The 72,089-nt window shown below is 40.3% G+C and overlaps 1 protein-coding gene across 2 annotated transcripts; it reads right to left on the reverse strand.

Annotated features, from left to right (window-relative positions):
- Window positions 1-3,867: 3,867 nt before the first annotated feature.
- On the reverse strand, window positions 3,868-44,317 carry mRpL22 (mitochondrial ribosomal protein L22). 2 transcript variants are annotated; one of them, XM_067136910.2, is made up of 4 exons: window positions 44,111-44,317; window positions 43,820-44,025; window positions 34,651-34,864; window positions 3,868-4,193 (listed from the first exon to the last, which is right to left on the reverse strand). In XM_067136910.2, exons 2-4 carry the CDS (start codon window positions 44,018-44,020, stop codon window positions 3,970-3,972), a joined length of 639 nt encoding a protein of 212 aa, XP_066993011.2. In that variant the 5' UTR covers window positions 44,021-44,025; window positions 44,111-44,317; the 3' UTR covers window positions 3,868-3,969. The 2 variants fall into 2 exon arrangements, with proteins under 2 accessions (XP_066993011.2, XP_068084194.1); XM_068228093.1 differs by having other exon boundaries at window positions 44,161-44,312.
- Window positions 44,318-72,089: the final 27,772 nt, after the last annotated feature.

The following is a 72,089-nucleotide window of genomic DNA, read 5'->3' on the forward strand; positions in this document are numbered from 1 at the left end:
CTGTTCCGCCCAATTTGTTATCCTATTCGCCAAAACCCCTGTGTACACCTTTGACAGCGAGTCTAGGAGTGTAATTCCTCTATAGTTGTTTGGATCACTACTAGCTCCTTTATTTTTATAAATAGGGCATAATACCCCCATCCTCCATTCTCTAGGAAATTTCCCCGTTTCCAGCAACCTATTAAAGAATTTCACAATCCCTCTCAACATCGGTTCATTTGCCCCTACCTCTTTCCATACACTATTGGAAATACCATTCACACCTCCTGCAGCCTTGGGTCTAGCATTTTTTAATACTGTAATTACCTCCTGCCTTGTTATCTTCCCATCCAATATTGTAATGCCTACTTCCAGTTCCCTTCCAATTTGTGACTTGTCTATTTCTCTACCCAATTTCCTCTCCACTTCTAAAAGCCTTTTAAAATGCCTAACCCACTCGTTTTCTCCTATTTTATCTCCCTTCCCCTCCGGTTTCGTTCTTCTGATCTTGTTTATTGACTCCCAAATCCTCTCAAATTTCTTCTCTCTGCAATATATATTTATTTTTTCAGCTTCCGCCTCCTTCTATCCTCTCTTCTTCTCATTCAATACCTCTTTATATTCCCTTCTCAATTTACAATATTCCTTCCTTTTTTCTTGCGTACCCTCCTTCCTAAACTCCGCTAGGGCTCTCATTACAACCTCACGTTTTCTCCTACAGTTTTCATCAAACCATCCATTCATTTTATTCTTTTTTCCCTCTACCCTTCTCCTCACTTTCTTCCCCACCCTCCATACAGGGAGTTCAATTAATTTTAACACGTTATCCATATCATTCCCTTCTACCGCCCTTTCAATTCCTACCCTTAATATATCTCCCTCCTCTTTCAAATGCCGTCTTAATTTCTCTTTGGTATTATCATCCCATACATACTTCCATCCTCCATTCCTATACCTCTCCTTACTTTCCTCCATCTTTCCCTTCTCATCAGCAACCAAAGTTCTCAATTTTATTTTGATAGGCATATGTTCTGTCAACCCATATTCTAACACCTCAAAACTTATTATTCTCCTTAACGCTATCTCTGAGCTTATTCCTATGTCCACCACACTCCCTCCATTTGTTGTAATATACGTCAAATCACCCACACTATCCCCCTTCATCCACCCATTTAAAATAAATAAATGTTCTAGAGCACATAACTCTAATAACCTTTCTCCATAACTATTTATAACATTATCCTTGCTCTTCCTTTGCAGTATCCCGTCTACTTTTACTTCTTTCCCGTATACCGGTACTCTATTGCTCACTCTCGAATTCCAATCCCCCAATAAAATCATCCCATCTTCTACATACATTCCTTTAATTGTGTTTATTTCTTCAATCAGTTCGTCAAAAAAATGTTTATTTGCATACACTGAATCGCTCGGATGGTTATAAAGCAGTGCCAGACAAATTGCTTCCGCTGCCCCCTTCCCCATTTTTACTCTCAACCACACTACCCCTTCTACCCTAGTCTGTAACGTCTCCACCCATTCAGCTATCTCATTCCTTATTAAAACTACTATGCCCCCTGGGTTTCGGCCCCTCTTCCCTATTTTTTCCCTTAACACGTTAACTACTCTATAACTGTCCCATGTAATTTCAACCCCCTTCCCTAACCACGTCTCTACTAGAGCAATAATCTCAAAATCTTTCACTAAATCCACAATTTCCTTATTCCCTAACTTCCCCATCAACCCCTCAATATTCAGCATCCCTATCACCATATCTAGTTATTTATTTCCTCCCCCTCCCTCCCTATACTTCTGCATTTCACCACTTTCCCCCTTACTTCTCGTGATTCTTCCTTTTGGCTCCACCCCATCCCCCTCTTTCTTCTCACCCCCATCCTTCCCCTTTTCCGTGCCAGAGCCTTTTTTCCCACCCCATAGATCTTTTAAACTTAAGGATCTCGCCTTATTTAACGCCTGCTTTCTCTCCAGGTTTATTCCTGCATTATTCCTATTTGGGGAGGTTAAGTCACTACCCTGACTCCTTTCCCTTCCCGTCACCTCTTCACTACCTGTATCCACTTCACTTCGGTCTAGTGTCCTACTTGTTGATTCACTCCTTCCTGGGCTGTTCTGACTCACCAAGGACTCTGCTGTCTTCGCTACCTGCCCGCTGACACCGCAGTCCCCTCTTCTCTCTTCCTTCTCCGTACTGATGTCGCCCTGCTCTCGATTTCTGCAACTCATTTCCTCCTCACATTTTTCCATCCTCAGCAGTTCCTCCTGTGTCCACGATCGCGACCAATTTCTGCCTGAAGTAACCAGACACCTCCCCACTATCTTGACTCGCAATCCCTCCGCTCTAGCACGCCACATATGCCGCTTATAGACCTCCAACCGCATCCTATCTTCTTTCTCTATCTCAGCCTTCAAATAAATGTTCGATCCTTTCAAATTTCCAGCATTCCTCAGAAGTATATCAGCCATCAGGGTTGATATTAATCTTAACTTCACCGGCCTATGTCCCTTGTTCCTTCCCACTCTATATATATCATCTATATCAACTTCAGTAAAGTTTATCTTCATTTTGTTCGAAACTATGTCCACCACTTTCAATACTAATTCCACTTTTGATTCTGTTCCTTCCTCAGGTACACCATACACAAACACATTTTTTCTTGCCGATTCGTTCCTCGCTAACCTCACTTCTCTCTTCATTGCTGTTAATTCCTCTTCCAGTACCACCACCTTCTTTTTCAAGCTCTCTACCTCATCTTCTATCTCCGCTAACTTGTCATTTACACCTCCAATTTCTTCTTTTATAAAACTTTTTAAGTCCTTCATCTCCTTCATTTGGATTGCCTGGTGTTCCTGCATCATTTCCTTAATTTCTTCTCCTTTGCTTGCTTCCTTCACCACTCTCTTGATCTCTTCAAGCTCCTCCCAGCCGAACGGTCCGTGGTTTGGACCCGGATTCTTTTCTATACCTCCTACCACCAGCAGCGTCGCAATAACCGTCGCACACAACATAATCTCCAACAGTCCTTTATAACCACTAATTTCTCTTCCTCTCTCAACTCCACCTTCCTTCCAACCCTGCCTTGCACCATGCCATCTTCCAATTCTTAGCCTGTATTGCTGTATCGTTATTCCCATATTGCGCACCTCAGCTCATTCACACGTCTGCACTTCCCGATGTCTCGCTCGTAACTGTGGTTAGATTAGCAGTTTGACTTTTTTTTCTACCACTATGAGCGCTAATGTGAGTCAATGCACTGTTTCACTTAAGCACCACTATGAGTCAATGCAGAGTTTCACTTAAGTCCTTATAACTACATTCGGTGTGGACATTTAAAAAAAAATCAAAAAACACCTGAAGGTATTGAACCAAAGAACACATAACAGAAAGAATTATGTAAGTTAATTTGGCTAGGATTTGAATAAAAAAGAAAGTAAGTAAAGGAACAAGCAATTTTAGGCTGTTTTTCTGGAAATGCATTTAGACCAAAAGTGATTTTCTAATATATTTTTTAATTTGATAGAGCTATCCAAGACTCACAATTTGAAACTTTTCCGGGCCCTTTAGCCCTTCAACTTCTGGTACAATTGAGAAAATTGCTTAAATTTACGTATGGGGACTCCTCCTTTGTCCGCTAAGAAATGTTTTCAACATTAAAAGGACATAGAGAGAGGGCAGAGGGTAGCAATTATAAGAACTGAACACTGAACCACCTTTCCCCCTAAGAGTTGCTGAGAATTATAATAGAGGTAAATGCCAGCCAAGCACAGCTCCAACGTAGGTAGGTTAAGTAGTTTAAAATATCAGCTGGTTGAATATCACCTAGATGATCTCTCAGGACATTTTGGCTATTACAAAGTTCCTCCATCAACGTGTACAGTGGAATATAAAATATTGTATATATTTTACCTCTGCAGATATACATTAATTACGTTACAACATACAAACTATTCTTCAGTAATAATAATTCCAAATATTTAAAGAGAACAGCGTATTTTTCTATGTCTCATTTCTGTAAGCCACTTGTCCAACATTTCTGGACCCGAAAGAGGCCTCTTATAATAATAGTAGTGCTCTGGGGGGCTTCCTTCTTCAAGACGCACAAAGTAATGGCAATGGAAGTATTCCACAACACCGAAACGGCCTCTTGCATGACGACGCATCCCCTTTATAACCTGACCTTTGCCAACAAAGGATTCCGCTGAAACAGAATGAAAAATTATTTTTAAAATGGGAAAATTATAATGAGTCTAACAAACAGAAACATATTGTATGGTTTGTTTCTAAAAAGGATTTAATTCTGGCTCTCTCATAAGGTTTGGCAAGACTCTTCATGAAATTATTTTATTTTTAAAGCCACTGTTAGAGCACAAGCTCAGGAGAGTCTCTTAGTCTCAAATTATATAGTCAAACAGGTTAAATTAGAAATAGAACTGTATGATATGAGAAGGTAATGGGTAAATGTGAGGTGAATATGAAAGCTAATATGAACAGGAATCTTTTACTGGACAAGATTACCAGTGGCCATGATTGTCAAGGTTCAAGTCTTTACGATCTGGCACCATGGTTAGCTGGTTTGAGTCCCATTGGTGGAAAAAAACCAGTTACCAACAGCATGTTGGCTGGCAGGGTAGGAGACGTGGCGGTATGTAATTTCACCACTAAATTGTGTGCCAAAAGCTGGATTCAATTCCAAACCTCTCCAGTGTGTTCAAACAGAGCGAGGGCATATGGCGCCATTTATGGAAATTCATTTGTCGGATGGAGACATTAGGCCTTAAACAGATCCCTTGTTGTTATTCAACAGGAGAAGGCTATGTGCCACCATTGGGTTTCACCCTCTGCCCCACCTCATTATCATCCAACATCCAAATGGAATGTGTAGGTATATTACAGTAAAATTATAACATTTTAAAGCATTAAGCGTGTCATCCTCAACAATGGGATTGTGTACCTCGTCTCGCCCACATTTTAGGTTTATGTTTCTGGACTGTAATTAAGAAACTTAGAAAGGGAGGGAAAAGGGAAATGAATAGCATTTTGGATAAATAAGGTGAATACATGGTAGATCCAAGGTAATCAATCACAGGACAGATGGAAGAGCATAAAGGGAATTATTTCTCCCGAAGTCCCAAACAATGGCAACAATGACAATGAAATTACGATTAATGACGTGGAGAGGATAGTAAATAAATTACAGCATCAAAAAGCAGTAGGAATAGATGAAATATAGTGTGAAGGAAGGGATGAAATAGGATTAGCATGGAATTTGGGTAAGGTACTGTCCGATTGGATGAAAGCATTAACTGCAGCTATCTATAAGCAAGGGAGCAAGGACAGAAACAAATGCCAATGTATTTCTTCGATTCTCTGTCTGGCAGCAGGTAACAGATGTGGGCACGTTAAGATTGAAGTGAGTTGAGGAGCTTTGGATTAGAAGGAATGACATCCTTCACATATACAATAGAGGTAAGAACTGATCTGAACACCCAGCACACTCCAAGCAGGGAAACTATGGTCCGTTCATCTTAACATCAACATTACTGGTACGGAGATTTCCGTGGTAGTTAGAGGTGAAAGAAGGTGCGGGGGTGAACAGGTCTCAGGCTACGAAATTAAAGTTAGTTTAGAATTTAACAAGGTTATATTTTCTTTGTAAAATCAAGAAATAACAAGCATGGCAGGTACAGAGTAGCAAAGCCACTATTCGAGAATATACAATTACAGAGTTACACGATGGGCTCCGAGAGCCAAACCCACAATACTTGAACAATTAGCCCAATCTTACGATATACAGAAATTCAACAAAGGGCAGAAGACCCCAATCATGCCCAGGAGCACTTGCTCCCAATTACACAGTAAAGCCTCCTCGAGGCATACAACACTCAATTTTCAAGAAAGAGCCACTCGCTCTCAACTTTAAGCCTATCAAAGGCCACACCAAACTCCACCTTCAAGTTGTTCTCTAAGGACATAGACACAGGGGTAAAATACCCAACCTACTGAGGCCTATTAAGTGAGAAAAAGGTTAATTACATGACCTCTAAAATAACCATTTGAGAGGAGGCGATCAGCACTCCTAATACACTTGTTTAAAAACCTAATCTGGCACTAGGCCGCTAATGCAAGGGCTAATCCCAAACTAAAGAGGTGACTTAAGAAAGGAACAATTTACATTACATTAAGGAAGAATCGGTTGTGAGAAATAAGTTCACCTCAAAACAATATGAGTGGGAGCTCGAGAGGGTTAAGCACTCTCTATCCCAATATGTGACTTTAAAAGAGAATAGAGCTAAGAGTCGTTACATTTTAGGGAAAAGTTACATGGTGGAAACGCTTCGGACCCGCCCCGAGAGTTAAACTGCTGAGCTAGCAAGAAAAGAAGTTATTAACCGGCCATTACCTTGTTGTTGAACTGCTGCCCGAAGAAAGAGGCGCTACCCGCCCCCTGCTATGTACTTTACACACTGAAAGATGGTACTGAAGTGGCGCAGAGACCCTAAAATCAGCAGTTTATATACTCCCGCGGAAAGTTCGAGGCGTTTGAGGAATGAGAACGCCCTCCCACAAAAACTTTATTGGCTAGGGTTAAGCAATATATCCCCTCTGGGGAAGATACACCTGATTGGTTATAAATTAATTAAAGAAATTCGGGATTGGCTAAATTCAAAACAAGGGGAAAGAAAGGGTTATACAGCCAACTTAAACAATCACAGAAAGAAATTTAACAAGAAACAAACTTTTGAAATAAAAATTTCTCCATAAACAGTTCTTTCACTTCGCGCTAGGGTGCACCATTGTAGTTTTTCAGTAGTGTCCTCTAGAAGAGAAAGTTCACACTTCTTACTACAGGTAAAACAAAAATACATCAAAAATGACCCAGTTCAAAAACTCCAAAATTTCCAAGTGGTGACATCTTCTGAGAAACTTGAAAATTAATACATTAGATAAAGTTCAGACTTCCTCCGCCAGAGGAGTTTCAACCGGCGCAAATTTTAAATTAGCGGCGTGGAGGTGTACCGCCCGGTACAGACCTCCCCCCCCAAAAGTTCCTCCAAGGGGTAACACAGAAGAACATAAACTTTTGTTAGAAAACAAGGTCCAAGTTATGATGATATGGAGGTTAATTGCAGAAGCATTTATCAAAATTGTTGAAATTTGATTTGATCCAGTTTCAAAAATTCTCGTAGTAACTGCTAAAGTAATGTCTTTATGTTTGTAGAAGTTAAATTCAGAAGGAAATCTTTAGTTTTTAAAGTTGAGGAAAAATTTTCTAAGTCCACCAGGTATTGCAGTAAAATCCAAGAAAAGGTAGTAATGTTGAACTGGAATGTCCATATAGCTGATTAAATATTTTCAAAACTGATTAAGTTGGATGGCCAGAGCGGCCGCTGCAGCTTGTGTCCAGAGGAGGCCGCTCGGACCCCTCAAGTACCCTGAGATACCGCTCGCCCGCACCATGAGGGGAGTAGTGGTGTTGAAGCACGCCGCGCCCGCGGCGAACATATACAGGCTGCGGGCAAGTAGCAGGTCGTGCGCCGCACATCAGCCTTGGCCAGGAGGAGGGCTCCGGCTCGCCGTACACTGATCGACCTCGCTGGAGAAGAGGGGGCCCTTCCTCTATTCCAGTAGCGGTACGGCGCCGCGCGGCTGCGGGGGCACTGAAACATTAAAGCTCGGCGGCAGAATTTCTGTTGGACCAGAATGATTTTAGGGTACATTCATAGTGGTGAGGTTGAGGGGCCAGCGGCGTGGAGATATTTATTTAATTCCCATAAGCCACAGTGTGATGTGGAACAGGAGACGGGAGCGTGGTAATGGCCGTGGTAAGGACAGGATGGCAGTTTAACTAATCGGGGGAGGTTTACAAAAAATAATTACACATAAGGGAAACAGCTCCCAAGGGCAGAAGGCCTTAAAAGTTAAACCCCTCCAAAAAATATAACCTTCATATTTCTTTCAAAATCATATGAAACAAATTAGTACAGAAATTATACCGGTTTCACCTGCGACAGGTGAACCCTAAATATCCTCTCGGTGGCTGGATTACTTAATAACAACGTAACCGGCGTAAGGAAATCGAGAATGACACACGGCCCATGAAATCTGGGGGCAAGCTTGCCCGCGGGAACAAAATTCTTGACCATCACTTGGTCGCCTACCTTCAAATTGGTGGGTCTCCGTCCACGATCATATCTTTCCCTAACCTTTTCATGAGAGACTTTAAGATTGGCTTTAGCCTTCTTCCAAAGATCTTTAATGTTGTCTGGGTCTATTGTCTCAGGTAGAATGTCACTCAGAGACCAGAGGTTAGAGAGCGGCGTGTTGGGAACGAACTTAAACATCAAAGAAGCTGGAGTAAACTTGTGAGATTCATGAACCGCCGAATTCAAAGCAAAAGCTAACCAATGCAGGGACGTGTCCCATCTAGAATGATCCTCATGATGATAGGCAATAAGCGCGGACCTGAGATTACGATTAACCCGTTCAGCCAGAGATGGTTGGAGGTAATAAGCAGAAGTTGTCACATGAGAGATGGACAGGTCAAAGCAGAATTTACGAAATAAATTAGATGTGAAAGCCTTAGCATTATCAGATACAATACATTGACACGGACCAAAAGAAGCAAAGATAGAATTTAGACAAGTAATGGTGGACTGAGCGGTAGCCAGCTTAGTCGGAAATAACCAGGAAAATCTTGTAAAACCATCTACGCATACAAGGATGAACTTGTTGGCATTTCCCTTTGACTGGGGGAAGGGTCCTACATAATCAATATACAGGCGTTCCATGGGGCACGACGCTTGATGAGAAGACAACAGGCCTACCTTGGTGGACAGGGTTGGTTTACTAAGCAAACAGGATTTACAAGCCTTTACTAGTTCACGGATTTCACCGTCCATACCCTTCCAGATGAATCTTTCACGAATCTTTTCACGAGTTTTAAAGATACCAAGATGCCCGCCTAATGGGGTCTCATGATAGTACTTGAAGATCATAGGTACAAGAACAGCTGGAACGACAACCTTCATCATCTTATCATGCCTCGATGGGCAACATAAAACACCATTCCTCAGAACATAAGGGACGACATGTTCCCCAGAAGAAAGGGTTTCCATTATCGGAGCCAGCGTCGGATCTTCACGTTGGTATTTCTCGATATCCCTAAAGAGCAAGGGATCATCTGTTAAGATGGCATTAACATCGGATAGTATGGACTCGGGAGGTGATGAACTGTCGACCGGTTCATGGTTCTCAACGTCGTTGGAAAACATACGGCTGAGTCCATCAGCGACAACATTTTCGGTACCTCTGATATGCCTGACATCGAATTGGAAGGCAGAAATACGGATGGCCCAACGGGCTATACGACCAGTACGACGCGGCCTACCTAAGACCCAGCTTAAGGCTTGATTATCTGTCTCCAGGTCGAATTTGACATGTTCCAGATAGAGACGGAACTTTTCTAAGGCAAATAAGACTGCCAAACCTTCGAGCTCATAGATGGAATACTTGGCTTCTTGAGCCGACAGAGTCCTAGATGCATAGGCGATGGGTCGCCTCCCTAGTTCAGTCCCTTGAAGAAGGACTGCAGCTACCGCCGACGACGACGCGTCGGTTTGGACGATGAATTTCTTCGAGAAATCAGGCATAGCAAGGACAGGGGCATTACAGAGAGCTAATTTAAGATCTTCAAAAGCGGCTTGTTGAGAAGGTCCCCACTCGAATTTGATGCCTTTCCTGCGAAGAAGGTTCAAGGGTGCCGCTCTATTAGCGAAGTTAGGAATAAACTTCCTGAAGAAATTCACCATACCAATGAATCTGGCGATACCTTTGATGTCCTTAGGGGGTTTAAAATCACGGATGGCCTGTGTTCTAGAATGATCGACTGCAACACCATCAGGTGACACAATATGCCCTAGGAATGACATGGAGGGCTTAGCGAAGGCAACCTTGGACAACTTCACAGTTAACCCAGCCTTACGAAGACGATTAAGAACTTCTCGCAGATGATCTAGATGTTCTTCAAAGGTCTCCGAAAATACGACGACATCATCCAGGTAGTGATACAAGTACTCAAATTTGATGTCGGAGAAGACCCTATCTAGCAGTCTAGTGAGTACAGCTGCTCCCGTGGGGAGCCCGAAAGGTACGCGGTTGTATTCATACAAATTCCAATCCGTGGCAAACGCTGTAAGATGTTTAGACTCTTTGGCAAGGGGAATTTGATTATAGGCCTGATTCAAGTCCAAGATAGTAAAGAACTTGGCCTTACGAAACCATGAAAAACAAGAATGAAGGTCAGGAAGGGGCACAGATTGCAACACCACCTTCCGATTGAGAGCCTTATAATCAATGACAGGCCTGAAGCCACCTTGGGGTTTCGGGACTAGAAAAATAGGTGAAGAATACGCCGACTTAGAGGGCCTAATAATACCATCCTTCAACATCTGATCGATGATTTCTTTCAGAGCCTTCATTTTAGGTGGAGATAGCCTATATGGTGGAAAACGGACAGGAATCGAATCCGTGACCTCAATTTTGTATTCAATAAGGTCAGTAACACCAAGAGTATCAGAGAACACCTCTGGAAACGACTGACACAACTTACGAATACTATCAGCCTGCTCCTCAGGTAGATGTCTAAGGTCTAATAACATCTCATCCTGGGTAGGCGAAATAGATGAACATGATGCAGAATTACATTTCAATAATGGAATTTTACAATTAGACGCAAATTTGAAAGTGCACGACCTACTCTGAAGATCGAGCACAAGACCGGTGTGAGAAATAAAGTCAGCTCCCAATATAATGGGGCAAGACAAGTGCTTGGCCACAAACAATTTAATTTTCCATGTAAATTTAAAAATACGAATTTTGACATGTAAAGAACCTAGAATTTCCAATGGAGATGAATTAGCCGAAACATATTGGATCGCAAACAATAGTCAGGAAGCTTACAAACAGATTTCAATTTTGAATACCATTCAGCCGAAATAATCGAACAAACGCTGCCTGAATCTAATAGAGCTGTTACAGGTTCATTATTTAACTCAATCTTAAGAAAAGGAACAGGTGCGGGGGTATCCGCCGCGATCCTAAGACACTCTTTGGGGCATTCAAAAGATGAATTTGAAGACTGAGTTGTCCCTGAATTTTCGACCTGTTTACCAGGGGCTGAGCCTCGGAAAGATGGATTAGTCGACTCAGCCGAAGCCACTAGTCACTTTTTATTATTGGCATTGGTGGAATTTGCACCAGAAGTTGAGCAGGAGGGGGTGCTATTTGAATTTGGGCAATTCTTGGCGATATGTGAGAAAGCCCCATATTTAAAACAGCGTTGTGATGAACCAGCTCCATTCCTTGTCCCACTAGACTTGATTGATGGACACTTATTGCGAAGGTGGTCAGGCGACCCGCAAGCATAACATTTACGGGGTGTAGGCCGAGGATTACTAAAAGAAGGAGGGGGTTCTCTCGCTACACGCAGGGAATCGGCGTATCTAACTCCTTCCGCTGAGACGGCCAATGCTTCAAGTTCAGAGAAGGTTTGCGGACACGCCGTGAAACACAAATATGACCTATAGGATGGTGAAATGCCTTCCACAATAGCTTGTACAATCTGATCCTCAGGGAAGTGAAGAGCAAACACCCTAGTATAGAATTTAATATCTTGGATGAAATCTGCCAAGTTTTCATCCAACCGCTGTACACGATAATAGTACTTCTGAATAAGGGAGGACCTTGCCCTAGCCGGGATGAAGTAAGCTAGCAAGTGGGCGTGGAAGTCTTCAATCGATGATTGCTCGGCAATGGCTCTAACTATTTTGTCTGAGAGAATACCTATTGCATAGGGATAGATGATTTGCAAAATCTGACATGGAGGAAGAGAAAAAACAAGGGCATGATCCTGAAATTCAACTAAAAACCTTAAAAAAGAAATAACTTCACTGGTGGTATTAACAGAAAACTAAGAGATACCTCTGAGCAACATTGCTAATGGATGAGGCAAGCTGCTGAACCCAGGTGACATAGTCGGTAAAGGTTTAAGTGGCAAAGACGTTAATTCAGAACGTACATTATTCAACGAGTTACGGCGTTCAGACTCGTTGGCCAATGGGGCAGAGGTTGTTTGAGCCGCAACGGTTTTCCTATTGACGTCTCCCTTAGGAGGCTCTTCCTCGCTACCTACATTCACCGTGACGGGTTGATCAGTTTTGGGAGGAACTTCCCCAGTTAACAATTGGGTGACATTACTAGATAATTCAGAAAGATTATCGAGAACCATACTAGCTTCCTTCCTCTGAACGTCATTCAACTTCAGAGACAACAGATCGTTAACTCTATTTGAAAAATGAAATAGCCTGGCTTGCACACGCATAATTTGATTAGGAGAAAGATCATTTTCTTCAAAAAAACTAACTACAGATGCTAGCTCAGTAGTAATATCAGTGATCGTGGAAAGAGAGTCATCAATTTCTTTCTCTCCCAAAGTGGGGATGGAAATGGGCAAATCAAGGGACTCTCTAAGCTTGTTTGTGTCTACCGCAACCGTGCCTCCAGATTGCACATTTCTAATAGTCAATTCATAGATCAACTCCTCCTTGCGCAAATAGTTAAGATGGAGAACATCGCGAGGGCCGGGCATGATGACAGAGCAATTTTGAAAAAGGAAAAATTAAGAATTCCAGCAACTGAGAAAACTGTTAGAGTTCGAAAATAAGGCAATGTTTAGCCGTCAAAAGGGGCTAAATTGAGACCTATTCAACCACGCTCTGCTACCACTTGGTACGGAGATTTCCGTGGTAGTTAGAGGTGAAAGAAGGTGCGGGGGTGAACAGGTCTCAGGCTACGAAATTAAAGTTAGTTTAGAATTTAACAAGGTTATATTTTCTTTGTAAAATCAAGAAATAACAAGCATGGCAGGTACAGAGTAGCAAAGCCACTATTCGAGAATATACAATTACAGAGTTACACGATGGGCTCCGAGAGCCAAACCCACAATACTTGAACAATTAGCCCAATCTTACGATATACAGAAATTCAACAAAGGGCAGAAGACCCCAATCATGCCCAGGAGCACTTGCTCCCAATTACACAGTAAAGCCTCCTCGAGGCATACAACACTCAATTTTCAAGAAAGAGCCACTCGCTCTCAACTTTAAGCCTATCAAAGGCCACACCAAACTCCACCTTCAAGTTGTCCTCTAAGGACATAGTCACAGGGGTAAAATACCCAACCTACTGAGGCCTATTAAGTGAGAAAAAGGTTAATTACATGACCTCTAAAATAACCATTTGAGAGGAGGCGATCAGCACTCCTAATACACTTGTTTAAAAACCTAATCTGGCACTAGGCCGCTAATGCAAGGGCTAATCCCAAACTAAAGAGGTGACTTAAGAAAGGAACAATTTACATTACATTAAGGAAGAATCGGTTGTGAGAAATAAGTTCACCTCAAAACAATATGAGTGGGAGCTCGAGAGGGTTAAGCACTCTCTATCCCAATATGTGACTTTAAAAGAGAATAGAGCTAAGAGTCGTTACATTTTAGGGAAAAGTTACATGGTGGAAACGCTTCGGACCCGCCCCGAGAGTTAAACTGCTGAGCTAGCAAGAAAAGAAGTTATTAACCGGCCATTACCTTGTTGTTGAACTGCTGCCCGAAGAAAGAGGCGCTACCCGCCCCCTGCTATGTACTTTACACACTGAAAGATGGTACTGAAGTGGCGCAGAGACCCTAAAATCAGCAGTTTATATACTCCCGCGGAAAGTTCGAGGCGTTTGAGGAATGAGAACGCCCTCCCACAAAAACTTTATTGGCTAGGGTTAAGCAATATATCCCCTCTGAGGAAGATACACCTGATTGGTTATAAATTAATTAAAGAAATTCGGGATTGGCTAAATTCAAAACAAGGGGAAAGAAAGGGTTATACAGCCAACTTAAACAATCACAGAAAGAAATTTAACAAGAAACAAACTTTTGAAATAAAAATTTCTCCAAAAACAGTTCTTTCACTTCGCACTAGGGTGCACCATTGTAGTTTTTCAGTAGTGTCCTCTAGAAGAGAAAGTTCACACTTCTTACTACAGGTAAAACAAAAATACATCAAAAATGACCCAGTTCAAAAACTCCAAAATTTCCAAGTGGTGACATCTTCTGAGAAACTTGAAAATTAATACATTAGATAAAGTTCAGACTTCCTCCGCCAGAGGAGTTTCAACTGGCGCAAATTTTAAATTAGCGGCGTGGAGGTGTACCGCCCGGTACAATTACTATAAACAAAAGCATGTGTATATTCATGTGTCAGAAACTGAGCCAATTGGTTGATGTTTTATATTATCTTCATGCACTTTCACAATATAGCTTGTTAGTTAACCGGCCATGTTGATTTCAACACTGTAAATAACTGTAATATGTTTCTAGAGAATGCATGGAATGTGTATGTATATTAAATGGATAAAATTTTAAAACCTTAAGCATGTCGTCCTCAACAATGGGACTGCATACCTCATCTTGCCCACATTTTATGTTTATGCTGTGAGCCGAGTTGAAAAGTCTGAAATGGAGGCAAAGCAGGCAAACCATTAAAGAATGGCAAAAAAAAAAAAAAAAAAAAAAGACAACATGTTCAGTATGTTTCCAGAGAAGTATTCCTACTGTAGCTTTAAACAATCCTTTAGAATTAAAATCTGAATTGTCCAGCTCCATGGCTAACTGGTGAGCATTTAGGCCTTAAAAGCTTAAATTCTTATGAAAATTCCTTTCAAAAAATAAGCTATTTCTGGTAGAAGGAATCTAATGCTTCTGAGATAGCCTGTCCTATGGCAAAGATCTGTGCTACATGACCACCATATTGTTAGCTTAAATCTTATGAATAACTTACTGCTTTCAAAAGGCAAGGTCTGGAAACAAAGATATATATATATAATTAATGGGTTTAAAACCCTCGGAAATTTAAGAAGCGAGTTTCTGTCACTAATGCGTGACGTAAAAGCTTACCATCAAAGTTGGTGAAGCTCCCTATAGCTGGTTCACATCTGAGTCTTGCTCTGACTTGCTTCTCGCCACGCTACTGTTTGTGTTATAATTATGTTTTCTCTCGAGCGGTGGAACTTGGCTAGGAGCGGTAGGAGGGGGAGTAGTGCTATTAGTAGGAGAAGGGAAAACAGCTTCACCTATAGGTAGAACGGGAGGGTTGGGTGTTTGTTTTAGAGGAGGTAACTTCAAATTATTAATTTTTCGTAATTATAAGAGCAACAGTATCTGTTCATATAACGGATTTTTGTTCTCTTGTACATCATTCAAATTTTCGTTTGCGTTAATACTCTGGTCCAAACTTATATAAATATTTTTGTAATTGTTCATCAGGTTCCCTTTGCTCACTTTTTTTTTAAATGGTCAAATCTCTATTTATGTCGGTATATTGGTGACCAGTATCTCCCATATGGACACTCATAGCAGAATACTTCTTGTGTCTATTAACAATGACGTGTTCCAGATACCTAGTTTGAAAACTCCTACCTGTTTGCTCCACGTAAGTGACAAAACATTGATCGCACTTAAGTTTATAGATTCCTGAATCTAAGTAATTCTCTTTATTGTAATTTACACTATTATGGTTATAAAATATGTGACCATTCTTTGTTCTTTGTTGAAAATGAGACTTGATAGTAGAGTTTTTTAAGTATTTTTGTGATTTGAAAAATCCCTGGGTTTGTATCTTTGAAGTGTATCGATTGGGTCGACCATTAAACCTAACATTAGTTCTTAATGTTTGATTTTGGAAACAAGTGCGAAGCTAGCGCATTGAGTGCAGGTGCGATGCTATCCTTACCTAATTGGCCAAACAGTTGTATCATAATGAAAATCTGAACTCTGATTGGTGGAGAACCTGTATCATAATGAAAATCTGAACTCTGATTGATGGAGACCTGTATCATAATGAAAATCTGAACTCTGATTGGTGGAGAACCTGTATCATAATGAAACATGAACTATAATGAACCTCATTAAGATTCAGTTTTCTGGCATATAATATATTTCGGCATTGTTGAGCATAAAATACATTATCACATCAAAGAAGACAGCTTTGATGTCAAGTTCAAAATACAATATTAATATCTTAGTGATTCTGAATGTTACATTTGTACAGTATGAAGACAATGTATTTGCCAATCATAAATTGCAATGCTGAAGATAAAATGATCAATTTCTGTGGCAGTGAAGTGTGCAACAGATAAGTTTTTAAATTTTGCTCTAATAATACCAGATGTATGCATAAGTCTTTTCTGGTTTCACTAAGAGATGGCGCGAGCGAACAGTATGCAGCGTACGAATTTGACACATACATCAGTTTGTTCATCTGACATTAACCTACCAACACACACAAGTCGGCCAAACACTAGCGTCTGTGTTGTATTGTTCAGTGATCATGTCAACATTTGTGCCTGAAAAAGAACATTTGCGGCACACACTGCTTTTCTGCTTTTCTTATTTAATCAAAAGAAAAAGGCTGTGGAAAGTCATCATTGGCTGGCAGAAACATATGGTGAAAACGCTCCATCAATAAGAACATGTGAGACATGGTTTCGACAATTTAAACCTGGTGATTTCAATGTGAAAGACAGTGCGCTCTGGTAGACCACAAAACTGCAAAGACAAGCAATTGCAGGCATTACTGGATGATGATCCAACTCAAACTCAATGCTATCGCCAACAAATTATTAATTTAAATCTCGCATTGATCAAAAGACGACCGGAATGGGCCAGAAGACATGGCAAAGTAATTTTTTTTACATGACAATGTGCCGCCTTACACAACCAAACCAGTAAAAGACACCTTGAAATCGCTTGGATGAGACATCCTTCAGCACCCGCCGTACTCTCCCAACCCGGCGCCATGTGACTATCACCTCTTCGCATCAATGGGGCACGCGCTCATAGAGCAGCACTTCAGCAATTTTGAGGAAGTAGGAAAATGGCTCGATGAATGGTTTGCCACAAAAGACAAGCATTTTTTCTGGCATGGTATTCATAACTTACTTGAAAGATGGGCAAAGTTTGTAGAAACTGATGGCCACATTTTGAATTTAAAAAAAAAATTCCCTTGAAAATAATGTGCTTTCTTTACCACATAAAACGACAAAAACTTATGCATACATCTGGTACATATGAAGAGCAATTAGTGAAATCAAACTAAAAATGCATAACTTGAGCTACTGTAGAAGACAGTAAAATCAAATTACTAAACCAGAGGTCAAAACAAAATCAAAGATAGAAATTCCTTTCCACATTTAATAAAATATTCACAATCAAATATACATCCGACATTTGATAAAGATTTGTGTAGCATGATATAAATTTGTGTCCTTGTTCTGAAGTAATGCAGCCATTTTCAGGCAAACTTCAAATGGAGGTGAGTTACACACAACTTTTTAACACATACCAGCACTCCTGCCCATTTTAAATTTCTGGCCATACTCGGAATTGAACCCTGGCTTCCAAAGCCTTAAACTAATAGTTAACGTCGTCTAACATTCGCCCATTCAGCCTAGGGACAACTCTGCTTATATAACCCCGTAACTAGGTCAAATATTCCCCACTCGCTCCATACTACGTCTGTATTGTCACAGGTCTAACATCTGCAGCTGTACATAAATGCTGGACTAGAAATTTTAATGTTCATGTCCTCGAAAAATCTACTTAAACAGGCAGGCATGTAAATGATCATCGGAAACTGTTCTTTCTGTCTGCAAATCGAAATATAAATTCAAATCTCCAAAAGTTAAAATCATGAATCGTTACATGCAGTCTGAGCGTCTTAAACAAAAGTTATAACTCCCCACACGATCTAGATACATAAGTCCTGACTCCGCACTCATGTAAATATACTTCTTCTCACGATGTTACCTTCGCAGACTCCTGCCGAATAATAAGGGTCGCTAGCCCAGGCGCTGGTCACTTTTATTAATTCGTCCTCACAGACGCCGCTGTATGCTCGTTTAGGGCCATCTCTGACTTTAACCAATGCCTAGCCAACATCGAAATTACGCTAAAATATCATTGGCTCAAACATGTATCGTAGATCTCCTAGCCTCTCACCGGGCTTCTGAAATGTTTTCCGTTGGTCCAGGCTGTTGGAATGACATTATTTCCTTGTTCTAAGTTGGTGTGTCATGTAGGAATTCCTTCTTCTAAACACAGCTTGCGAACAAATAGACCTTGGCTCCAAGCTTCCTGTTAAAACTGCGAAGTGTACTGTGAATGTAGATAGTCACTGCAAGTTACCAAGACTCAACAAAATAAATATTCTCTGTACTCTCAAATAAATGGATGATTAATTAAATGAGCACTTCTATAAGGGCTCATATCCTCCATACTTTGGCAAAAAAAAAAAATATTGTGGAATAATTTTCGTTTTCTCCGTGGTATCTCATCTTCAACTGGGCATGATTCCTATCTCCTTCTCCCGTGCGGCCTTCTGCTTCTGCTTGAATTCTTCAGCTAAAATTAGGATCTGGCATTCTTCCTTGAGACGCGTATTCTCTTCCAGCACCTGCTTGCACCATTGTCATAATTGTCTTAGTAGCTTCTCATCGTCCTTGCATTCCTCACACTTATCACTAGTCCCATGTACTTCCAGGTCAAGACGTGCACGTTTACTGGCCTCTGAGCTTACTAGTCTCTATTTTTTCCTTTTCTTTCTCTATTTGCTTTACGTCGCGCCGACACAGATAGGTCTATGGCGACAATAGGATAGGGAAGACCTAGGAGTGGGAAGGAAGCGGCCATGGCCTTAGTTAAGGTACAATTCCGTCTTCTTCTAGATAGCTTCTACTACCGTCAGCAATACCGATTTCAATCCTGACACCCTATATTTGAAGTTGTTAGAAACTTTGGAAATTGAAACGTTGACCTCCTCCTTGAACTGCTCCATACCGTCCTTGAATGTGCATACCTCGTTTCGCACTCCATTTAAACTTTTCACGACCACTTGTAAATCAGCACTAGTGACAGTAATCTTTTCCCTCAGCCGTGCTACCTGCTCAGATACCTTCTCTTGACCTTGCACAAGCTGCTGGGCTAGCTTGTCTCTACCTGCACTGCATTCTAGTTTCAAAGTTCTTATTTGATCTAACAGTTTCTCTTGTGCCTGCCTATTTTCCTCTTGCACCTGTCTAATATTCACACTTAATCCCTCGCTCATCTTCCTATTGTTCTCCTCCAACAACTTGCTAATTTCAGCTAAAGTAGCCATTACTACACACTTATAATAGAAACATATGGGAATGCCTGTCCTTCAGCGTAGCAACCTAGTGAATCAGTAGAAAGAATCAACAAATAGCCAGTGCCCTTACGTAAAAATTCAGCTCACTCAAATATTACTGTTAGTGCCAACGATTACCTCATGAGATAATCGCATACAATTTGAAAAATTAAAATAACCAGTGCCACGTAGGTTTTAGCAGAGCTGAATATAAAGAAAAAAAATTATGAACTCTATCTTGATGTCATAAACAAAATTTTCCCTAAATCTCGACATCACATGAAAATAATAATAATAATAATAATAATAATAATAATAATAATAATCTGGTCGCTTTTATCTAGGGCACCACCTCCATTCTGCGTCATGCCCTTAATTCTATGGCTTAAGTTGAACAAAAATAAAAGGAATAAACTTTCGACAGGTTTCATTACATTAAAATTTACTTGGAGCTCATAAAAAAAAAACACCATACCCCAATGGGTAAAATATCAAACCTCTACACTGCTATATGGATAGCTCACGTACTTTATATGGTTCAACATGCTTTGTGACTTAAAACCCTGTCTGACATTACTGTGTCATGTTGACCATCCTACCGTCAAATTTTGACACTTACACTTACAAAACACTCATACTAGGCATAGCCTTCCGTATGGTAAAGGTAAAATGGTTGAATTAGTGTGCTTAATATGAATTTACATTTTACTTTCACCTTTTGCTTGTCCAGATTATGGGTAACGTGGAGTCTACTTTCAAACCTACATAACTTTACTTTGATTAATTTCCACGTTCCTCTCATTGTTCACATCCGATAAACAATGGATACTTCAATTTCACAAAAAATGTGAAAAAGCAACCACAACATAACATATTGGGCAAGCAATTTTATCTAACCACCGTGTCCAAAATACCAATATGGTGTGAAAGGCATCCGACAAGGCACCACATTGGCCTGCGCCACTTATATGTCCCCGTTTCTACCATCAAGGTAATTTACCCCCGACTAGTCAGCCGCTCCCAGGCATGCTCAGTTCGAACTATGAAAAAAGGAAAACAAAACAAAACTTATAAATACACTGACTGACAGAGCAAATGCAACACCAAGAAGGAATGGTCAGAACTTTATGCCAATTGCAGGGTAGACTGACGTCACTGAGGTATGCTCATGATGTGAAATGCGCCGCTGTGCTGCACACGTAGCGAACGATAAATGGGACACGGCGTTGGCGAATGGCCCACTTCGTACCGTGATTTCTCAGCCGACAGTCATTGTAGAACGTGTTGTCGTGTGCCACAGGACACGTGTATAGCTAAGAATGCCAGGCCGCCGTCAACAGAGGCATTTCCAGCAGACAGACGACTTTACGAGGGGTATGGTGATCGGGCTGAGAAGGGCAGGTTGGTTGCTTCGTCAAATTGCAGCCGATACCCATAGGGATGTGTCTACGGTGCAGCGCCTGTGGCGAAGATGGTTGGCGCAGGGACATGTGGCACGTGAGAGGGGTCCAGACGCAGCCCGAGTGACGTCAGCACGCGAGGATCGGCGCATCCGCCGCCAAGCGGTGGCAGCCCCGCACGCCACGTCAACCGCCATTCTTCAGCATGTGCAAGACACCCTGGCTGTTCCAATATCGACCAGAACAATTTCCCGTCGATTGGTTGAAGGAGGCCTGCACTCCCGGCGTCCGCTCAGAAGACTACCATTGACTCCACAGCATAGACGTGCACGCCTGGCATGGTGCCGGGCTAGAGCGACTTGGATGAGGGAATGGCGGAACGTCGTGTTCTCCGATGAGTCACGCTTCTGTTCTGTCAGTGTTAGTCACCGCAGACGAGTGTGGCGTCGGCGTGGAGAAAGGTCAAATCCGGCAGTAACTGTGGAGCGCCCTACCGCTAGACAACGCGGCATCATGGTTTGGGGCGCTATTGCGTATGATTCCACGTCACCTCTAGTGCGTATTCAAGGCACGTTAAATGCCCACCGCTACGTGCAGCATGTGCTGCAGCCGGTGGCACTCCCGTACCTTCAGGGGCTGCCCAATGCTCTGTTTCAGCAGGATAATGCCCGCCCACACACTGCTCGCATCTCCCAACAGGCTCTACGAGGTGTACAGATGCTTCCGTGACCAGCGTACTCTCCGGATCTCTCACCAATCGAACACGTGTGGGATCTCATTGGACGCCGTTTGCAAACTCTGCCCCAGCCTCGTACGGACGACCAACTGTGGCAAATGGTTGACAGAGAATGGAGAACCATCCCTCAGGACACTATCCGCACTCTTATTGACTCTGTACCTCGACGTGTTTCTGCGTGCATCGCCGCTCGCGGTGGTCCTACATCCTACTGAGTCGATGCCGTGCGCATTGTGTAACCTGCATATCGGTTTGAAATAAACATCAATTATTCGTCCGTGCCGTCTCTGTTTTCTCCCCAACTTTCATCCCTTTCGAACCACTCCTTCTTGGTGTTGCATTTGCTCTGTCAGTCAGTGTATTTACACCCTGGATTTTGATGGGGAACATATAACTAATATGGATACGGCGAGGTTAACTAAAAGCTATAAATAAAGCAAGGCGAAGCATGGCGTCAGTTTAGAGGAACAATATGTTTATTGAAAATAAACAAGAAAATAAGAAAAATGGCAAAAATATCGAAGCTGATACAAAATTACATGACTCAGATCATTCTCTCAGCTAATAGTGTTCATCTTGAGAATCAAAATATAATATATATTTACATGCATATGCCGACACACATACTTAACATTAAAAGGAAAAATTCTTGAATTTTATTACTTCAACACTTTGGCTAGCGTCCTCGCACCACGCTCCTGGCTTCATTTTTGTTAACTCTTTCGACTGTAGATGAGTATATTTCCCCTTTCCTGCACACTTGACATTGCAGTGGGGGTCTCTAACCTTAAGAAAAGACGTGTTTTAATGCGCGTGGGGGAGACAATAAGTAATCTAACTGTACAATATAAAACTACAGTGAGTGGTAAAACATCCTACTAATATGTACACGTCAATCATGAGTAACCTCATGAGCACAACCAACACTGTGGATCGAAACCACACACAATAAAATCACATCGATGGCAAATATACACAATCAAAGAACAAAAACATGTCATATTTTCATATATGTCATATTTTCCAGCACATATTGCAAGTGATTGTTTCTAAGGAAGAGTGGGCCACAATGTGTCTCTGAGAGCGATCTTGGCATCCTTTGCAAGTGGACGCCCTATCGTGAGAGTGGGTCACGGTTTTGTTGAGTGTAACCTTGAAATGAACTGTTTAAGACGCTAAGTGTCTGGTTCGCTCCTTGTTGCTCTCACCCTCTCAACTAGCGCAAATTAATTAATTAATTAATAGACAATCGCAAGGAATTTACTGCTGACATCTGACATCCAGCAGATACATCATGCCAACCAACAACCACCAAATAGATGAAGAATGCTTTACCTGTACAAAAGCGATTGCTACTGATGAAATCACGGTGGAATGCGACCACTGCAACTCACGCGTACACAAAGACTGCTCAACCCTAACACAAGGAGAATATGACATTCTGAAAAGGAGAACCCGGAAACTCACGTGGTTCTGCACCACCTGTAAGCGTGATGCCCAGGTAAAAGAACACGCCTGCATAAACCTAATCGAAGATCTCCAAAAGAGGCTCGACAATTTGAGGGAATACTTGACCCAACCGGACTAGAAAAGCAAATCAGTAATGCCGTCAGGGTCGAGCTGGAAAGCACGATGAGGGTTCACCGCCCATACCAAAAAGAACCAAATGAATTAGAAGTAACCAAAAAGGGAAGGGAAGGAAGTGGAACCAACACCCAAATCAACCATGGAAGAGTCACAACTACAGTTACAAGGCACAACGAAGTGGAGAAGGAGACAATGCAACAAACCAGGCCAGAGGATAAAGTGGTGCACCACCAGATGGAGGATATGAACAACAACGACCAGGAGGACAACGGACACAACAATGCGAATAGTGCAAAAGAAATAAATGGCATCTCGCCAGCGGAACAGATAATAATGAACTAGTTCGTAACAGCAGCCAAAGTGAGCACGAATGGAGAGAAAGGGAATGGCGATCACGATAACACGTGGAAGAATGGTGGGAAAAGAAGAATGCAGAAAATGAGCGAAGGTAGTCTTGTGCATAAAACCTCAAACAACAACGGGATAGACAAGTATAATACTCAGATAACACGGAAGCCTAGACCAACACCTCCACAAAGGAGTAATATGCAAATCCGCTGTCCTAACGAAGCACAAGCAGAAACACCACCGAGGAAGGAATATGTAAAAGGTACCAAACAAGGAGAAATGAGACTAAAACCTGCAGAAAAGAGTGCATGGCTTTATGTTGCTAAACTAAGTCAAGACACTACTACAGATGATGATGTAGCATACCTAAAGGAAAATGGAGTGGAAGGAAGGATCCACTGCGACATGGTGAATGAAAGAATTGGAAGTCGGGCTTTCAAAGTAGGCATACCCACTGAGAAATGTGAATTAGTTTACAACTGCAATTTTTGGCCATCTGACGTCTACTGTCGGCCCTTTCGACAACCATGGAAATACAAAGGCCCATACTAGCGGGACAAAAAAGATACTAACATGGAATGTGGAAGGACTAAGAGGTCTACTGAACCTCCTATCAGAAGAAATCCTAATCAACTATGATATTTGCATTCTCACAGAAACTATGGTTAGAGAGGAATCGAGATTTGACGTTCCAAATTTTTACAATTTTCATGCATATGCAAGACAATACACAAATAGAGGAAGACTGTCCGGTGGCGTTGCCTGTATAGTCAAACCACACCTGGCCCCAATAAAACTACTATGGAGGGAGGAGGATAACCATGTGTGATAGTGACGGCTTATTTTAAGCCTGAACAAACCGCTACGGACATAATATACTGTCTTGGAGCAGCTTTGAACACTTTTCAAGGAACAAGAAAGGCTGTTCTAGCTGGTGATCTAAATTGTAGAATGGATATAGAAAATTCAAAGAGTAATGAAGTAGTCAGTTACCTAGGAATGGAAGGTTTTCATGTCCGTAATCGAAGCCAAGACTGGACATACATAAGTCACAATGGGGCTAGTACAATAGAAAACATATGCACCAGAGGAATGCCTGGAAATAGGAGTGCCAATACTATACTGTCAGAAGGAGCTGCTATCCGCAAACATATCCCAGTCAGCTTAGAAGTAGATGGTGAAGTAAAGGACAATATTCCGGCAGCCAGCAACTAACAATACAATCAAGAAAATAAACATAGATAAAGTGAGAGAAATTGTGGAGGATCTACCAAAGGTAGTAGAACAGATCAAGGAAGGAGATATTGATGATGCTGCAACATGGATCCAATACTGCATCAATAGTGCAGCAGCCCCATATGTACAAGGGAGAAAAGCAAAACCATGGATTGACGAATCATGCTATATTCAGAGGAAGGAGACCCTGAAAAAACTTCACAACATGAGACAAAAGAAAGACAACAAAACATTGGAAGAATACCGGCAGTAGAGGAAAAGCTATAAAGACTTGCTCAAAAAGAAGAAAAGGGAATACATAGAAGAGGTACAAAGAAAGGTCATTACGGAAGCAGAGTCAGACCCGTATAGGGCCCGATGACCAAAAATTCAAAGATTCCAACCCAGCACATCAATGGAAATCTGGGAAAACCATATCAAAAAAGTAACCTGTGCAAAAGAATCAAGACCCAAAATCAGACCCCCAGAAGACCAGGATATGACGGAATCCATTACAGAAATGAAGATTTTAAAGGCTATGCAGAAAATGAGGAATAACAGATCTCCCGGACCAGATGGAATCAGGACTGAACATCTTAAGCAAACTACAGATGAACTGTTACCAGTATAGATGGCGCTATTAAACAAATGTTTAGAACTCGGGCGAATACCAAGTGAATGGAAGAAATCAACAATTAAGCTACTGTATAAGGGAAAGGGGAGTACTGATGATCCAAACTCGTACCGAGGAATTGCATTGGAATCAGTTGCCCTGAAGCTATTAACAGGGATACTGACATCCAGGATAAATGTAATTATAGACTCACTGCTGCCAGAAGAGCAATGTGGCTTCCGTAAGCAAAGGTCGACACTCATGGCAGTAGAGAATCTACTACAACATATAACAATGACACTGGAGAAACTTAACGGCAAACTTTATGTAGTCTTTGTTGATTACTCGAAGGCCTTTGATTTAGTCAACAGAACTATACTTATTCATAAGTTAGAAACGCTAACAGGCAGAACAAGAACAACGACCCTCATATCGAATATACTAGCAGAAAATTACATACAAGTCTACGACGGAGTTGGGAATTCAAACTGGATAATGCAAACAAATGGCGTACTTCAAGGTGATCCCTTGAGCCCCACCCTATTTAATGTGCTCACATACGATGTTGGTGACAGAATTCGAGAAACAACAAAGGCAAAATTATACATATATGCGGATGATATGGCAATAGCTTCAGAGCAGATAAATGACTTGCAAAAGGCAGTAGACATATTAAGTGATTGGGCCCAGAAAAATGAAGTCACAATCTATGAGGACAAGACGGAAATGATAATTTTTCGAAACGGTGGAAGGCAAGCAGTTTCTGACCAAGTGACCTGCAACGACAAGGAACTGAAAATAGTCAACAATTTCAAATACCTAGGCATTACCCTACAGGTTACAGGAAGAAGCTTTAGGCTACACATAAGATCAAAAACAGCTGCTGCAATAAAAGCTATAAACGACATTGGACATATAAATCTCATTTCACTGGAAACAGCAATGGCACTTTCTCAAACCAAGGTGCTGCCCGTTCTGACATATGGACTCGAGCAAATATGGAAATTCCTTAACTACAGGCAATTGGAAGAGATAGAAAAGACAAAATCCAGATTTCTCAAAAGAGCCATTGGTGTATCAAAGACAACCCGATCCAGACTGGTGTACGAGCTTGCAAGAGAAACGTTCCTAATAGAGGATCTACGGATAACTCTACTACTACCGACTACGGAAAGTTACAACAAGCTGCTCCAAGTTCTACAGAATAAAAAGCGGGATATACCGATGGAATTCTACACAACAAACGCAATGCTAGACAGAAGATGGACACAACCTCTGTGTGAAATGAGGCAAGTCGTGACCAGGCTTGCAGTTCATGGTTTCCACCACAAGATTTGCTCCAGAAAAGTGTTTCATGATCCAGATGAAAAGTGCGTGTGTGAACTATGTAACAATACATGCGGAACTTACCACATAACCACATGCTCAAACCGAACCAGGTCAATAGCGGAATATAGCAAGGAGTGACATGACTGCCCAGAACTAGGAAATATGCTGTATTACTGTGTAGGTCAAATTCTAAAAAGAATGACATATATGTATCATTGTGGCCATTCGGCCGCAATAAATACTTCTATATTTTCCAGGCCTCACCAAGAAAAAGCATGCTGCATTTACGCAACTCTCACTCACTCACAGTCTTGATGGAAAATATACATAAATAAATTTACACTTTGAGCAATCACTTCCTATTCAATGTAGGTTCCTGAAATAAATTACATGACACAAAATCAATCAACTGGTGGGCTTTACAACGGCACACACAAATCAACGTGGATTCCTGAAATAAATTACATGACACAAATTCATGAAAATAACAAAGTAGGCTTTGACTTTAAAACACATAACTCAACGTTGGTCTCTGAAAAAGATTACATGGCACAAATATTCCTCAGCACAGTTATACCATAAAAGAATGATGAAAACCTAACGTTGTGTATAAAAATCTCATCTACTGCAACAACCGTAGCGACATGGACAAAAACTAATAAAATCAACACGCTAAAATAGAACTCTCCTTGGTAGACACACACATCCTCGCCAACCACACAGCGGATTGACTCAAAGCGGAGATTCAGTCTCCCAAAATAATGCAGCAAATATAAAAAACATACTGGGTCCAACCCTTAACACACGCTGCTCACAAGTCTACCCAAGGCAAGTTACTCAAACATGAAAAAAAAAAAAAACCAAAAAAAAAAAAACAGGACTTTCTTACTCAATTTATCATACAAAATAATCACATGTTCTAAAGTTGCCCAAACCGAATACAAAATATAAATGACGTCGTCTAACATTCGCGCATGAAAACAACACCGTGCTGGTCACAAACAAAGCACTCGCACTCGTAAAGTTAAACTTGAATTTAAATGCCCAACTCTGTAATAATACATAACTGAAACTTAGAAATTACAACACAGACGATAGATCATGTCTGAAAATCTGAAGTTACTGAATATCTTATCCTTACAACTAGAGAGCTGACCCCGTGGTGTACGGGTAGCGTGCATGCCTCTTACCCGAAGGCCCCGGGTTCGATTCCCAGCCGTTAGACATTTTTACCTGGACCTGAGGGCTGGTTCGAGGTCCACTCAGCCTACGTGATTAGAATTGAGAAGCTATCTGACGGTGAGATAGCGGCCCCCGTCTAGGAAGCCAAGAATAACGGTTGAGAGGATTCGTCGTGCTGACCACATGACACCTCGTAATCTGCAGACCTTCGGGCTGAGCAGCGGTCGCTTGGTAGGCCAAGGCCCTTCAAGGGCTGTAGTGCCATGGGGTTTGATTTACAACTAGAGAAACTCGCAATAATAATAATAATAATAATAATTAAAGGAAACTGATTCCAATATCCAGAACTTAGAATACGAAACTGTGTTTAAGGAACTTTTGAACAACAGCTAAACCTACTGAAATTAAATAACAAACTAACCTATCCCCTTTGCAACATTCAAACACGTGCACACATACATAATTACATTTCTAATCTAGTACTCATCTATTTGTTGATTTTTCTATCTGCCTATGGGCATGATATACACTATGTGATCAAAAGTATCCGGACACCCCCAAAAACATACGTTTTTCATCTTAGGTGCATTGTGCTGCCACCTACTCCATAGCAGCGACCTCAGTAGTCATTAGACATCGTGAAAGAGCAGAATGGGGTGCTCCGCGGAACTCACGGACTTCGAACGTGGTCAGGTGATTGGGTGTCACTTGTGTCAGAAGTGTGTACGCGAGATTTCCAGACTCCTAAACATCCCTAGGTCCACTGTTTCTGATGTCAGAGCGAAGTGGAAACGTGAATGGACACGTACAGCACAAAAGCGTACAGGCCGACCTAGTCTGTTGACTGACAGAGACCTCCGACAGTTGAAGAGGGTCGTCAAATGTAATAGGCAGGCATCTATCCAGACCATCACACAGGAATTCCAAACTGCATCAGGATCCACTCCAAGTACTATGACAGTTTGGCGGGAGATGAGAAAACTTGGATTTCATGGTCGAGCAGCTGCCCATAAGTCACACATCACGCAGGTCAATGCCAAACGACGCCTCGCTTGGTGTAAGGAGCACAGACATTGGACGATTGAACAGTGGAAAAACGTTGTGTGGAGTGACGAATCACGGTACACAATCTGGCGATCTGATGGCAGGGCCTACATTGACGTATTACGCACCTTCTTGCTTCTCCATGTTGAAGAGAACTTCGGGTATGGCACTGCATCTTTCAACACGATCGAGCACCTGTTCATAATGCACGGCCTGTGGTGGAGTGGTTACACGACAATAACATCCCTGTCATGGACTTGCCTGCACAGAGTCCCGACCTGAATCCTATAGAACACCTTTGGGATGTTTTGGAACGCTGACTTCGTGCCAAGCCTCACCGACTGCTCCTTAGTGCAGCGCTCCGTGAAGAATGGGCTGCCTTCCCTCAAGCAATCTTCCAGCACCTGATCGAACGTATACCTGCGAGAGTGGAAGCTGTCATCAAGGCTAAGGGTGGGCCAACACCATATTGAATTCCAGCATTACCGATGGAGGGCGCCACGAACTTTTAAGTCATGTTCAACCAGGTGTCTGGATACTTTTGATCACATAGTGTAGATGTTGATTCCCATAGGGAACCTGAAATATTTGTCCCGAATGAGTAAATTTATAATACCAATATAAATGGTCCATTATTGGACATTATAAATTTTCCAGCTAACTCATTCCTGGTTGCTCAACTTAGCACACTGGGGCGAAACGCTGGCAACCAGGAATGAGTTAGCTGGAAAATTTATAATGTCCAATAACAGACCATTTCTAAAGGTATTATGCCTATGGACAGCCGGCTCCCCATCCTTTTAGCCAGCCATATTGAATGTGATGCCTTCAGAACTGAACTTGGTCAGTCCTTGGTTCTTCATCCTGACCTAGAAATGTGGTCTTGTCGTCTTGCTGCTTCTGCTGCTTCTGCTGCTTCAGAGGTCAACTGAAACATTCGTTCATTCAAGGAATTGGAAAACTGGGTCAAGACAACCTGCTAGTTACTATTATAGTACTGCTGGGATAATTTCCACTGACCATGAAAAACCAGTTACCATTAAGCCACGGGACAACTCTGCTTATCTAACTCCGTAACTAGGTCAAATATTCCCTACTCGCTCCATACTTCATATGTATTATGTCACAGGTCTAAAATCTGCAACTGTACATAAATGCTGGACTAGAAATTTTCATGTTCATGTCCTCAAAAAATCTAAAACAGGCAGGCTACTATGCATGTACAGTACCTGGCCACTTTATTAGACTCAAGTACCTTTTTAGCAATTATTTTCATTTGACACCCTAATTCTTGGATTTATGTGACAGCAAACTCATTGTTGATACTTGCATTGTAGGACATGGTATAGTTGATAATAATGTGAGTTTTGGAACTTATTATCTTTACAAATTCCCGCCTTTTTTACTTTATTAACTTAGTACCTACCATGCCGTAAACATATGAGGTAATAAGTCCCGCGGTTTTTGTGTCAGATGTGTGTTTGGTTTACTGATAATTAACTTTAACAGTTTGTCTTGCTGTATTTTAGATATTTACGCTAAATCTGTGTTGATAACAGGAACTTTATGAGGTAGCAGTGGTTTTAAATTTGTTACTTGGGAAATCAAACAATTTCTTGATAACAGAGTTATGGGGAAGTCTCAGGACCTTTCTTCTCGCAAAATTGAGTTTGTGAAGGGACTTTTGCAGCATGGAAATCTGACACAACGGGAAATTGCTGCCCATTCAGGAATATCACAGATTTCTGTGTGCCATATAAGCAATATAAATAAAACTGGGAGAGATTACCCGAAGAACAGAAGAGGGAAATGTGGTAGGAAGAAAATTCTGACTCCAAGAGCAGAACGTTTGCTCGTCAAAATTGTGAAAGGAAACAGCAGGGCATCTTATGCTACTATAACCCAAGAACTGAACAACAGTGGTATCAAGGTTTCTGAGAGAACAGTGCGTCGACATACTTGCAGCTTGGGGTACCGATGTTGTCGACCAGCTAAGAAAGCCAAACTTACTGAGCGAATGATGAAACGGAGGCTACAGTGGGCAAGAAAACACCAACATTTCACAGCAGAAGACTGGAAAAGGGTAAGTTCCTTATATAAATTCCTTAACAAATGATGTTTTAACTAGGAAAATTCCAACGAGTATTTACAACTTTAAATTTCATACACATCTTAATTTCTAGGTTTGCTTCAGTGATGAATCAACTTTTGAGGTGTTAAGCGAGAAATCCCGGTTTGTAAGAAGATTGTCTAGTGAAAAGTATGAGAAGAATTGCGTCCAGAAAACAATAAAACATCCTACCAAGGTCATGATTTGGTCAGTGATAAGTGGAAAGGGAATGGGATGTCTTCAGATTGTGGAGGGTATAGTGCGTCAGGATCAGTACAGACAAATACTTGAAAAGAAACTAATCCCGCAATTGAAGGACTGGTTTAGTGAAGGTGAAAACAAGATTTTCATGCAAGATGGGGCTCCATGCCACACAGCAAAATCTATTAAAGCTTTTCTGAAAGTAAAGGAAATTCCTCTTTTGGATTGGCCTGGTAATTCACCCGAATTGAACCCGATTGAGAATGTGTGGCAATGTCTGAAACGTGAAATTGGTAAAGAGTGTATCACTACCAAGCTTCAACTTCTTGAAAAGATCATATTTCACTGGAACCATAATGAAAAGTTGTCAGCAGCAGCTTCATCTTGCATTGCAAGTATGCCTCGCAGGGTACAAGCAGTCATAAAAGCTAAGGGTGGACTGACTAAATATTAGAATTTCAGTCTTAAAACTGGGTATGACATCGCAAATTAAACATACTGTAATGCTATCCATTAGTGAATGTGTAATATTCCATTAAAATTATGTTAATATAACATATTTTTAGAAAAATGAAGATATTTATGTTGAGTCTAATAAAGTGGCCAGGTACTGTAAATGATCAATGGAAACTGTTCTTTCTGTCTGCAAATCGAAATATAAATGCAAATCTCCCAAAGTTAAAATCATGAACTGTTAAAGGCAGTCTGAGCATCTTAAAAGTTATAACTCCCCACACAATCAAGATACATAAGTCCTGACTCTGCATTCATGTAAATATACTTCTCTTCTCGCGATGTTACCTTCGCAGACTCCTGCCAAATAATAAGGGTTGCTAGCCCACGCGCTGGTCGCTTTTATTAACTCGTCTTCACAGACACTGTTGTATAGTCGTTTAGGGCCATCTCCGACTTTAACCAATACCTAGCCAGTATGGAAATGACACTACCATATCATTGGCTCAAAACATCGCGTACATGATGCTTCATTTAAACATAAGAGTTTCATTTTTGGTCCGTATTGAACTGAGAATGGAAGATAGGAAAAACTAGAAAGGGTACTGTTTAATGTAACACCTTGTGTAATATGAATGCCTACACACTGGCCTATTTTCCCATTTTTTGGCTGATGATGACGCCAACACAGCGTCGAAACTAGTCCCAAGTGCAAATACATGTTATAAATAAACTATAACATTTTTGTATTGAAAAGGTGGACCCTTTCTAGTTTTTCCTATCTTACATGATGCTTATTTCAAATGTGTATCGTAGATCTCCTAGCCTCTCACCGGACTTCTGAAATGTTTTTCGTTGGTACAGGCTGTTAGAATGACATTATTTACTTGTTCTAAATAAGGATGCGTCATGTAGAAATTCCTCCTTCTAAACATAGCTTGCGAACAAATAGACCTCGGCTCCAAGCTTCCTGTTGAAAGTGCGAAATGTAGTGTGAATGTAGACGGTCCCTGCAAGTTACCAAGACTCAACAAAATATTCTCTGTACTCACAAATAAATGAATAATTAAATGAGCACTTCAATAAGGGCTCATATCCTCCACACTTCGGCAAAAAAAATTGTGGAATGTTTTTTTTCTTCTCCGTGGTATCCGATCTTCAACTGGGCATGATTCCTGTCTCCTCCCGCGCAGCCTTCTGCTTCCGCTTGAATTCCTCAGCTAAAATTAGGGTCTGGTGTTCTTCCTTAAGACGCTCATTCTCTTCCAGCGCCTGCTTGTACCATTGTCGTCATTATCTTAGTAGCTTCTCATCATCCTCGCATTCCTCACACTTATCACTTGTCTCATGTACTTCCTGGTTAAGACATGCATGTTTACTGGCCTCTGGTCCACAGGCGTTGACCTCCTCACTGATTTCTTCATCTGCTTATTCTTCTCCCTCTTCTACTTCTCCCGGGACATCTTTTCCTTTTCTTCATCATCTCTTTCTTCCACCACTATGCTGTCAGGTTTATAATAAAGCTTCAAGTTAGCAGCGTTATGAATGCTTGCATATGCGCCGTCCATTTCTCTGTTTTTCATGTTGAAGTGCCTCACTCTCGGCTCCCTCACATCCTTCCTGCGCCGCTCTCTCCACACTTGCCTCCTTCCATTGTTCCTTTTCTCTCCCCTTCCTTGCCAATTCGTTTAGGTATCTCTCTGATTCCCTTCGTCTTTCCTCGATATCTTCTCTAAAATTACGGCTTGGTGGGTTCCATTCTCGGCATGTAGCCATCGTGCGATTCGTAAACACTCTCCCGTTTCTGTAAGGGCTCGAATTTTCTTCTCGTCTCATAGGTCTCCTTTCTTGCCATCACCAATTTTCTGGATTTCATTCCTCGAATCTCGTGGGTTGCCTTCACTGTAGCGGTACAATGGCCTTGGCTGCCACATACCTTCCTGCCTAACGTGCGTTAGTCCCTCGGTCCCTTCCGCGTGATCTCTCTTCTTCCACGGTGGCGTTAATCAAATACACCTGATGGTCATGCTGTCTAACGCTCCTGTGGTGGTATGCGTGAGTCGTCTGATCCAATTGTCTCAGAACGGCCTGGAACATACACACATCCACAATCTCTGTCATTTTGGATATTTTCTTTTTCACCCTTCTTCAACCCCTGCCCCCATGCCAATCAAGAGTTAAATGGCATCCAGAGTATCCGTATTCATCTCAGCCACCCCAAAAAGCATGGATTTGACACAAATATTGGTCATTTTCGATTTTTTTTTTTTTTTTGTCACTCCCTCTCAACCCCCAGCCGTAGGGGTGCTAGGAATGTTTTAACCACAAAATTATTTTTCTCCAGCTAGTAAGTCATATGAGTAACAAGTTTGGTTAAGAATTATGCTGGAACATACACAAGTAGATCTTAGTCATTATGGACATTCCCCCCCCCCATGCCGACAGAGGCTTAAATGGCAACTGGAGTGTCACTATTCATCTCACAACCCTGGAAGCTATGGTTTCAACACTAATATAGATCAATTTTGATTACTTCTACATGTCACTCCTTCCCCACTCCACCCCTAGAGCTGCTAGGGGTGTCTTAACCTCACAATATTTCTCACCAGATTGTATTAGGACATACATGTTTTTTTGTTTGAAATTGCAGGGGTGCCTGTAGACACCCGTCAATTTTAATAGTTTAGCTTCGCCGATGTCTTTACGTAAATATATTGCTCCTTAACTATGTGCAACCCACAAGTACAGTCATTTAGTAACTTGATTTTAGGATTACTAGAAATTGTCTGAACTTAGGGACTTATCAATGCCTGATGATTCACCAGCAGGTAATTCCGGAGGGAATGAAAAGAAGAATGAAGCAAATTGGTCCAAAGGAATGGCTGGAAAGACTGTATAAAACTGTTTTTAGTAAACTTTTTGAACTATACTATAGATAATAATAATAATAATAATAATAATAATAATAATAATAATAATAATAATATCTCCATCTAGAGAGAGAGAGAGAGAGAGAGAGAGAGAGAGAGAGAGAGAGGGGGAGGGAGAGAAAAAACAGTTGGATGGGGCATCCTTCTACTAGTCCAAATTAGAAACGTATGCACATTTCACTTTTTCACGAATATGCTATTAAAAAAGGCACTAATAAACATAACGTAATTTACTTACCAACCCAAAGATTTGTTTTAAATTCCACATTGTGTTTTTCAACAGCTAGCTGTTGAGCTTCTAGTATTACATCCTTAGCAATAGCAGCACCTTTCTTATTAACAAAATTTAACTGCTTCACAGCTTCATCAACAGTCATACCTCGGACAAGTGAAGCAATGTACCACATTTTCCATGGGCTGTATTTAATATTAGCTTTCATATGGCACACAAACTGAAAACAAAACACAAAAAATGTTATTAAACAGGACAAATGTTAAGACAGTGGAACAGCAGAACTGAAACAAAAATAACTAGAATGGAGAACCCCTAAACAGCCCTGAATTACATCCAGGGTAATAATGCAACAGGTACACAAAAAGATCAACCAAGAAATTATTTTTAATTCTCCATAAATCATAAAATCTTCTCAATTAAGCAGAGAGATGTTGTCAAAAGAAAGACCTTAATGCATGAATATTTCTGCAATTTGAATTCCCTAAAAAGTGAGATGAGAACTGTAGCTAAAGTCGTGCACAGTTTTCACATAAATTATCTGTAGCACACTTCAGTTTCTCAGCCTCAACTGCTGATACCCAGAAGTGTTAATATATTCAAATGTCAGTAAATATGGTCCTTTGTAACACTGTATAACCAAAATATACAGGTGAGTAAAGTGTGGTACCATAAAACGTTGACATCTAATGTTTTTAATAATACAGTCAAAAGGTTCAAGGTCTAGCAATGTTTGCATGTTACTTTTCATGATAAATTGCCTGGCTTCTTGACTGATTATCAGTGCTGAAATCTTCAGTTCAGAGGGTCCTGGGTTCAATTCCCAGTCAGGAAGAAGATATACTAGGATTGGAACTTCAGTTCTCATACCTGAACTGTAAGTAATGTCTCTCTTTTAAACATACAATACATACAGTACATAAAGCAATACTCTATACAGCTTGTAGGAAGATTGGCTGGTGGGTAGCATGGTAGGTACATCGGATTTCAATGCTGGTAATTATATACATTCACAGCACCATTCTCTGATCTTACAAGATATTGAAATAAAGGAGTTTGAAGCTGATGCCCAAGTATTAACATATGAACGCATGCACAATAACAAAAGGTTTTAAATAAATAAAGATATATATATATATATATATATATATATATATAATTGAGCAAGAGATGCCATTAACTCGGATCTGGGCAACTTATTCTGTAAAAATAATCACCACGCATCTAGTAAATAGAAGATTATTTTTATCCAAGTAGCCTACCAAGGACTGAATTTTCACTTCAATCCCATAAATAAAAGAGAAGCAAAGGATCTAAGAATTGTCTCCGTGGTCTCCTTTTGCTTCTTTTACCATCTATGGTAATTGGTTTCCTAGGTAACCAGCCCTGATCCATTTCCTTCATATGACATCATTACTGACGATGATTCATACACACAGCATTATTGAATGTACTAGCTCCTTCTGTGGTTCAGTAGTAGAATGTCAGCCTCCAGCTCCATCACCAATCGCCACTGATAAACATTTACAGTTGTCGACGAGGTGGCAGATTCCCTATCAGTGTTTATCTAGTCTTTTCTTAAATAATTCCAAAGAAATTAGAAATTAAAACACACACATTTCCCTTGAAAATTATTCTAATCCCTAATTCCTCTTCCTATAAATGAATATTTGCCCCTATGAATTCCAAATTATAATCAGTATTATGATATTTCCTACTTTTAAAAACTCCACTCAAGATAATTCATCACCTAACGCCATTCCACATCATTTCTCCAATAACAGCTCTGAACATACCACTTAGTCAAACAGGTAGTCTCCTTACTTGCAAGTCTTTCCAAACCACGCTGTCCATCTCACTATATTGTTGAGGTCGTTTTGCAGTCGCTCACAATCCTGTAACTTATTACTACCCTATACAGTATAACATCATCCACAAAAGCCTTATCTGTGATTCCAGTTCTTTACTCATACCACTTATACTGTGTGATTCAGCCGCCCCTTCCAATGTAGTATTATGCAACCCGCAACATTAATTCCGTCCTCAAAACATCTGCCGTGCCAGTATGTTCAGACAACACAACCAGATATCTTGGTATTCCTCACCAAGATAGGATGCCATAATATTATACTCGTATTAAACACTGGAAAGCATGCGCGTGCCTTCTTGATCATATTAAAATGACATACCGGCGAAACACTAAATTGATATTGTGACCGCAGTAAACCTAATACATGCTATAAACTGCACAGTATGCCGTATGGAATCATAACGCAGTTGGTAAAGGCTCACCAGAGAGAGCTTACGTGTGAGGCGGGAGGTTCCAGTCCAGGGTGAAGATTCCATATTTTTTTAAAATATTTGTTTAATACGTACTGCACATAATGTTAGTTCAATACCCGCTTTCATGCAAACTGTGTGTGAAGAGCTGATTAGTTAGCAGGCCGGACACATACGGACCGGAAATAATAGGAACACAACTGCCCGGATAATGTTTTATTGCAGCAAATGCTCGATGTGATGACCGTTTTGATTCATGCACATTCAGGCCCGGTGTACAATAGTTCGTCTTGCGTGCTGAAGTATTCCAGGTGTAACTGCTCAGCAGGTATCCATGAGGAGTTGCTGGAGTGGTCCGGGTTTTCCAGTGCTTAAGCATAAATTATGTTCTTTCAATGCCCCCACAAGAATTCTGACGGTGTTAAATCCGGTGATCTGGCAGGCCAAGAAACAGGACCTCCTTGTCCTATCCATTTCCCTGGCAGTTCCTCATTCAGATGGTTACAAATGGGTAAAGTCGAATGTAGCGCAGCTCCATCCTGTTGCAACCACATCGTCAAATGATCACGTAAGGGCACATGCTCCAGTAGCAGTGGGGGTTGCTGACACAAAGTGCAGGTAGCGTGGCCCCATTCAATGGCCCTCGAAGAAATAAGGTCCAATCAGGGGATCCCCCAAAATTCCACACAACACATTCACTCCCCATGGTACTTGACGGACCACCTGTCGCACTCAGTGAGGATTGTCCGGTCTCCAATAGTGCATGTTGTGGCAACTAACATTCCTATTATTGTGGAAGCGTGATTCTTCTGAGAACAAGATGTGCGATACGGATACTGTATCACTGTCCAGCCTGCCCAACAGCCACCGACAGAACTCCACTTGAGCTTCGAGATCCCCCCATGGAGCTCTTGGTATAGCTCAAGATGGTTTGGGTGAAATTTATGTTCGAATGCAGTATTCACCAGGCAGATGGCTGGCTGGTGTTCACCTGTTGTTCAATCGCCATTGTACTGATGTGTGGATTATTATGAGCTGCCTCCAGAACGGCCTCTTCTGTTTCACCCAATGTAACGGGCCTATCACTGACCGTTGACTGCTTGGAAATTACACCTGTTGTCCTTAGGTGTCTTTCAGCACTAAAAATAAAACACCAAAAAGTAAACTACAGCGTGTAATTGATCTAACCAGGGCGGGGAGAGGGGGAGGGGCGTGGCATGGCGGAAGGTCAACTGACTGACTAGCTAGCCAACAACAGAGTAACTGTATTGTAACAGCTTGCATTCTATGCTAGAGTGATGAGGACTTCATTAATATAAGTTTTAAAATTCAAGTTTTTAAGGATTTAAATAGAAATAAAGAAAATGTTTATACATTTCTAAATAGATCTGAGTGTGATTTGGAAGAATCTGGTGATGTTCTTTCAAGAACGAAACATAAGTTGTTTCTTTTTCAGGTATAATTCTGTTATTATATGTTTTCTTTCTCAGATATTCATACATTTATTTATTCAAAATTAGTTTTGGCAGACTGAAGAACCTAACGGTTATAAAAATAAAGTGGCTTATTGTCATTAAGCTTCAATGGGTGGAAGTTAATGCCATGGGTGGTAGATCCAGATCTGAAAGGGCTAGGGTAATTGCTGTGGCCCAAGACGTGTGACAGTACCTAACCTGCGAACTTGTGTTGGCAGGGTCTAATTCCCGGCCTTCCTGGTCAGCATTTGTGAAATTCTAAGTATGGTAGTATTTTTCTGTGAAAGTATATTAGTTTTGAATAGAAGTGGAAGAGCTTCTTGCCTGGCTTACTGCTGCGAATCTGAGGATAGCAATAATTGTTCATGAGATGAAGTTTGTATCGCCATGTGCACTTCCGATCTTACGTGCCTCCCCACATCAATCTCAGATCCCCTCCACTTTATGGACCACTGAGCTACCCTATCAAAAGCCTTTGATAGGCCAATAGCAGCACAGTCCATACGACCTGCTCAAACTAACATATCTGTTAAATCTTGCTGGAATCCTACAAGTTGAGTCTCACTGAAATTATCTTTCCTAAACCCAAACTGCCTTCTATCAAACCAGTTAGTAATTTTGCAAATGTGCCTAATATAAAGGGAAGGAATACATTCCCCAAGCTTATGTGCAACACATGTCAAGCTAATTGGCCTATAATTATTCACTTTATATTTATCACCATTTCCTATGTCCGCCTCTGTAGCGTAACGGTTAGTGTATTTAGCTGCCTTCCTCGGGGGCCCGGGTTCGATTCCTGGTACTGCCAGAAATTTAAGAATGGCAGGAGGGCTGGTATGTGGTTGAAATGGTACATGCAGCTCACCTCCAATGGGGGTGTGCCTGAAAAGAGCTGCACCATCTCGGGATGAGGACACAAGTTTACTTTACTTACCATTTCCTATGTATAATGGGACTACTATAGCAACTCCCTATTCTTTTACTAAAGCTCCTCCATGCAAACAGTGGTCAAATAAATAGTGTACTTCAAATATGATACTATATCCCAACCCACTGACATTAACACATTCACTACCATATCCAACCATGGTCGAATTAGATTTTGCATGTGTAAAATACTGTATCTGACCTTAGTTGGATTTGTATTCATGCTAACTTTTATGTTCAAATGTACATTAGATGACACAGTATATCAGTTTGCCAGCAGATAGCGGTCAGATGAACATTTTACTACAGTTTGGAGCAATTTCCTGCATTGTGTGATGTGTGAACTAAATAAACACGTGCCAGTCCCGAGTTTGAGGTCTTAGAAGTGTGCAGTTGGAATTCAAGTGGTGCTGAGTAATGAAATGAACAGTCTTGAGGCAAGTAAAAGAATCGTACTAGATCATCTTATAAGGTATGTACAAATTTTCAGATTTTTAGGGTTTATAATATAAGAGTTATACGATGTTAAAGCCATGTGTTACACATTACCTAGCGAGTCATTGTGGCATCTAAAAATCACTGGGCAGCATAAATAAAGACCCATGGAGGGAGCTGGAAGTGAATGTGTTAATATATCCCCAGAAATCTTCTCAATTCCAGCTGCTTTTCTAGTTTTCAAAATTTGTATCTTTTTGTAAATATCTTTATGACAGGTAAATTTCAGTACTTCACTAGTATTAAGTCACATCCTCTACCTGGACATTGTCATTATATCCAACAATATTTACGTAAGTTACAGGTTACTAAATACTTCCGTCTTCTGCAAATCTTCACAAATATACCGTACTTCCCTTGTTCATTAATGTTTCCTGGAATCTAAAAGCCAGCAATATGCTGGAGCTTGAAAGGTGGTGCAGCAAGTATGATATTAAAATTAACATCTCCAACACTAAAGTGATGTCAGCTGGGAAGAAACCTAAAAGATTAAAGGTTAAGTAAGAAATACAAAACTGGAAGACGTGGATCATTTCAAGTACCGTACTTAGGATGTGTATTCTTCCTGTATGGTAGTACTTATAGTAAGTGAAATTACCAAGAGAGTTGGCTGCATGGTTTGGGCCTTAGAGTTGTTAGGTTGTATTTGGGAGATAGTGGGTTTGAACCCCACTGCCGGCAGACCTGAAGAGGGTTTTCCGCGTTTTCCCACTTTACAGCAGGAACCTTATCTAAGGCCACAGTCGCTTCCTTTTTATTCCCAACCCTTTCCTACCCCACCATCACCATAAGACCTGTCTGTGTTGGTGCGACACACCTAAAACCAATATTAAAAAAAAAAAAAAAAAAAAGTAAAACCGAATGAAGGAATAGAAAAGTTAAAGATGTGAGCTCACAGTTGCAAGAAACAGAATTCTGTAAAAACAGAAGTGAGCTCTCGGACAAAATTATCTTTACATCAATCGGATTTCAGTTCGAGTTTGATGTACAAAGGTAAAAGCTGGGTGGACTCAGGATATCTTATCATATGTTGGAAATCACAGACATGAAGGTAGCAAGAATGACTGCCGGTGCAAACAGGTGGGAAAAATTATAGCAGGGCATTCAGAATGAGGAGATAGAGGCTTAAATTAGGAATGAACTCAATGGATGAAGCTGTGCTTCGTAGGGTCATGTGAGGCGAATGGAGGAGAACAGATTACATAGAAAGTAGTGGACTCTGCCACAGAGGGTAAGAGAAGCAGAGGGAGACCAAGGCGACTATTGTTAAGACTTGGTTTTTAATGATTTGTAGGTAAGAGGTGTGGAAGTGAACAAGGTTACAGAGCTAGTTGCAATAGAGGATTGTGGAGGCACATAGTTAATGTAATTCACAGAGGCTTGTACACTGAATGCTGAAAGGCAAAACAGTCTACAATGAAGATAAATGTATTTAATCATAGTATTCTAACATAGTAAGATTATCAGAAACAACTTTTTTTTTTCTTCTATTTGCTTTACGTCGCACTGACACAGATAGGTCTTATGGCAACAGTGGGACAGGAAAGGCCTAGGAGTGGGAAGGAAGCGGCCATGGCCTTAATTAAGGTACAGCCCCAGAATTTGCCTGGTGTGAAAATGGGAAACCACGGAATACTATCTTCAGGGCTGCCGACAGTGGGGTTCGAACCCACTATCTCCCGGATGCAAGCTCACAGTTGCGGGACCCTAACCGCACGGCCAACTCACCCGGTAAAATAATTTTAGGCAATATTGAAATTGCATAGGTGCAATAAGTAGTTCACATGTTCTTTTAATAATATTTTAGTCATACAGACAGAGGTGGGAAGTAATTACGTATAAGTAACTGAATTACTTGTAACAATAGCATTTTTAGAGCCTCCGTGGCTCAGACGGCAGCGCATCGGCCTCTCACCGCTGGATACCGTGGTTCAAATCCCGGTCACTTCATGTGAGATTTGTGCTGGACAAAGCGGAGGTGGGACAGGTTTTTCTCCGGGTACTCCGGTTTTCCCTGTCATCGTTCATTCCAGCAACACTCTCCATTCTCATTTCATAGCATCTATCAGTCATTAATAAATCACTTTGGGAGTGACGACCCCATCGTACTAATAGCCTATATCTGCTTCATTCATTTCATCCCTGACCCGGTCAATGACTGGAAAACATGTTGTAAGTTTTCATTTTCAATAGCATGTTTAGTCATTATTAGCCTACTCATAATCATTACTTTTCACAAAATGTAATTTTTACTCGTAATTTAGGCCTAATTCTGAAAAGAAAATTGTAATCATTACATTGTAGTCATCGATATATATCACATCGAGAGCTTGGCAGCTATGGAGCCCCAGTACTCGCAAGACATCGCACTGAGGGCATATTCCAGGATACGACACACACTCGTTCATTTACTAGCAGGTTGTCATGGTTACTGGTTGAGATTTTGATAACTGTGTACTACGTGATCGAGATGGTGGTGGTGGTGATGGTGGTGATTATTGTTTTCTGAGGAAGTACTGGGCAACCACCTTCTATTAACTCTAATCAGAAGGTCCAACACTCCAAAAAGTGAAGGTATCGGCAAAAGAAAGGAAAGGGCCAAGAAGGGTATGAAAATAAAAAAATCTCTAGGTCTCGAAAACCTAATACTATTGAGGTCAGGAAAGAACAGATTAATAGTTGTCCAAGGGAGGTCGGATAGGATAGATAAACTGAAGATACTGACATAAGTAAGCGGAAGTAATGCCAGACTCACCTAACTGAACCATGGTCGCCAACCCACGTTCCCAAGGTGAGAGTGCTTGGTCTACCATTTAGTTGCCTCTTATGACAGGCAGGGTATAGCGTGCATGTTATTCTACCACCCCCACACACAGGAGTTACGTGGTCGAGAATTGAGCCATAATAAGCCTGTGACCGTGAAGGGGCCAAGGCATTTCCATTCCCCTAGCTTGAATTAGTTATTCTGAAAATAGTGAAAACATGAAAGTGACATGCAAATTTCGCATGGGAGCAAAAATTTTGAAAGTATGACTAGTCTGACCTAATGATGGTAGCAACTTAATTTCACTATGGTAAAGAACACAAAATGGAGTAATGTATTTTTCCTTGCAAACTTTGGTATCATTCCATCCCTACGTGAAAAAAAATGTCTGTGATTCCTCAAAGACTTGTGTTCTGTGAAGTAACTGTGTTTGTAATTTATTGATTACTTTTTGAAAAAGTAATTAGTAATTGTAATTGAGTAAATTTTTTCTCAGGTAACTGTAATTGAGCCCTATTACTTTTATTTAGTACTTATGCCATCACCGCATACAGATTGCCTAGACGAAACCAGGCTACTGAAACAACTATTTAAGTTATTTTGGAAATGTAAAACAAAAAATAATTGGTTCAAAAAAGGCCGAAATCACTTAATCATCTTGGACTTCTTTGAACCAATCTACAATGAAACAAATTGCAAATAGAGGAGAGAAAAGGATTCTGAAGAAAAAACATATAAGACTTAAAACAATATAGGCCTAGGCCTATCATATCTGATGAAGAAAGGACAGCCACTCTGGAAAGAATGAAGAGGTTTTGGGAGAGGAGGAAGATGATGAAAGCTAAATTCCTAATTAATACTTTGAAGATGTATATGGTTTGATTAAAATAATCCAATGTGGGCATACAATATGTAAATAATACTAGTCATACCGTAAGTCTTTCATATCTGATTTCACTGTTAGGGGCCTAGCCTATGTCAAATATTTATTGATAAAATATTACTGATTAAACCTCTCCATGGAGCACAGAAGGTATGATACCAAGACAAATTCAGGTATTAAAAATTGACGAAAATGACCAAATGGTTTATAACCGAGTCTGTGTAAGTTACGTGTGAAATGAAATTATATACAAGTGAAAATATCAAGGGCTTTACCACAGGGCAATAAATATGTGCAATATCAAATAGGTACACTTTGAGGGCAATGAAAATAAATTGTTTGGTAACTTACAGCTGGTCTTCGCTCATCGCCAGGCGCCTGTGGAGGATATATTTTCTTGTTATATTCCAGCCACTTCTGCGGGCTTCGATATGTATTCCAAGCACACACAACAGCTCCATTATGAAAATGTGCCCTGCCATTGCCGGGAAGTTCACTGATATTCAATCTCGTCTTGCAGCAATTTTTAAGGAATAGTCGTGCAACGAACATTTCACCTACAGAAAAAATGGCATTACTTGCATGACATCTAGTTTAAAAGTTATAACCCCAAATATCCACTACAACGGAAACACGCTCAACCTTCAAAAGAACGATGTTTTACTGCAGGACATAGATTATAATGAACTTATTACTCATAAGAGACGTGTTGGGAACTTTCTTATACAGTATTCCAACAATAATACTGGTGATCGGGAGGAAAAATTAATTTCCTGATCTACAGCCACATTCAGCACAGCTTGGTTAAGGTTAGGAAAAACAAACAACTGGCCCAAATGGCTAAGAGTTCATGAACTAACTAGTTACTTTGAACGACTCATTTGTTTGAACTAGTACGAGTTCGTTCAAATAGTTTCAACGAGTCGTTCACACGAGCATACAGCATATTATAGGACGAGGAAAACGTAAGCAAGCACCATCTACTGTAAAACTTACGTACTAGCTCACGTCCGGCACGGAATACCTAACTATGCGGAATACTATCTCTCTTGCGCCGCTAATGCTGTTGCTAAGATAGCTTTAACTAGTTCATTTGAACGAAATGCAGCGAGGGCTGTTTCCATGAAGACAGCACAAATGAACTACCTCGTTCATTTGAATCAAATACAGTAGAGACAATACACGACACTCAGCGAGATATCGAGGGGCAGCTATTAGAGCTCTCTCTAGCGGATTGACCTGAGAAATACTGATTCTGTCATAAGAGCACCGCTAAATAAATACTCTGTCTACACACAAAATCAATAATGTCAAAAACGAAATCACGCGCACTTGAAGCGGAGTAGCAAAACCATGCTATCACATGGTAACAGACACGAGACAACAGTATTATAACAGTACACATACGTTATCTTAAGATGAGTGTATCGGCCTAAAATAATAAACAACTAAAATATCAAAATACGTTAAACTGTTCATACCACATACGACAGCCTGTCAGAAGATTTACTGGCAGGCAAAAGAATTCCTGAGGGACAAAATTATGTCACCACGACGTCCTTGGAAACCGTGATAGTATATGGGTTGCCGTCAAACAGTTCAGATATTACTATTCAGAAATAACAGCTGCTCAACCTTTTTTTTCTGTGAGACGATTCCTGTTCTCGGTCACTATCTGTCCTGCCTTCGAAAATATCCTTTCGCAAGGAACGGACGTTGCGACAATTGAAAGGCGAGCTTTTGCCAACTCGTAGAGGGAAGGATAACCCTGTTTCCTTTCTGACCACCAAGAGAGTGGATTACCTTTTTTTGGCAAAAGATATTCCTGGAGGAATTTATCCACTTCCACAATTGCAGCAGCTCGTGGATTTGGATTACTTACGATTAAATTAAGGCCCTCTGCACACGGAGCTACTCATTCATTAGAAACGTGAGTGGTTTGTAACCGGGGTCACAAACTGGTTAGTAACTGAATAGTGACTCGCCTCCACACACGAAGCTACTGTACGGTGACGGATTCTTCCTGATTAGCCATTTGTAAAGTTTGTTGCGGACTCGCTAGATCGCTTCTTAACTTTGCTAGAATGTCAACCATTGACTCAAGTGACGAAGAAGACATGATTGTGTTTCATTATTTCAGGAAAAAAGAAGAAGAAGAAGGTATTGGGTTCACCCGTATCTTGAAAATAACATCCACTGCAGATTATTCATAGCAGAAAAGGTGTTCGATCAAATGGACGCTAAATTTATTTATTTTTATCGTATGACCAAACACAGTTATATGGACTTGGTGCAGCTTATTGCGCCTGCCATTCGACTGCGAAATACAAATATGAGGGAATGTGTGAGTGCTGAAGAAAGAGTGCTAATAACTCTCAGGTAAGATAAGTGAACTTTTTTTTTGCTAGTTGCTTTACGTCGCACCGACACAGATACGTCTTATGGCGACGATGGGACAGGGACGGCCTAGGAGTGGGAGGGAAGCGGCCGTGACCTTAATTAAGGTACAGCCCCAGCATTTGCCTGGTGTGAAAATGGGAAACCATGGAAAACCATTTTCAGGGCTGCCGACAGTGGGGTTCGAACCTACTATCTCCCGAATACTGAATACCGGCCGCACTTAAGCGACTGCAGCTATCGAGCTCGAAAAGTGAACTTTACTTTTACAAAAAAATTAAAAGCTTAGAAAATAATTCCATGCTTTCTCCGTAATGTCCTTTCTTGCATAATCCTTCAGCGTACAATTGTACAGTACGGGGTGTTTTTCAATTTCTCCCAGCTAACTTTATGTTGTAAACTTGTTCGCTCGCCATCGTAAAAAGACACTTGATCACTGGGAACTGAGAAACTAAACTCGCTGGTGACTGGCTCCGCGAGTCACCTGGAACTGATTACAAACTAGTTACTAACAGATTACTTACTGGTAGCGCCGTGTGTGGCTTTCCATTGAAATACACAGGAAGTGACACTCAAGTAATCGGCCGGAAACTTCAGTAACCAATCAATTACTAATGAATAGCTCCGTGTGTAGATGGCATTACGGACTCATCTCAGTCATTCCATATAGCGGATCCTTTCTCAATTGCTATCGGCGCTGATGCTGACCCTGCGCTTGAATGAAGCGACTTCTCACAGTAAGTAATCCGTGACTGCTTAGCCCTTTCAGCGTTTCGAGGATCAGAGAAGCCGTAACTCTTAAATCTCGGGTCGAGTAATGTGGCCTGTGCGAACACATTATTCTCTTCGGTACCCTGAAAACGCTTATTAAGAGCTTCGACGTCCGGATCGCCTCTCCAAACTCGGAAAAGATCACGTCTATTTTTATTACGGCAGGGGATCACCTCATCTTTAACTTTGTACCTTGCCATGCTAAACAGCATAATTAGGCCAGACATCAGAAAGGAAGTCGGCCTCCCTAATAATGCCAAATTGTGTCATCAAAGGCGTTGATCTCTCTGTCACGGACGGAGGCCTCCTCCGTTCACTTCGAAACTGCGGCGTACCAGCTACAAACGCATCCCGAATCTTAGAGAACTACATCCCTACAGATAAATTTCTGATACAACTGGCCACGACTCACGACGTTCAGCAGGCGCTGAAATATGGAATATTCATCCACGGACGGCAGCACTTCGTAGACCCATGCCCACAGCACATGGAGAATGATTTCGAACCAAAACCGGGAACCCGGCCGCCTGTATACATCCCCCACCACAGACACCGAAACCTTGCACCCAGCCACCTCCCTACATCCCACCACAACAGTCCCCGTCCTACACTTACACAACTCCGACTACTACCATTACCACCACTACCGCCACGTATATTACCCCCACCTCACCTAAGACCCCATAACCACCACAGTCTTGACCCACACCTCCCCTATTATGATATCTCCCATTCCAGCCATCTCACCTAATACTACAGCCCGGCCACCCGATGAGGAATCAATGGAAACTTCCAGACAACCTTCACCACCAGCGCCCGAATGCAATGGATCATCTCTACCATCACCGCCCGAGTGCAACCCCAGCTGCGTCGTGAGAGGCGTAAACCCCGGCATACTTCATCAACCAGGAACTTCGACAGGCCGGGCTCCATCTCCTCCGTGCATCCAGGATATTCAACGAAGCCGGACCCACCTTTATGTTGAGGCTCCAACTTCAGACAGCGCAAGAAGCCCAACGACTGATACAGCGGGGGATAAGACTATTCGGCCGCCACCACCGTGTGGAGCCATCCCCATCTCCCCCGCAACCTTCCCCACGCCCTTCCACTTCTCACAACCGCGCCCGGCTTCCCAATCCCCAATCCCACCATCCAAACTTCCAAAACCGACCCTACCTACTCCAAGTCCTACTCACATCCCTACTCAACTTCTCCACCCTATATCAGCAAATCACCCAATTCCTCCTCCCTAACCTCCAACAATAACTTCCTCCCTAACCTCCAACAATAACTCTGAATAATTGTATTAAAACACATTGTAAACCCATTAAAGCACTGTAACTTTTTGTAAACCGTAATTGTAAAACCAATGTATGTAAAACTAAATAAATAAAGAGCACGAGAGCAGACGCTGCACCCCTTAGCCAAGAGGCCATACCTCCAAATCACCAAATTAAAGCTCCCTCCCTTCTTTATCATCCAACCTAATCAAATCCCCAACCCCGCCAAATCTCCTGGCCAGAGAGAAGGCGTAACCTTCTAGGTGGCCCGCCCCTTCCCTTCGGGAAGGGGAATGAAAACATCCCCCTTGGTCCTTGGTTCGACGTCCGCCTCTGTTGTGTAGTGCTTAACGTGATTAGCTGCCACCCCCGGAGGCCCGGGTTCGATTCCCTGCTCTGCCACGAAATTTGAAAAGTGGTACGAGGGCTGGAACGGGGTCCACTCAGCCTCGGAAGGTCAACTGAGTAGAGGTGAGTTCAATTCCCACCTCAGCTATCCTCTAAGTGGTTTTCCGTGGTTTCCCCACTTCTCCTCCAGGCAAATGCCGGGATAGTACCTAACTTAAGGCCACGGCCGCTTCCTTCCCTCCTCCTTGCCTGTCCCTTATGATCCCCCCCCCCCTACAAGGCCCCTGTTCAGCATAGCAGGTGAAGCCGCCTAAGCGAGGTAGCAGTCTCCCTTCCCAGTTGTATCCCCCGACCAGAAGTCTCATGTTCCAGGGCACTGCCCTAGAGGCGGTAAAGGTGGGATCCCTCGCTGATTCCGAGGGGAAAAAACAACCCTGGAGGGTGAACAGATAAATAAATAAATGAATGTTTATTATTATTATTATTATTATTTTCTTCTTTGTCGTTTAGGCCTACTGAGGACCACGGGGCTCGTATCTACTCTTCGGAAAAGTTGTTGCTTTCTTCTTCTTCATTTGCTGACTATGAGCCAGCTTTCTCTCCTCTGTCCACTTAGTTCCTGTAGTCTTCTTACTTGTAAGGGACGTTGGGAAAACTCTGTGTCGGATGGCTTGACGGAACAGTAGTCGGTCATGAGTTTGTCCCAGTGGGATATCTAGTTGTTCCATATCTGACTTAACTGACGTGATCCATTTATTCTTAGATGCCTTTCCTCTTCCTGTTACTGTACTTAAGTACTTAATTGCAGGTACTTTTCGTATGGTAGCGTCTGTGAGAGGAATTGTAGAAGGAGCCTCCTTGACATTGGTCATAAATTCAGTCTTCTGGATGCTGATCTTCAGACCAGTCTTAACCGCTACACTATAAAGACTCTGTAAGTTGTAGGTAGACTCCTCTATATTGTTTCCCAGTAGAATGAGGTCATCGGCAAAGACTAGGCACGGGACAATGAGGTTGTCTCTCTTGTACCCAAGCTTCAGTCCAGCTCCCGGTGGTAGCATCGTTCTCCATTCCCTAATGATCTTTTCCAGGACACAGTTGAAGAGAATGCAGGAGAGACCATCAACCTGTCTAACTCCTGTCCTAACTGGAAAGCTTTCGGATAGTTCACCTCTGAATCTGACTTTGGACGTCGTGTTCCTCAGAGTGGCTTGAACCAATCGTAGGGTCTTCCCATCTACACCAGGTTCCCATAGTATGGAAACAAGGGCGTCTCTGTCCACAGAGTCATAAGCTTTCTGAAAACTACCAGGACCACCACCCAGGGATGTCCACCTCGCCTCTTGTAATTGAGAACTGTCTTAAGATTGTGTATCTGTTCTGGACAAGATCTAGTTTTACGGAAACCAGCTTGGTATTCACCTAACTGTGAGTCTAGCTGTGTGGTGACTCTACTGAGCAGGGCTACAGAGAGGAACTAGTAGGTAATTTGTAACAAGGAAATACCTATATAATTGTTGAGGCCTGTCTTACTTCCCTTCTTTTGGAGGGGATGAATCACGGCAGACGTCCATCCTTCGGGTAGGGACTCTGTTGTCCATATGTCCTTTATGATTTGATGGATGCTCTGCAAAGACTGGTCATCTGCATGTTTCCACATCTCGGCAACTATGCCGTCTTCACCTGAAGCCTTGTTGTTCTTGAGACCAGCGATGATGTCCTTTATTTCTTCTCTCGTAAGTGGTTGAGAATCAAGGTTCCTGTGTGAAAGCTCATGGAAAATAAGCTTTTATTTAGGTTCCTCTGCGTTTAGTAGCTTCTGGAAATAATCTGCAAGAGTTTTGGTGCAGTCTTTATTGTTCAGTTGAAGTTTTCCATCTGGCCCGTGGAGGATGAGGGTAGGAGCTGTGTACTGGGTCGTTTGCTTCTTAAGTCCTTTGTACAGGTCTCTTGAGTTGTTTCCCTGAAAATTATTTTCAGCCTGTTGCATTAGGCTCCTGAGGTAATTTATCTTGGCATTACGGATGGTGTTAGCTGTAGCTTTTCTTTGCATGAGGAAGGCTTCATGGTTGCTTCAATTTTATGTTTGTTCCACCTAGTCCAGGCTTTACGCCTTTCTTCTATAACCTCATCACACTTTGAACTCCACCATGGGTGTTTGCCTTTGGTTGATGAGGCAGGGATAGTTTCTTAAGGGGCATCCAGCAAAGCCATTTGTAAGGCAGGCCATCCTTCTTTCTCTGTATTCTTCCTGAGGGTATCCTGAAAAATCACATTCCTCATCGTGCAGTCGCAGAGTGCTGAACCTGGGTATCTTATGACTACTTTGGAGAGTTGGTGTTTTTCTAAAGGGTTGCATATTAATCTTGACAAGTGAAAGGCAGTGATCAGAATCTATGTTGGCTCCTCGTAATATCTTGACGTTCTGTATGTCCATATGATGTTGCCGTGCTATAGCAACATGGTCTAACTGGAATTCACCAAGCATGGGATTTAGACTCTTCCAGGTCTTAGCCTTTCTAGGTAGATGTTTGAATGCTGTTGATTTCATGACTAAGTTGTACTTGTCACAGAGTTCAATGAGACGTTCTCCATTTCTGTTTGTTCTCTTATGGGCTGGATAATGGCCTACTATCTTCCGGTACTTCCACTCCTTACCGAATTGTGCATTGAAGTCTCCCATGAGTATGATGGAATAGTGGGAAGGGATCTTATCTAGAGTTTCTTCTAAGGTGGCCCAGCATTGTTCTACATTTTCCAGGTTTGAACGGTTTGTGTCATTCATGGGCGAGTGGAAATTTACGATTGAGTATGCTCTATTACGAGACCTGAAGGATAACGAGGAGGTCCTTCCATTAGGTGAAGTGAAATCTAAAATATGGTCAACCATCTTGTGGTGTACCGCAAAACCAGTGCCAAATTGTGGAAGTGTCTTGATAACTCTTTCACCAGGTTTCCCCTTGTAGACTCTGTACACTCCGGACTCTATTGTATTCTCGTCGGTAAACCGAGTCTCTTGTAGCGCTGCTATCATAACCTTGTACTTTTCCAGCACGCCAAGCATTTGTTTGAGCTTACCTACCTTCAGTAGGGAATTCATGTTTATTGTAGCAAAGTACTCGATGTTTCTCTTTGGTTGTCGTTTAGCAGAATTAGATAGAAGTGGGAAGCATGGAGGTGCAGGTTCCCCAGAATCCGATGACTGCTTGCCCCAGACTGTGTGGGGGTGGATTGTTTACCACCTGGGGTACATTTCAGAATATTCTTTGTCTCCATGTTTCGAGTATTACGAGAGTCGTAATGGTGGTTACCTAAAAGGTAACGGGTTTTTAACTATAAAGGTTGTAAGCCTTGAAGCCACCAGCACTGATCGGCTCACCGACCCAGTTTCCCGCTGGGATTGGTTACCCAACCTTCCACTGAGTTGCTCGGTTTAACAGGGACACCTCTTGTAGGCTACATGCTGGAGTTGGAGTGAAAGAGGCTAAGTTGGGTTCTCTTGCTGAACCCAATATGTTATAGTTGCAGATGACAAGCAACGACGCGTTTCACTCCCATTTGCCCAGAGCCATGTGATGACAAAAGCCACATGGACACCTCCCAGGTTAATTCCTGGGACCTTATTATTATTATTATTATTATTATTATTATTATTATTATTATTATTATTATTATTATTATTATTATTAAGTACGTCTCAGCTACCATGTACAGGCAATTTGATTTGACGTTCTGCTTTATTTTACCAGGTGGGTGATCTGACTGAGTTAAGGCAAACACCATATGTGTTACCAGAGATCTTTTACATGTCGATATCGCACGAAATAGTTTCGAACGGATTTCTTTCCGTCCTTCTAAAATCCGAGTACTTCTGCCGGGTTTGAACCCAGGGGCGGCCCTACCTTATGTGCTGAAGTGCTGCAGCACACTGCCTATCGGAAAAATAAATTAGTTTAAAAATATTATCTACAATGAAATACAGTGCATTGAAAATGACATCAGCCAAAGAATAGGAAATTATTCAACTCCCCTCACAACCAGGTAACTACTGGTGCGCTCCACGTCGGGTGCTGTGCGATCACAGCTCAGCGAGCTTTTAGCCAGAAACCAGGAGCTCTGCCTTTTGCGCATGCGTGCCGAACTTTTCCGATACAAAGAGAATGTGTTCCGATAGGCTGTGGAAACAACAGCCAAAACATCACTTCACAGCGATTCTTCGTTCGATCACAGAAAGGCAGCACTAGCACTAGTCACACTTGCATTACGACCGATGTGAGAACGTGGCAGCTGGCACCCTCTTGACTCAGCGGTAGTATTTAATACGGAATCGCTCAAAGCAAACGGGAAAACAAAATACTGTAGAGCTGTTCCCGCCTGGTCTTTTAATGCCAAAGAGGACAGAATACTACCAACTTGCCTATTCCATAGCCGCATTTGTAAATCGATGAACTATAAAAATTGTACTTTTTATGTTGTCAAAATAAGGACGTGATATTGCGATTTACTTTAATTAAAAATGTCTAGTTTATAAATGCCACTTTAAAAACATAACATGTAATTTTTCATTACGACGTTGCTCGTTTTATTTCAATGATGTTGTTAACATTCGGAAGTTCTGTTTTGGCGCGCTCACACCAAGTGTTTGAGTTCGTGAATATTTTGCCATTGCAGGTGTTATTGTGTGTTTAATTATATAGTTTTATAGTTCTTTTTATGATGAATGTGTATATGTGTTGGGGTGGTTTGCGTTTTTGTTCAGTGTGGAAAACTAAGTGGAGAGCCTCTTGAAAACCACATACCGGTATGTTTCTAAATATTTTTATTTTTTGTAGTGGAGATGGGTTACAGCACACACCTGATTTTCTGCACCAGCCGCCACTGTTTGAACCCGCAATCTTGAGGATCGGAAGCAGACTACTGATCTACAGAGGGAGTTTTCATCCCCATTAACCTATGTCGTCTATTTCGTCTTTGTCGTATACAACATGTTTTTCTTTCCTTCGAAATTACCATACATTCTTATGATCAAGTGAATAGAGCAAAGAATTACGCTTTTACAATGGTGTAATGAAGACAAACTGAAATTGTGTATCTCCTATATTTCTTCCCTGACAACGAAACTATTAATTACGTATGGGTTAAGAATCAGCTGACAGCATTTCAAGTTTAAAAAAAAGTGACGCAAGGAGCATTTTCCATATTGCATGGTAAAAAGCAGTAAAATGTTTATAGGACAAACATTGATTGACCAATATTCTAATAAATATGTGTAATGATGTCTAATGAGACTAAATGTTACTGGTTAAAATTAGGTGGCGATGGACAGAAAACTACAGAATTTCATAATGTCAGTCACGACTCCCTGTAATATGTTGTAATAATAATGGAAAATGTTTCTCGATGAGGGAATTAGATTTTTCATACCAAGAGCATATCAAAAGTTAATGGGCTTCTTATAAATTCACGTGCATACACCCTATCATCGTCAGTGGATAGGACCTGACACAGTCAGGCCTAAAACGAAACTCTAGTTTTATACAGCAAACGCCTTAAAAGACTTACATCAACATTGTAATATTAGTTAGCTATTCAGGAACATTCCTTATTAACAGGACGTTTCACAAGGTTCGTCTTCCCAGCTCTTTAACAGATAAAAAGGGCAATAATCATCTTAGAGCAATGTTTTCCCGTGGATAAAGTCGGTAAATAGCTTCTTCTCTCTCAAACAGCTGATTCATACGCCCCTTAATACCGCCGAGCTTTCAACAACGTAGGAGGTGGGGTGGGGTCAAGGCTGTATGGTTTGACATTCAATTAAAGGAAGACGAACAAGGTCTGTCTAGGGAGGTCAAGTCACGAATGTTACTTATGGAGCCGCCATATTGGGTCTTTAAGCGAGCGTAACCAAAGGATTTCGGTACCGTACATTGAAATAAAAACAAAATACCAACTATTTCTCATGTTATTGTTGTTGTTTGAGTCATCAGTCCATAGACTGGTTTGATGCAGAATTGGGCATCTACTGTTCATGTAAAATATAACTGTGTAACACTTAAATGATATTAATACATTCACAGCTATTTGAATAGGAAGATAATTAACAGAGCCTGAATATATATATATGTATATATTTTGAGAAACAAGAATCAACAGAAAAGCTCCTTACAAGTTGGTCTTACTGTGTTTCTTATTATCATCTGTCAAATAGCAATCTTATTGAGAGAAACATAGAAATCCGTACAGTGCCTGTGCCATGTTATGATTACCGGTACCGGTACATGAAATACTGAACTTGAAGTGCTGTACTTAAAATACTAAAAGACAGTTGTAATAAATTACCTTCAGCTTTTTCTTTATTAAGAAAGTAATTACCGATACTGCGTTTCTAAAAGGTTACCCCAGGATATTAACAAACAACGAATGCCTCTCGGTAACTGTTGTTATCCATTCATGTGGTGTTTCTTTGGGTTCTAAGGCAAAAATACTCTGCACATATGCAACAAGAGTGATGTTCTTAGCTACTCTTTTATTGATAACCCATGCTGCTATATAGTACAAAGTGGTGGTGGTGATTATTGTTTTAAGAGGAAGTACAACTGGGCAACCATCCTCTATAAACACTAATCAGAAGAAAACAAATGGAAGAGGTCCAACACTTCGAAAAATGTAGGTATCGGCAAAAGAAAGATGAAGGCCACAACGTGCGTGGAAATGAAACACTCCCCAGGCCTCGAATGCGCTAATGCCGTCGCGGTCGGAAAAGAACAAGTGTTGACCAGGGGAGGTCGGAAAAGCTAGAATAGGTGAGAGCCTGACACAAGTAAGTGAAAGCAATGTCAAGACTCAGCTAAGGGACTCGTAGTCACAACCCAGAATGATTTCCCCCTGTGGGTGGGGCAATAGAATAACACCCACGGTGTCCCCTGCCTGTCATAAGAGATGACTGAAAGGTATGTCAGGAGCTCCTAACTAGGGAGCGTGGATTGGCGACCACGGGGCTCTTAGCTGAGTCCTAACATACATGCAAATAATAATAATAATAATAATAATAATAATAATAATAATAATAATAATAATAATAATAATAATAATAATTGTTAAGAAAATTAAAGCCATTGGTAGACACTAACCATAAGAAATATAAATTCAGTCACTATTAACTTGAGTTAACCTAGGTTAGGCTATTTTAGGAATTACATTAGGATATTATGTTAGGCTACGGTGCGGACTGAAGATGTCCTATAAGAGGACGAAACATATTTCACGAGTGTAATTTAATATAGTCTTTGTAATAAAGACAATTACAGTATTGTAAAGGTGGAATTCTAAAATCTAAATTTTCACAAGTTGATACTTTGACAATACGGGCTCTAATATGAAATTTATAACGTGCAATGTTGATGCCAACCAGGCAGGTAGAGCTAACAAATATTTAAATCTTAAGACCAAAATTGCGAAAATAGGTAAGGACATTCTACTCCTGAAAAGCTGTCTCAAGGAGGGACTTGTCCCTAATTTTTTGAAATCGGTTCAAAACAAAAATGTATTGTCGTACTGGCATAGAAAGAGACAAGATAAATCCAACATTCCATGGATCAGGAACGAAATTAAATTTCTTTATAGGAAAAAAAGCATTACTTAACACTCAGCTATACGAGGCCCATCTCATCGCGTCTGCCTCCATTGCCCCATTAGAATGGAGTTCGTTTCAAAATTACGTAAATGATAAAATCGCATACCTACTTGTAGATAAACAGAACAAGTTAGTCAACAAAATTAATACACTTAGGCGCAATAGTAAGAGAACTGAGACTGAATCTCCCTCATCTAAGGATCATAATAATCAGACTCATTCAACCATTTCTGTATTTCGAGAGCCTGTTATTAATCTTTCACAGACTTGTTCTGATAAGTCCGAAATAAGTGTTATGGAGAAAGGTCCCAAATTCAATTGGCCCGTTCAATTTAAACTTAAAGACGCGATCACGATCACAGCGGAAGCCGAAAGTGCAATACAAAAGTTACCGATAGAGAACCAAACAGAGATAAGATTTAATATAAAGAAAAACTCTCTAATTTAATAAATAATAACAAAGATAGACTTTCTACACATCATAACCAAACAATAGCTTCATTGAAACAGAAAATTAAGGAGAATGGTTTGATTGTGACTAAGGCGGACAAGGAGAATGCGACGGTCATTATGAATAAAGAATCATACATACAGAAAACCGAAACCTTTTTCGCAGAGAATTCATTCAAAATTATAAAAAATGACCCGACGAATATCATTCAGAGAAACTTAAAGTAACTTCTTAAACAAACTTCTTTCATCCTTAATGAAAGGGAGTCTCAAAACTTATTAATATGAACCCGGGTATTCCGACGGCTAAGGCACTACCGAAGGTGCATAAAGAGAATATACCTATAAGACCCATCATTAATTTCAGAAATAGCCCTATATAAGACGTCTAGATTTATACACAATTTCTTTAAAAACATTATAGATTTGAGGGTAATAGGTCTATTAAGAATTCCAAAGAATTTTGCGATCGTATTAAAGATTTAAACATACAATCGAACCATAAGATGTATTCATTCGACGTCAAAAATATGTTCTCGAATATTCCAGTATCAAAAACGATAAATCTTGTAAAGAATAATCTACTTAAATACAGTAATTTGAGTAGGCAAGAGATAGCCGATTTTATTAATATTCTGGAGTTCGTCGTCGCTAATAATTACTTTACATTCAACGGTCAAATATATAAACAGGAAGGTCTTCCTATGGGGGACCCAGCTTCGGGAATTATGACGGAAATTTATATGGATTTTCTTGAAAATAGCAAAATTAACAACATTAAAGGAATAATAAGCTGGTTGAGATACGTAGATGATACGTTTAGAATAATTGACCATATCATTACTAATGGACAGGAGGTATTAGAATAATTAAACAATATGGATTCACAGATTAAATTTTCTTTCGAAAGTGAAAATAATAAAGCATTAAACTTTCTTGACATTACAATTATTAATGACTCTAATAAACTTAGGTTTAAAATATTTAGGAAACCTACTCAAACGGCAAACGTAATTAAACAAAATTCCGTACACCCGGCAGCACATAAGAGGGCCTCCTTTTACAGTATGATTTATAGAGCTTATAATATACCCATGTCAAAAGCAGATCGTAAAAATGAATTGGATACTATTATTTTATAGCAAAAACAAACGGGTTCAAGAGGCAATTTGTAGATAAAATTATTGGCAAAATTAAGAAAAAAATCATTTTCCACATTAACCAAGGATACCAAAAAGAAAGAAGATAGTTACGCTCTTTTTACTTATAGTCACAGTAAAATATACGAAATCACGAATGTTTTCAAGAAACTTAATATGAAAGTTTCCTTTAAAACAACCAATAACAACACTCATCTTTTCTTCAATCAGCACACTATCAATAACGGCAAATTTCAGAAATCAGGTGTTTACAAATTAAAATGCCAGCAGTGTCCCGCCAGTTATATTGGACAGACAGGCCGCAATTTCAACATAAGGCATAATGAACATGTTAATGCGTCAAAGTATGGCAGATTCTCAGCATTCGGTTCTCATATGGACGATACCAATCATACATTCACGGGCATACAACAAGACCTTCAAATTCTCCATTTATGTAAGAAAGGAAATCTATTGAATATTTTAGAAAACATCTTTATAAATATTGATCAAAAATGCAACCCGATTTATAATCTTAATGATATATCGGAGGATATCAATATACTTTTCAAGGAGTTAATCAATAAATTATTTTAACGAAGGCGCGTGAGTAATACGTCACCTCACGCCTCTCCCCTTACGTCAAACTCCTCTCAACCTTCCCTCACAGTTAGTCATCAAGGACCTTCGAGTACGTCATTCAGTTAGCCTTAGCACTTGAGGTGGAGTGGTCGATGTAGGACGGGCAAGGAGGTGAGTGACGGGATGGGCACTTAGTTCACATTTTAACGGCATTTTATTCTTCAGTTCATTTTAACATTGAAGATTGACAAGACTATCACGCCGCGTCACAGTATACAAAGACTTTGCATTTACTTATTTTAATGTGTCCTCGTCTTATTTTTAATGTTATGTATTTGTATTTGTGACTGAAGATGTCCTATAAGAGGACGAAACATGTTTCACGAGTGTAATTTAATGTAGTCTTTGTAATAAAGACAATTGCAGTATTGTAAAGTTAGAATTATATAATCTAAATTTTCACAAGTTGCTTGAGGTAAGTTGTAAAATTTTAAAGCCAACACCGAAAAAATAATCATAATATATGAGTATAGTAATGACAATTATGTGGGTAGGCCTATGTTTAAACACTTCGTTATCAGTTCTGTTGAGTGTTTCTCCTGCAAGTGAGCTTGTTGTCGGCAAGTTTTATTACAAATTATTGACGAAATTCTAGCGAGCTGTTACGGAGAATGTTAATTTCTCCATAGAAGTAACTTACCTATATTTAACGTCAACTCGAACGTGAAGCCTAACCAGTCGTCAGCTGACTGCGAAATTTGATAGCAATAGAAGTAAATAAAAGCAATAATTATTATATAATTACTGCAGTAGAAATACAAACTAGCTCCATCACTTCACCATGAAATAATCATCGCATGCATCTCTACCGGTACCTTGTAGAAATTTACCGGAAAGAGCGAGTTGGCGTAATCCTGCCGTGATCTTCTAATTTTACTTATTTGTTCTATTCCCTGTCCAATAAGAGTTTCGTAAAGTTAGAAAGCTACTCATTGTGAACTTATAAGAAAAATGACTTATCCTTATTCATATATTCGTTATTAATGGCTATAAATAGGTTTTTCTAGCGCATTCAAACTTTGAGTTTTAGGCCTAAATTCTAATAACAGCCTATATCGCAACAAAATCTTGATCATGACCTTTTAGAGCATTATAAAACTTTTCATTTGTTATTCTGGCTACTGACAACCTATAGCTATTCTGTTTTATTTTTCTGAATTTCTACAGGGCAGCAAATTTAAATTAGATTAGTGCTTTCCAAGTATTGGTAGGCTATTATGTTCTGTAAAATTAGGACTCTAGATTGTAAGAGTGGAACTTGAACTCTCTTAAAAATATCAAAGGAAATATGTTCAAACTTAAAAAGAGTAAGGAACATAAAATACTTTCAATACCAACAACTGAATTACCCCCAGAAAATCAGAAAAAGTTGAATGAGAGAAAATTGTTAATTTCATATATTGGCCTATTGGTATACAGACAGGAATAGTTCTGCACAGAATCCTCATTAGAATAATAATTTAAATCAGAAGGATCCTCTAAGTTTATAGCATTAGGCTTGACAATAGCTTTATTGAACATTAAGTTTATTAAATTTAAATTTGCTATCTTGTGGAAAATCAAAAGTCAAACAGTATAGCTATAGGGTGTCAGTAGCCAGAATAACAAATGAAAGGTTTTATAAAGCTCTAAAAAGTCATGATCAAGATTTTATATCAATACAGGCTGTAGTTAGAATTTAGGCCTAAAACTCAAAGCTTGAATTACTTAAATTTCAATTTTCACTGAATAACAAGGCCTACTAATTTTTAATTGCACTCTGGTTGGACCTGATAATGAAGGTGCCCCAAGTTCTTAATTGAAGTAAAACAAATTTTATTTTGTTTTTAGTTCTTGTTTGAGGTTGTCCCCAATAAGTTGGCCTGCTAATTGTCAACCTAAAGGTCGGTCTCCACTGATTAACATTTAACAACAACATGTTAAATGTTAAAAGTGTTGAATGTTAACTGGTGACACCATCAACATGTTAAATGTTGAATACTGTTTCATTTAACATTGTGTCCACACTTAATAAACATGTTAAACTTGACTTTGTTTGTTTATATATAGGCCTTAAGTAGTTCATCATATCAATTTGTGTTAATACATTTAGGTGGTGTCTAGTATTTTCAAACAAGGACAATGGACTCAGATGAAGAGGATTTGGCCCTTTGTTATTGCCACTGTTGCTTCTTGTTATGACTTAGAAATACAGTTTTATTAGACACATTTCCTCCCCTCATCCTGCTCATTGCTTCGAAATCAAACCACTTTGAAGTATAAACTTCGTCCGCTCCCGCACCCGAATTCTGATATTTTTTTTGCAATACTCGACTGTACTGGGAGCGGAGGGACGCTAGGTTTTTTTCAATGCACTCGCGGGAAAAATTATAGATAATTTAGAGTTCCTGGAAACTGTCGGCCTTCTTCGCTTTATCTCTGTATTCCTTTGATGAGACATCCCACAAACAAGACCTTTCTATTATATCATTAATTAAGTCCAAAGTAAACTTGCTACACTCCATTTCTGACTATGAATATTATAGTGCAGAGAGAACGACACACGTGCGCGTACCGGTACGGGTACTGTATTTGTAGCTTATAACAAATAGAATGAGTGTTGCGGAGTGTTGTAACTATAATCCTACTTCACGAGAAGCACGCCGTTTGGCTAGGCTATCTGTTAACATGGAAACGGCAAGGAAGTTGCCGAAGCTGTGCAAACATCTCACGAACAACGAATTGACTTGACATATTTTCCACTTGGAGCGGAAAACACGCCAACATGTTAAAAGTGTTAACCTCAACATTCTGAGTTAACATGCAAAGTCAATTGGAAGACACAATCACAATATACATGCCAATTGTAACATGTTAAATTTAACATGTTGGTGTTAAATGTTAATCAGTGGAGACCGGCCTTAATTTGAATGATATTTGTACCAGTAGTATTAACATGGTTGATGAAAGTAGATTTGTCTCCAGTACCTATTATTAAACATAATTAATGGGAGACCTTGTAATAAACACACAGGCAGGTCTCTAAGGAAACATTTTATAACCTCTCAGTAAGATATTTTCTAATTTCTTGATTCATTGGTACCAGATCATATAGAGTTATAGGAAGCAGTTGATATTAATTTTGAATAACTCATAAGAGGTCGAAGGTAGATACCACTATAAAGAGATTAAAAGTAGCATTCATTGATAACACATATGATATACAGGAAGGTTTCTTTGAATACATCATAATATGAGGGACTAATGTATATTTTTAGAAATGTTTACCCAGTTTTGTAGTTTCTGAGAATAATTATTTGAGGTAAGCCCCAATAATTTTAAATTTAATAAAAACTGTAATTTAATCTTAACATAATCTATTTTATTAAAAGTTACAGCAGTGAACAGAACAACATAATAATACACGTTTTGTACACTTCATTAATAACCCTGTCGGTTGACTGCTTCCATCTCAGCATCTGTCACAGCTTCTAGTACCCTTCTCTTTGTAGCAATTTGAAGGTCCATAGGCAAAGATTTTACAGTCTCTGCCATTCCTAAAAAGAAGTGTGTTATGACATCAGTTTTGTTTGTTTAAAGAGGGTTCACTTTTTCCAGATAATTAGATAAAACTGTAGCCACAGATGTGGATGGAGGTGTCTGGAATCATTTCATTTAATACCAGAATGCACTGTCTTTGTTGATGGTGAGATTGTTGCCTGTGAAGTAGATTGTATTTCTTGTGCGAACTGGTTAGGATCTGCAGCACAAGTTCGTTCAGTGGTTTCTGGTTCAATATACACTACAGACTCAAGTGTTATAGGTTCGGTTGACATAATGGTGTCACTGTTGTTCAAAAGAAAATATTGGTTTGGTTCTATTATTAAATTCTGGGATGTGTTTTCTATGGAAATCAGTGGCGTATGGTGGGATAAAGACGTGGGCTATCACTAGTCTTAGGTTACCCCTTTTCGATAGTCTGTTTGGTGAGGCCTTCTGAGCTGCAGCCAATAGCCAACACAGTAGCCTGCTGTATTATCTGTCCTGTTTCACAAGCTACTGTCCTGGTCTCTGCTACTGTCAATAATCAACCCCTGATCAGTGGAGATAGTAGCCTAAGGTTTAACAAATTAAAGTCCTGCTTTGTAGCCCAGTTCAATTCTCAGAATCAACCCCCTCATACTCTTTAATTCTCTTGGCTTGGGAACTGAGTGTTTGTCACATCTTCGCCATTCATTTTATACAGATGCCATCCACCATTATTATTATTATTATTATTTTTAAATTAAAATTTTGAATTTTACAGCCTTGCCAGCAATGGTACCCATCGTTCGCTGGTTTATTAGCGTTCTTCTCGGGAGATCAGTGGTAGTTTCCGACCCATGATCACAGGTTGGATTCCAGCCATCCAAAGAGAGCACTAAACCTGAAAGATTGCATTTCATTTTAGCAGATCTACCTATAAAAATAAAACTGTATTACTCCTACAACAGTAGGCCTGCAGTGTCTTCCTACTAGGGTGTAGGAGCAAAAGGTAGTGAATACTAGCATTCTTGTTATCTGAGTATAAGGCGAGGAAGTGTATACGATGAGAAACGCATGCGTCAATTCGGAAACTTCCGGAGAACTTCGAGTCTTTGAACTATCTCACCGTTGGCAGTGGCGATCTGACAGACCGAAGCCTAGCACACCTATTCCCCGCCGGTCCCCGCTCCTGCCGGGCGATTAGCTGCAAGTCGTGCGAGGTTAGGCGATGGGAGAGAGACGAAGTGCCTGGACTGCGATATCTTTCTCCGATGCCTTGCATTCAGAAATACGAGCGCCGGGCTGAGTGGCTCAGACGGTTAAGGCGCTGACCTTCTGGCCCCAACTTGGCAGGTTCGATCCTGGCTCAGTCCGGTGGTATTTGAAGGTGCTCAAATACGTCAGCCTCGTGTCGGTAGATTTACTGGCACGTAAAAGAACTGCTGCGGGACTAAATTCCGGGACCTCGGCGTCTCCGAAAACCGTAAAGAGTAGTTAGCGGGACGTAAAACAAGTAACATTATTATTATTATTATTATTATTATTATTATTATTATTATTATTATTATTATTATTATTATTAGAAATACGAGCGACGTTTTACCTCATTGCGTTCAAGATTTGTAAATGGAACAAGGTGTCAGATGCTTACATTACAATATGCTCTAGATTTACATCGTTCTCATTTGAGGTTAGGGCTTCACCGATAGCCTTGGTAGCCCTCAGTAGTGATGGGCAGTATGTGACGAGGTCTCGAGATTTCTCGAGACTAGCGCAGGCACTATTTCTCGCGAGAAATTTCGAGATATCTCGAGAGCGTTGACCCCGCATTGTGCGGCGAGCAGCGTGTCGTAGGCCTACAGGTAGTCGGAGCTGAATGTTTTTTGTGCCGAGTATGCGAATAGCCAACCACGGGCCTTCTCAATTTCGTAAATACGTGTCAACAAGCGACTGGGGCGTTCATTTCTACCGAGGTCTATTATGACGCAATATAACACAATTATAAAGGATACGCATTCTGGCATTGTATGCACTGGTAGGTACACGAATGAGTGGTTTATGTACAGAACCTGACGGCTACTGTAGGTACACGTACCTGGATACTACAGGCGTGCATTATTCGAACTCGAGACGAGGCAAGATGCGCCTTACTGCATATGCAACCACCATTACGCATGAGTGAAATGTGTATTCTAAAATGCTTCAGTTTGCTTCAATTCTTTCGACAGGTAGGTATACATCGTTATCAGACCCCGCATTCAATAACATAGGACCACTGCTTATGTTTACTGATATTTTGGTGACGAAGGAAATAATTCCTTACAATGTTATAGAGTATTCGTGTCATAATGAGGTACTTCGATATATGACGGTGCCATGTGAAATTGTCTATAGTTGTACGCGACAACTTGAAGACGATGTCCGAAACGCAACGTAAGTCGTGGATGTCGGTTATTTTAAAGAGATGTCACATAGCACAACTCTCCGTGTTGCTTATTCAAAAGAAGTAAAATACATCGGCGAAAATACTTCTGGGATGATCCGTCACTTCCAAACGCATATCAATGAAGAGGAATCGTCACAGAACATCTCCCACCCGGTCTGAATCACAAGAAGCTACTCTGCCGACAGCGATTGTAAGGCATCCAGGTAGGATTACATCCTAATAACAATTTAAAAATTATACAGGTTATTCAGCTAACAAGTCCACCTGACATAACTCGTGAACAGTTTAAGACACTAGCATTCTGTATTCACTTTCGTTAATGGTATTAGGGAACTCATAGTTCAACATGCAGTGCTTTCCTAGGCTTTTTACAAAATATATCGTCACACACGTTTTCATATAAGAACTGCTGATGATAACAATCAAGCTTACACTCGTAGTTACTGGGACGTCGCACAGCTCGCAGCACACGAGAATCGGTCTCGAGAGCACTACTGTAACAACAACGTAAGAGACAGTTCCTGGGAGGAAATAAGCAAGGCAATGAAAAAACAAACAGGTTAGAATATTCTGCTTTTTTCATAATTGTTGTTGACGCCGAGGTCCCGGAATTTAGTCCCGCAGCAGTTCTTTTACGTGCCAGTAAATCTACCGACACGAGGCTGACGTATTTGAGCACCTTCAAATGCACGCCTCTAGTATCCAAATAGGTGTACATCCTATCTACAGTTATTCACAAATTATGCAGGGTTATTCAGCTAAGATGTCCACCACAAATAAGTCGTGAACAGTTTAAGATACTGACATTCTGTTTTCACTTTCGTTAATGGTATTAAGGGGACCGGGCGAGTTGGCCGTGCGCGTAGAGGCGCGCGGCTGTGAGCTTGCATCCGGGAGATAGTAGGTTCGAATCCCACTATCGGCAGCCCTGAAGATGGTTTTCCGTGGTTTCCCATTTTCACACCAGGCAAATGCTGGGGCTGTACCTTAATTAAGGCCACGGCCACTTCCTTCCAACTCCTAGGCCTTTCCTATCCCATCGTCGCCATAAGACCTATCTGTGTCGGTGCGACGTAAAGCCGCTAGCAAAAAAAAGGTATTAAGGGGTTCATATTTGAACATGCAGTACTTTTCCTGGCCTTTGACAAAATATATTGGCCCACACGTTTTCATATGAGAACGTTCTTTCACGCACTAACTGCCAATGATATACTATCAAGATTACAGTCGTGGTTACTGGTACGTCACACAGCTTGCACCACAGGAGGATCGGTCTCGAGATTCTCGCGAGAGTCTCGAGATCTGCGACGTCAGTCTCGAGAGTCTCGAGCGAGAGCGTTGCCCATCACTAGCCCTCAGTATACGCCACTGATGGAAATATTGAATAACTGTGGGGAAATTGCTGCAAGGTATGGCTTCAAGAATGACAGCTCATTCTGATATCTCCAGTCTTTTTTTACCCCTCCCTGACTTCCAACTTTTTCTTTCTTGATCAAAGATTTCCTGTAGCATTCCCCCAAACGCTTCCAGGATTCTTTACATTCAGTCGCTGGAAAAGAAAATAGGCCCATAAGTACCATAATTGAAATTTGTAACATAAATACTTTATAAGGCAAAATATAGTGAACTGTTCTCTATTTTGTTTCAGGTTCCTTGCTACAGGGGACAGCTTGCGAACAATTTCGTTCAGTTACAGGTTAGGACATTCCACAGTCGTCAAAATTGTTAAGGAAACACGTGAAATTTTATCGAACATTCTTCATCCTATATACATCCCAAAACCGACTGAAAAAATGGAAAAGTGTTGAGAATGGATTTCAAGAACGATGGCAGTTCCCAAACTGTATAGGTTCCATTGATGCGAAACATGTCATCATACAAGCACCAAATAAAAGTGGTCCTTTGTTCTATAATTACAAGGGCACATATTCTATTGTTCTTTTGGCATTGGTGGACTCGAACTATAAATTCATAGCCGTGGATATCGGAGCATTTGGTTCTAATAGTGATGGAGGAATTTTTCAAAATTCAAATTTGGGAAAAGCGCTGGAAACAAAATAACGTGAATATTCCAGAAAATAAGAATCTACCTGGTACAGATATCTATTTAACCCATATTGTAGGGAATGAAGCATTCCCCTTAAATACTTATTTGATGCGACTCCAAAGCTCAATTAAATGGCCAGAAAGAAAAGAAAATATTTAATTACAGACTCAGTAGAGCGCGAAATGTAGTAGAAAACACATTCGGAATAATGGCTCAAAAATTTAGACTCTATCAAAGACGTTTGCAGCAAACTCCGGAACATGTAAAGAACATAGTCTTCACAACTTCTGTTCTGCACAATTTCTTGAGAGATGATGTAATTTCCTTCGTTGAAGAGGAGTCATTAAATTCAACTTCAGCAGCTCTGCAACGGTTGCATTTTACAGGAGGAAATGCTACTTCTGATGCAATGGGAGTACGTGATGAATTGAAAAATTTAATGCAGTAGTTTGCGTACCATGGCAGAACGACATCATTAATAGAGGTAGACTGAACACAAATTAAAATCTGTGAAGTGTTTGCTGTCCACAGCAAAGTGTAGCACTTACGAAATTGTTCAATGTAAATATATAATTTTTTTATTGCAAGTACTGTATATATTTTTACTGTAAATATTTCTTTTACTGTAAATATAATAAATATAAGTGATGTCCATTATCGTACTGGTATACTAGTAAGGTCAACAACAATTATGAAAAAAGCAGAATATTCTAACCCGTTTGTTTTTTCATTGCCTTGCTAATTTCCTCCCAGGAACTGTCTCTTACGTTGTTGTTACAGTAGTGCTTGTGGGACTTGTCATAGAGAAAATTGTATTTCTGAACTAAACTGATCAGCTTTTCTGTGTCCATTATTATAAACAAAGTAAATAAACGATCGTAAAGCAAAAAAGTCCCGTCAATCTGTAAGAAACAGCTGACTTCCACCTGATACACATTTGCCGCCAAATCACAGCCCGAAAGATGCCGACCGTTTACGAATTTACACGAATGTTGATCATTCTGTTCGATTCCGCTCCGCTAGTCGAAAAATATTCTTGGTAGAGAATCCTGTTCCGTTCGATTCGACTCGTGGCGATCGCCATCTCTATCTCTCATTTAAACACATGTTAAAAACAAATTCTGTTCGGTTCGATTCCATTCCATTCCACTAGGTGGGAGCGGGCCTTAACTTTTTCAGTGTAGTGGAGTTGTTAGTTTATAGTGGCAACAGATTTTCATTTCAGTCTATTATCTGAACTTGTATGAAGAGATCTTTAGCTTAAGCTGATATTTTATATCAAAACACTTGGTAACAATTTTTGTGAACTGTTAGCGTGAGAAAAATGGGCTAAAAAGGGTTCAGTTTGGCAGTTATTTAAAGACAATAACAAAGGCGATGTTGTCTGCAAGTATTGTAATGTTGTATACAAACATGCTAATGTTAATAAAATGACCAATTATACCAGAAAATGCTTTAAATGTCCTGAAGAAAATTCTTGTTCAGCCAAACACTAAATACAAAAGTAGGCCATTCCATTCATAAATACAGCACAAAGAAAACACCTGAATATCTCCAACAGCAAGAGGAATTGGAAGCAGGTATGTCTTTTGAACTAGAAGATTCAAATCCAGGGCCGAGTTCAAGTAGCAGCCAAATTTTTAATTTAACATCCCCGGGCAATGTGAGTAGCCTATCTGGAAGGAGTGACCATTCCACCTTTAGTACACCTCGACCATCATCAAGTGCCAGCGGAGGAAACTTTCTGGACCACGTGGGCAGTCAATTAAATGTAAGTAAAAATTGTTTTTGTTTATACTATATACTGTAATTAGTTACAGTATAAACATTAGGTCCGGTGACCGGTACCCATTTAACTGCAGTATCTTCTTGAACATAATCAATTTGCTTAAGTAACAAATCTGGGTAATTGTTTACAATTACTGTATCACCATCGATTTTTTCATACTTTATATTTACTTTCTGTAATGAAAATAAGAGCAAAAACAGCAAAATTAGGTGTCGCAAACGATGCTAACTGCCTGTGGAGGTAGTTGCTTCTGCGAGCACTCCACGACGTTGTAGTGGTTTAGCGCTGGACAGTTCAGCGGTGAAGGCTCGCGGACATTCGGATATGTCGATACACGTTTGGGACACCTAAATTTGCTGGTTTTGCTTCTCTTTTTATATCAGAAAGTAAATAGTAACTAGTCTTGTGAAGGGATTGTTTACTCAACACTTGTTTTGTTGTAGGCTATAATAACAATATGACATGCCTAATATTTTTTGTTTCTTTTTAGGAAAGCCTCAACCAAAGTTTGGCGAAAGCAGTCTTCATAGTTAAATTAATAAACTTCATCGTTCGTCCGTATTGAACCAATATTACAACTTTTATTATAATTTGGGTCTACCTTATTCAATACACGAACATTGTTTCGTAGATTTAATTACAACATATATTTCAAACAGTACTAGTTTCGACGCCCCTCTGCGTCATCACCAGCTGATAGAAGTTTGTAGAAAAATTGACAATCATATAAGTTTATCAACGTCAAATTGATCACAATTTTAAACCATATTAACAACATGAAACTGTGTTAAAATATACTGTCTCTAATTTCATATTTCCTACAAGTCCAAGACTTGCGAGTCTTATGCCATAAACTGATAAAAACATATTTAAACCGGTTTGCTCACTCATGTTATAAAGTGGATTTAAAAGAACAACAAATTAAAATAGAATAGTCTTGAAGCATCATGTGTTTAATTTATCGCACTTCTTAAAACATGACGTATTATCGTAGTCGAAATAATTCAATAAAAACTACAGTGTCCCTTTAATGGAGCAATCCTAATGAGGTGGAAACGAGCAATAAGTCCTTTGAGATGTTATCAAGAACAACGTTCCCAGTTCAATGCGGACCTGTAATAATAAGAATGTAATAAACTATCATTCACCGAAGAGGCAAGATATAAAATTGCGTCTTATAACGTAATTATATTCACGTGACTCACATCAAAAGGTCGCTGTCCATGCGAAGCGTAATAAAGCACAACAAGCAGTGGTGTGATAAAAATCAAGTGTCCAAGGTTGGTTGGGATTGAAGAGGGGAAGTAGGTGAAAGTGGGAGGAGCAACTGAGGAACGGCAATTTGCAATTTGCTGGAGCTCTGGAAGGCGTGGTCATAAGAAGCAACTAGCAAAGCTATTACGCATAATATGAAACACCGAACTATTGACCGGGATATGCACGTTTTAAAAAACGCATGGCATTAGTACGTTCAGTATATCTAATTTTAAAGTTTCGTCCTGTTTGATCTAGGTATGTGTACCCACAGTTGTTCCATTTAAATCTATACACACCCGATTTGGAATACTGGTTAACCTATTGACTGAGGCTGAATTATGCAATACAACTGTATTATTATTATCGGTACGAGACGAAACCCTGACATTATGCTTCGTGAAAATATTCGTAAACTTATATATATTCTTATTATAAGTAAGTATTGCGAACGCCTTTTGATTAGGCTTGTCTTTGAGCAAGGTGGTTTGTAAACGGTACCTAAATTTGGTGATACGTTCAATAAGGCATTCACTAAAACCACTAACCTTAGCTATTGAACGGATTATGTTAAGTTATTTATTCAAATTAGCCTTTGTCATGGGGATCCTAAAAGCCCGTTCTACTAAAGTATTGTATGTAGGGTTCTGTAATTCTGTGGGGGCTCTGAGTCTTGTCTAATAGTAACTGCCGTTTGTGTGGGCTTTCTAAAAATACTATAAGCGAAAGAGGAATCCGATCTGTTGATTTTTAAGTCTAGAAAATGAATTGATTTATTACTTTCCAAAGTAAATATCTGTGGGTCAATGCTATTAAGTACATTTTCAGTACTCGGTTCAGAATAAATTAAATAACTTGCTCCCGGCTAAACAAAAAATATTGGATAAGAAACTAGAAATGCTAAGGAAAGAATCGACATCAAGTAAACCCGTCTTAAGAACCAAGCATTTTTCTAATAAAGATCTAATCGGGAGTTTTCATACTCTAGTAACCAACCTTTCCAAGACCGACTTGAATGAGAAAGAAATGCACATTCTTTCTAATGGCCCAAAACATAAACGGCCTAATTTCAACCTGGCTAAAAAGACCAAAAAACTTGTTGTGGATTCGGAATTTGCGATTTATAAATTACCACATGAGGTACGGGAGGAAGTTAGATTAGATCTAAGAAGAAAGTTGCACAATAGTTTAGTTACCGGTACTAATAAAAAAGAGATTTCCGCTTGCAGTTCCATGGACGTCAATATTGATGAAACGTGTATTCTAGAACTTAAAAAGAAGGTTAAAGCTGAGGAACTCATTATCACTTAAGCAGATAAGGGTAATGTAACGGTAATCTTGCATAAGGGTGATTACATTCAAAAGACTGAACATTTTTCGATAATGAAAACGTTTTTTTATTGATCAAGAAAGACCCAACGCAAACTCTTCAACGCCAATTAAAACACCATTAAAGAATGCAACCTTCCTGTTTACCGAACAGGAGAAGCAAAAACTAGTAAATATGAATCCGGTCCTTCCAACAGCGAGGGCACTCCCCAAGATCCACAAGGCCAGAGTACCCATTTGATCCAAAATAAATTACAGGCCCAGTCCTCTATACAAATTAGCTAAGTTTATTCAGAAAATTTCTTAAACAACACTATATGTTTACTGCAAATAAGTCCATAAAGAATTCCATAGAATTGGTTAATAAACTGAACAATTTTAAATTGCAAACTCACCATACCTTACATTCATTTGATATCGTCAGCATGTTTCCGAGTATTACAACCAATAAGCTGCTTCCTATTATTTTCAAGAATCTAAGGTCCTACAGTGAGCTAAGTGAAGTTGAGATACACGATTTCATGAAAATTCCAAAGAAGGCAAATGAATAGATATTTAGTGGGTATCGATATATTTGGGACAAGACACCAGTTGGAATTTGACAGTTTAATGTGACTTTTGGTACTAATGATGCTTTACAACACTAGCGGTAGTTACGTGCATAGTTAAATTCCCATAAGGGAAACAGATGGCAGGTACATACCCCAACAACACGACCTGCGAGAGACTTAAGAGAGTGGCATATTGCGCATGCGTAAAACACGATATCCGTTGTTACTTGTATATAATAACTACTTTGTCTTTGACAAGGTCATTTATAAACAAGATGGGTTGGCAATGGGGTCTCGGGCCCCGGGAATCTTGACGGAGATTTATTTGGATTCTTTGGAAACCTACATGATGGAGAACGACATGGAATTTGACAACATTCTGTTTTGGTCTAGATATGTGGACGACACATTAGTAATTTTAGACGAACGTGTTAGGGACGCAACGGATCTCTAGATGTACTTAATAACATTGATCCACAGACAATATTTACTTTGGAATCAGAAAGTAACAAATCAATTCATTTTCTAGACTTATAAATCAACAGATCGGAATCATCTTTTGCTTACAGTATTTTTAGAAAGCCTACACAAACGGCAGTTACTATTAGACAAGACTCAGAGCACCCACAGAATAAAATAACTCTGCATACAATAGTTTAGTAGAACGGGCTTTTAGGATCCCCATGACAAAGGCTAATTTGAATGAAGAACTTAACATAATCCGTTCAATGGCTAAGGTTAATGGTTTTAGTGAATGCTTTATTGGACGTATCATCAACAAGTTTAGGCACCGTTTACAAACCACTTGGCTCAAAGACAAACCTAATCAAAAGGCGTTCGCAATAATTACTTATAATAAGGATATATATATATATAAGTTTACTAATACTTTCAAGAAGCATAATGTCAGGGTTTCGTTTCGTACCGATAATAATACAGTTGTATTGCATTATTCAGCATCAGTCAATTGATCGAACCCATATTCCAAATCGGGTGTGTATAAATTTAAATGTAACGACTGTGCAGTGGCGGCGCGTGACC

This window comes from Anabrus simplex, chromosome 1, assembly GCF_040414725.1.
Source record: "Anabrus simplex isolate iqAnaSimp1 chromosome 1, ASM4041472v1, whole genome shotgun sequence".
Taxonomy (NCBI): Eukaryota; Metazoa; Arthropoda; class Insecta; order Orthoptera; family Tettigoniidae; genus Anabrus; species Anabrus simplex.

Bases quoted from the DNA above. Each gene is read 5' to 3' on its own strand.
- mRpL22 (XM_068228093.1), bottom strand. The intron at 34,865-43,819 runs GTAAGTTACCAA...TTTTGTTTTCAG, and splicing joins GCGATGAGCGAAGACCAGCT to TTTGTGTGCCATATGAAAGC. The intron at 4,194-34,650 runs GTAAGTAAATTA...ATTCTGTTTCAG, and splicing joins TAAAACAAATCTTTGGGTTG to CGGAATCCTTTGTTGGCAAA.